The sequence below is a fragment of the Acipenser ruthenus genome, chromosome 35 (genome assembly GCF_902713425.1).
Source record: "Acipenser ruthenus chromosome 35, fAciRut3.2 maternal haplotype, whole genome shotgun sequence".
NCBI lineage: Eukaryota > Metazoa > Chordata > Actinopteri > Acipenseriformes > Acipenseridae > Acipenser > Acipenser ruthenus.
The window spans coordinates 876,956-947,022 of record NC_081223.1 but is presented as its reverse complement, the minus strand read 5'-3'; the positions used below and the strand labels follow the sequence as shown (position 1 = coordinate 947,022).

Below are 70,067 nucleotides of genomic sequence, written 5' to 3'. Positions count from 1 at the left end.
ATAAGAGCAAAATAAAGCACATTTACATGAAGGGTGATAGTGTCCCAGGATACAAACAGAGGAGTTCTACAGGTGCTCTTTGAAGAGGTGAGTCTTGAGGAGGCGCCGGAATGTGGTCAGGGACTGGGCAGTCCTGACATCTGTAGGAAGGTCATTCCACCACTGCGGAGCAATGGTGGAGAAGGAGCGGGCTCGGGAGGCTGGGGAGCGTAGCAGAGGTAGAGCCAGTCTTCTAGTGCAGGCGGAGCGGAGAGGTCGAGTGGGGGTGTAGGGAGAGATGAGGGTCTGGAGGTAGCTGGGTGCAGTCTGGTCAAGGCATCTGTAGGCTAGTACAAGAGTCTTGAACTGGATGCGAGCGGTGATCGGGAGCCAGTGGAGCGAGCGGAGTAGTGGAGTAGCGTGGGCGAAGCGAGGCAGAGAGTACACCAGGCGGGCAGCAGAGTTCTGGATGAGCTGGAGCGGACGGGTGGCGGACGCAGGGAGGCCAGCCAGGAGGGAGTTGCAGTAGTCTAGGCGGGAGAGTACCAGGGCCTGGACCAGGAGCTGGGTAGCATAGTTGGTGAGGAAGGGTCGGATTCTTCGGATGTTGCTCAGGAAGAATCGGCAAGTGCGTGCCAGAGGGGAGATGTGCTGGGAATAAGAGAGGCAGGGGTCCAGGGTGACTCCAAGGTTCTTAGCTGAGGAAGAGGGAGAGAGTGTGGTAGATTCCAGAGGAACAGAGATAGAGAGATCAGAGGAAGGGGAGGAGGAGGGAAAGAAAAGGATGTCAGATTTAGAGAGGTTGAGTTTGAGGTGATGCAAGTGCATCCAGGAGGAAATAGCAGACAGACAGGTAGAGATACGGGAGGAGATGGTGGAGTCAGAGGTGGGGAAGGAGAGGAAAATCTGAGCATCATCAGCATAGAAATGGTATGAGAAACCATAGGATGCGATGAGGGGGCCCAGGGAGCGGGTGTAGAGAGAGAACAGGAGAGGACCCAAGACTGACCCTTGGGGGACTCCAGTTAAGAGAGGGTGAGGTGTGGAGGTTGCTCCACGCCAGGTTACTTGGTAAGTGCGGTTGGAGAGGTAGGAGGAGAACCAGGCCAGTGCCAGAGATCCCCAGGTCAGCAAGAGATGATAGTAGAATAGAGTGATCAACAGTGTCAAAGGCAGCAGAGAGGTCGAGGAGAATTAGGACAGAGGAGAGAGAGGCAGCTCGGGCACACTTAAGTGAGTTGGTGACAGACAGGAGGGTGGTTTCAGTGGAGTGAGCAGAGCGGAAGCCTGATTGGAGAGGGTCAAGCAGAGAGTGGTTGGACAGGAAAGCAGAGAGCTGGCGGTGTACAGTCCGCTCGAGGGTTTTGGAGAGGAAGGGTAGGAGGGAGACAGGACGGTAGCTCTGGAGGGAGGTGGGGTCAAGGGTAGGTTTTTTGAGGAGGGGAGTGATAGAGGCTTTTTTGAAGGCAGAGGGAAAGATACCAGAAACTAGAGAGGTGTTGAGGAGGGAGGAGATGAAGGGGAGTAGAGCAGGAGCAGCAGCTTGAAAGAGGTGAGTGGGGAGGGGGTCCAAGGCACACGTGGTGGGTTTGTGACCCTGGAGCAGGGAGGAGAGGTCAGAGTCTGAGAGGGGCAAGAAGGTGGAGAAGGAGGGTGAGTTAGTAGGGGTTGCAGTGGGTGTAGGAGTTGGAGCGGGAGGGGGTGCGGGGGAGGGAGAGGTGTTAAAGAGTTTGCGGATATCTGAGATTTTAGAAGAGAAGAAGGAGGCAAAGTCATCAGGGGAGATAGAGGAGGGAGGAGGAGGGGGGGAGGGTTTAGGAGGGAGAAGAAGGTAGAGAATAGTTTACGTGGGTTGTTAGTGGAGGCTTGGATTACACATTGGAAATAAGCACATTTAGCAGAGGAGAGAGTAGAGGAGAAGGAGGAGAGGAGAGTGCGGTAAAGGTCTAGGGCAGCAGGGAGATTGGTTCTCTTCCATTTCTTTTCAGCAGATCACAGTGTGATTCTTGCCGAGCGGAGCGCAGAGGAGAGCCAGGGATGGGGAGGGGAGGGGCAAGCAGGACGGGAGGTGAGGGGACAGAGGGAGTCGAGGGAGGAGGTGAGTGAGGAGAAGAGGGTGGAGGTAGCAGAGTCTACAGAGAGTTGTGAAAAGGAATCGATAGGAGGGAGGTGAGAGAGAGCAGTGGAGGCAAGGACAGAGGGGGAGAGAGAGCGGAGGTTACGGCGAGAGGTGACAGTGGGGGTAGGAGGAGTAGGGAGAGGGGGGAGAGACAGAGAAAAAGAGATGAAATAGTGATCAGAGAGGTCCAGGGGGGTGACAGAGAGGGTGGAGGGGCAGCAGGCCCTGGAGAAGGTGAGGTCCAGTTGACGGCCAGCTTTGTGGGTAGGAGGGGACGGAGAGAGACAGAAGTCGAAGGAGTGCAGGAGAGGGAGGAATCCAGCAGAGTGGCTGGGGTTGGAGAGATGGATGTTGAAGTCACCCAACAGGACAGTCGGGGTAGACAGAGAGGGGAGGGAGGAGAGTAGATAGTCGAGTTCATCCAGAAAGTGAGTGAGAGGCCCAGGGGGGCGGTACAGAACAATGAGCAGGAGTTGACAGGGAAAGGTTAGTTGGACTGCATGAAATTCAAAGGTATTGACAGAGAGTGAGATGAGATCGGAGGGGACAGAAAAGAGTAAGGAGGGAGAGAGGAGAAGACCCGTCCCACCTCCCCGTCCAGTGAGACGCGGGGTATGGGACAGGACGTAGAGAGAGGACAGGGCAGCAGGAGTAACAGTGTTATCAGGGGACAACCAGGTTTCAGTGAGAGCAAGGAAATCGAGCGAGAGGTGGGAGGCAAAGGCAGATATGAAATCAGCTTTGTTAGCAGAAGAGTGACAGTTCCAGAGTGCACCAGAGAGTGTGCGGGAGGGGGGGGAGAGGCAGAGAAATGAGGTTAGAAGGGTTGGAGGAGCAGCAGCGGAGGGAGGGCAGAGGACGAGGATGGGGGGACAGAACAGGGATGTGAGAGACAGTCATAGCAGGACAAGCAAGACAAAAGGCACAGTAGGAGCAGCGGGGTGGAGGATACAGACCTGACTAGTAGATGGCTTCTTCCAGAGCGCTGTTAGGTTCGGATCTATTCGACCAGTGTCTCAGCGCAGGCCTCCCCTTGCTGGACTCCCACAGCTAGACTCCCGGCTCTTTTGTTGAGGCTCTTCTGTTGGCTGGCGCTTCTTGCTGGCGCTAAAATAAGCTATCTTGCTTCAGACGCTGGTTACCTGTAGACTCCCACAGCTAGACTCCCGGCTCTTTTGTTGAGGCTCTTCTGTTGGCTGGCGCTTCTTGCTGGCGCTAAAATAAGCTGCTTGAATAAATGTTACACCTGCTTGGCAAAAGAACCAACTAAACTGTGTGGAAACCAATCAAATAGCAAAATCAACTGCTAATCAATTTAGCCACTCACCTGGTACTAATCACACACTAACTCAGCCAATTCAAACACCACCTTACAAAGTTACCAAATGTAGTTAGTTACAATTACTAAAAGCAGGAACTTATCTATCTGCCTCTGTCCCTGGTTACCTGTAGACATCTTGCAAATGCCTCTATCTTGGAATTAACGTTAGTAGTAGTTATTTTAACGCCTATGTTTCAAACACCGTGAATTATTTTGGGAACGATGGCTTTTAAATGTACTTTGTGTGGTATCCTGATGCTTACATTGAGAATCCTACTGACACATGGCCACAGAACATTCTCGTAGCCCCAACTTAATGGTCCACTGCCAGCTGTGTCCCAGGATTTATATGAAATAATTCATATTGGCTACATATACATCGAAACCACAAAGAATATTTAGATTCTACATTATATAACTCGCCAAATACGTCTGGAACTGACACACGAAATGAAAATCAAGGTATGTAATTTGTAATCGAAAATAAAATTATATGAAAAAAAAATTAACAAATTGCATTAGCTACAACTTGTATGTAAAACTCAGCATGTTTGTTTAAAATGTTCATTTTTAGTGTGTATAAGAAGCAGATGCAGAGATGCAGTGTACACTGTCAAGCCCAACCAAAAAGGAAGAGAAGTCAAGCTGTCTCGGTCGTACCTTCTGAAACTAAGAGTTGTGCATATATATATATATATATATATATATATATATATATATATATATATATATATATATATATATATATATATATATATATGTTTGTTCAGCTTCATATATTTACACTATCTTGATTACTTGAGTTTTTTTATTTATATTTCATATAAGCAATGTGTTTTGTATTAGGAATATACTGTTTCATGAATTAATGTTGATATATTGAACAATGAAGGAGACAACCTTTTATCTAGTGTTTTTTTGTTTTTTTTTAAAGCTCACCACTGTGTGTTTTGATATGTATTATACTTGCATTTAACTTTTCCTTATGTAGAATTATAAGTACATCAATTACATTTTATATAAGTACTTTTTTTTTTTTACATAACTCGATTTCTGTAAACAGATTACTAAATTAACTTTATGGCATAGACAAGTTTGTAACAAATACATTAAAAGTTTTTCTATGATTTAATTGTAAGAAATTTAATTTAATTTAAACTTATGTATCTTTCACCTTTAAAATATAGGATGCATTTTCTTAATATTTTTAACAAAATCTGTAGTAAATGTCAGTATTTAAAAGTAATGTTTAGTAATTGGTAGTAATAAGTATTTATTTTAATCAATATAAGTAAAATAAAAATACTAACTATTTATTTTGTGTGTGTGACGGGCGCAAAGTGTTTAGAAAGCTTAGCACCAGAGAGCAAGCGCACCGAGAGGGCGGATTTCCCCGGGTCCAATGACTCGAAGGGGTCCGGGAGAAGGGGAAAACATATATACCGGAGTTGGGCACCACCCTGTGTTTTCAAATAGGAAACTATTCGAAATTCCCATCTCTAATCCTAATAATAAACACTATTAAAACAATATTCATAATACAAAATAATAACAATCCTTCTCAGAGCGTTGTCGCTTGTGTTGCCCCTCCCAAGTCAGCGCCAACCTTGCTGAGTGATACCAACGAGTCCTGGCTGGTCACAAGTCTATTCCATCTAAAAGAATACGCTGTTGCTTTTATGTCGGCTGATTTATTTTGACAGGCATGTTTGAGATATTTGCTGTCGCTAACAGTGTAAAGAAGGCAGCAGTGTGGAGTAGTGGTTAGGGCTCTGGACTCTTGACCGGAGGGTTGTGGGTTGAATCCCCAGTGGGGGACATTGCTGTTGTACCCTTGAGCAAGGTACTTTACCTAGATTGCTCCAGTAAAAATAATATGATATCTGTATAATGTGATATCTTGTAACAATTGTAAGTCGCCCTGGATAAGGGCGTCTACTAAGAAATAAATAATAATAATAAAGAAGCACAAAGGCAGATTCATCCATTACATTTTTTTATATATATATATATATATATATATATATATATATATAGGTCGGTGGCTAAATGCTAATCTGAAGTCATTCAGCCTATTTAAATGGAGAAAAGTAGTCACTGTGGTGTTTGGTATCATTGTGTGCACCACACTGAACATGGACCAGAGAAAGCAAAGGAGAGAGTTGTCTGAGGAGATCAGAAAGAAAATAATAGACAAGCATGGTAAAGGTAAAGGCTACAAGACCATCTCCAAGCAGCTCGATGTTCCTGTGACAACAGTTGCAAATATTATTAAGAAGTTTAAGGTCCATGGAACTGTAGCCAACCTCCCTGGGCGCGGCCGCAAGAGGAAAACCGACCCCAGATTGAACAGAAGGAGAGTGCAAATGGTAGAAAAAGAACCAAGGATAACTGCCAAAGAGATACAAGCTGAACTCCAAGGTGAAGGTACGTCAGTTTCTGATCGCACCATCCGTCGCTTTTTGAGCGAAAGTGGGCTCCATGGAAGAAGACCCAGGAGGACTCCACTTTTGACAGAAAAACATAAAAAAGCCAGACTGGAATTTGCTAAAATGCATATTGACAAGCCACGATCCTTCTGGGAGAATGTCCTTTGGACAGATGAGTCAAAACTGGAGATTTTTGGCAAGTCACATCTGCTCTATGTTCACAGATGAAAAAATGAAGCTTTCAAAGAAAAGAACACCATACCTACAGTGAAACATGGAGGAGGCTCGGTTATGTTTTGGGGCTGCTTTGCTGCGCCTCGCACAGGGTGCCTTGAATCTGTGCAGGGCACAATGAAATCTCAAGACTATCAAGGCATTCTGGAGCGAAACGTACTGCCCAGTGTCAGAAAGCTCTGTCTCAGTCGCAGGTCATGGGTCCTCCAACAGGCTAATGACCCAAAACACACAGCTAAAAGCACCCAAGAATGGATAAGAACAAAACATTGGACTATTCTGAAGTGGCCTTCTATGAGTCCTGATCTGAATCCTATCGAACATCTATGGAAAGAGCTGAAACTGGAGAAGGCACCCATCAAACCTGAGACAGCTGGAGCAGTTTGGTCAGGAAGTGTGGGCCAAACTACCTGTTAACAGATGCAGAAGTCTCATTGAGAGCTACAGAAAACGTTTGATTGCAGTGATTGCCTCTAAAGGTTGTGCAACAAAATATTAGGTTAGCGGTCCCATCATTTTTGTCCATGCCATTTTCATTTGTTTTCTTATTTACAATATTATGTTGAATAAAAAATCAAAAGCAAAGTCTGATTTCTATTAAATATGGAATAAACAATGGTGGATGCCAATTACTTTTGTCAGTTTCAAGTTATTTCAGAGAAAATTGTGCATTCTTCGTTTTTTGTGGAGGGGTACCAACAAATTTGAGCACGTCTGTAAGTCAATATAATTATGCTTGAATGACAATAAGAGGACATCTTGTTTGAAGCCGAGTCAATGGGTGCCCCCCCCCCACTCCCAAACATTTTGATTAATGTTATTTAGTATAATTACCTCATATACAGTGATGACCGAAACTGACTTTTTCCCCTTTCCTTCATCAAATTTAGTTTTTTCTTCAGTGAGCTGAATTACAGGTAGCATTCTGAGATCTCCCTGAAAAGAAAAATGGGGCGGGGGTAATGACCTTTGTATAAGTAATTGCTTTGTACAGTGGCGGGGTGTGAAGGGGGAGAGGGAGGAGGGTTGTTGTTCTTTTTGTTTGTTACCTTCGTGCGTTTCCAGCTGGCAAAGCCACAAGTCATTCACAAGAATACAATGTGTTTTGTGATCGTTTATTTCCTCACCTCTTTCTTGGATCCAATCAGTAACTCAGAGACCGTCCTAACCTGTTCAGCCCTTTTGCACAATGTTTCAAATCATGTACTTCCAAGGACCATTGCAAATTCACCCATTACCTAATAGAAAAACACATGCACAAGTATGAAGTTGAAAAAAAATAAAAATAAATAAAAAATACCTCCAACGCCTTAATGTTGAACTAGAATTTATAAACCCAGGACCTATGCTGTCAGATAACAGTTTTAGAAAACTGTTGACATTACATTAAAAATAAATAAAAATACAAATGAATAAAAAATAAAGTAAAATAAATGTCACAAAATGAGTTTCTGTATATCATCATCATAATAACTGTACTTGGATTAAAGCAAATCACAACCTTTAATCCAACATTCACACCCACAATTTGAATTTTATTTTACTGATCAGTAATATTGACTGTTTGATGAAACTGTAGAAGGAAAATAATAAGGCAGTTAACTGTAAGCAGGTGAATTGTAGTATGCCCTCTATAACTTTACAATAACATGAGTAAATAAACAGATACTTACAAATATTCCCCATTCAAAACAAGGGTAAACTTCAACAATTGGTTTAATTCTTCCAGCTGGAAGAGTGGTCAGCCACAATCGACGATTGCCAAACGTTTCTTTAAGAAGAATGTCTATGTGATTGTCATCAGGCTTATTTTTGTCAAATTCTTTTCTTAATTCTTCGACATGGCGGTCGTATTCTTCATCGGGCCGTTCTTCACGCCTCTGTATGGTAGGTACCTGGGCTTTCTTTGCCATAATTGGTGCCGAACTGGAGTCAATGGGCAGGTTTTACCTTTTTAAAGACCACCTCATGTGCCTCATCTTCTGACTGAGGCACTTAGAAAATAAGGACTACAAAAGAACAAAAGGTGAAAACAATAATTGTGAATAAATACATCATGTTTCAGAAAGAAATTGCAAGCTTCAATTCCCAATGTATTGTTTTGCATACTTGAATTCCATCTTACCCACGGTTCATTCCCTTCATGCTTAATGCATGGGTATTTGCTATACAGCTTTTTTCCCAATGGCCTGTCACTTACGGTGGGAAAATTAGCCAGGTAATAATTACATGCTTCATCAACCATTTTATGCCATATCCCTCTTGAATTGCCAGCCAGAAGACTTCTATGCACCAGGTCAGAAAATGGAGGCAGAGGGGTTCTATCATCCACTGTTGAACATCCTGTAGAGTATAATAACAAATAATAATACAAAACAAAAAATAATTAAGTCTGAGGCTGACATTCATTGATAAAGAGTGCAATCTTAATAATGTGCAACAAAATTAAACTGATGAGCAAGAAGAAAAAAATAAACATAAACAGGTACTTACTCCGATTTGCAGAATATTCCATGTATGCTGCGGAGTCAAGGGATAGGATTTCATTTATTTTTTCGTAATCAGACTTCTGCTCAATTGATGTTATGTTCACTTGTTCTTCTATGGGTATCTGTGGGATCCAGCTCTCTCCTTCCATCAGTATCATTAAAGATTCTGATTGCATCTCCAATAAGATTTTGTCATCAATCTCAGTTCCGTCAGTTTCCAGGACCAGTATATGCCCCTTTTTGGAAGGCCAAGTTTTTGTGAACCTGAAAAGGTTATCAATAATTGATCATTTAGATTTATACATAACAAAATAAGAAATGGCAAGAACAACAGACAGCCATTCAACCTATTTGACTTTTTCATTCTATTTTGAATCTTTTCAGCTGTTAGATCCGTGCTCCATTTTGTGCCACCAGCCAATTCAACTACAGAATAATGAATCATCCCAACACTGCCTTAAAATTTCTAGAACAGACTGTAAAATATAAGTGGAATGTAGTTAATTACACCACCCGTCCACCCATTGCAACCATACAGAAAGATTATAAAAGATTATTTGGAATTATAGAAAGTTATATCAGTAACATTTTATCTACTCACCTTTTTCAAGAACTTCTTTGAAGGATGTTCCGCTGACCTTTTTTTTTTTTTTGTTTAGGCTGCCGATCCCACACTTTGAAGACACCCACGGTGGGCTTTGAGGTATAAAAAGAGTGAGGAACTAAGAGACTGGGAGCATGGAACTAGGAGATACCGGAATAGGAAAGAGGGAGAAGCCGAGGGAAGTAAACGAAAATAAAGAGGACGAGATTAGACAGTGAGCGGCTGGGGTTTTTTTGTGCACGGACAGTGTCAGTTTCGTTTTGTTATTTTTTTTCGTGGACTCACTCTGGGAGGACTGCGGAACTTGGTGATTGAAGACATTTGAAAAGAGGTACTGACAAGAACCTTTGCGTTCGTGGTTTATGTCAGGATATCAGGATCTCTCCTGAGGCCTTCAGCTGAAGCGCAGCACCCTATGGAGAGGGCTGCCCAAACAGGCATCTGGACAGGAGCCCTAGGAGGAGATCTGGACCAGAGAGTGGATGACGTATGGTTAAGTGAACAAATACACATTAAAATGCATCTAACGCTCAAAAATAAAACAATAATTCAAATAAACAAACTGTGCAAAAAAAGGAAAACCAATCCAATTCAAATTCAAAAATCATAAGTGATAATACTGAATAAAATAATAATCAACACATTCGTCACCCGTGACATTACCACCACTGCGATCTTGAAAATGTTTGTATGCCACAGAATTTAAGATCTGAAACGGAATTTTTGGCATCTACAAAATGTCTAGCTAGTGGTGGATGAATATGTTTTCTCCTAATTGAACTTTTATGCTCGCTCATTATAGCGCAATTGTAACTGTCTAGTAGTTTTGCCATCATATTGCAAATGGCTAGGACAAGAACTCACATAAATGACATGAGTTGAAGCACAATCACTTGTAAGATACTGTACTCTTTTTTTTCGTTGTATGGCTTGTGCATTTTCTTAGTTTTAAATGTATTATCACAGGCGGTACACTTACGATTTGGAAAAAATCCAGTAGATTTGTCCAGTACACCTAGATATCTCGAACATCTAAACGAGTCAGCCCTTAATAAAGACCGCCCGTGTTCATTTCGGCGTTTATGACATTGTCTATACACAACAGCTCTTATGTAATCCTATTGGTATCGAATAGATCACAATTAATGTGTTCCATGTTTCCAGTCAGTTTGATAGTTTTAATACTGTATTACATTCTGAATATGAATAGAGCTGAATTATTAATTGTAGATAATACTTAGAATACCAGATACATATTTAGCATTAAAAAGCAATAGATGTGATTTATTTAATAGTCGTTCATTATTTTGTGTATCAGCCGCCACACAAAGCCGAGCGCAGTGCGGTATACTGTAATGATGCTCCAGTCAGTCTGTCCGGACTGCACCTGAACCATCTTAAAAACACGAAGCTTCTAATAAGCTAATTTGTAAAAGTTAGTAAAGAATTGCGCTAATATAACGAAGCTAAATTTGAACTCCTAGCTGGAGCAACGAGAGAGGGCGAGAGGGCGGGGCAGAGAAGGAGGGGGAGACGCTGCTAGGCAACCGGCTCGTAAACATTCCACTCAGCTGAGCAGAGACCGTTAGGATTTAAAAATGCGAACGTTCCGAGCGGCGTTAGGCGCTTCGTTAAATTAACACACCGTTGCTGGCATTTGAATATAACCATATTTTAAATACTCAAATAGGACTGTATTAAAAAAATATATTATGTTTTTCAAAGTAATATGTTATGTGGAATATTAAAACAATCAAATTAAATAACACATGTTTGGACACAAAATATTTTTCTTCCTCATAACGTATTAGAAAATGTAAACAGCAGTTGGAGAATGCCGAAGTCGATCATCCTAGCATGTTAAACGAGGGCATTTCTCCTGTAAGCTGCGTCTAGGAATAGATCGTTTATACTGTTCTCAATGGTCTGCATCCCAGCCTGAGACCACGATCTAGTGGCCGACGGAGATGTTTTTCAAAGTAATATGTTATTTGGAATATTAAAACAATCAAGTTAAATAACATGTTTGGACAAAATATTTTTCAGTGACGTTAACAAGTAGTCTGTTTACAACAAAAATGCAATCTGTGTTAGGAACACTATTTTAGTCGGATTTAAAAATGGAAATTAAAATGGTATTGAGTGCTGACAAGAGTTTGGTATCAGCTGTTGATTTTCTTAAAACAATCTTTAATAGTAAAATAAAGAAATTTATTCTTTTTAAAAATAAGTAAAATTGAACTGTTAGAAGTGGGATTTGAACCCACGCCTCTATTCAATAAGTAATTTTGTTGCAATACTGTATACAATGTGAACAGAATCAGACATTGCTCCGTTGTCTCGAAGAAACATCTTCAATTTGTATTTAAAAAGGACGCCCAACGTGGGGCTCGAACCCACGACCCTGAGATTAAGAGTCTCATCCTCTACCGAATGAGCTAGCCGGGCTGACTGGTGCTCGTTTCTTTCACTATAACCAACTGAGCTATTAATTTGTCATCTTATTTGAGAAAATAGTGAATGACAGAACCAAAGATTCCAAATATAATCCACTGAACTGTAGCTTTATTATCATAATGAAAACAGATTACACATGACCACAGTTCTGTATCAAAATTAAGTCGTAAGTATATGGTTTCCATTGTAGCTATTTACACACACTGCTCTGTTGTCTCCCAGGGTGTTATCTAACAAAAAAGACACATGCTGTGCTGCCATAATTGATTACATAGACTTTCCTGCCCCGTGTTGCTTTCATCTTAGATGTGATCTCAGGTTCTGCTGAGTTCTGCTCCCTCGATCACGTTCTGCAGCATCTCGCCTTGCTAATGACTGCTGTATGCTTTGGTGGCTTAATAGGTTGGTCTCTGTGGCGCAATCGGTTAGCGCGTTCGGCTGTTAACCGAAAGGTTGGTGGTTCAAGCCCACCCAGGGACGACGCTTTTTGCATTTCTTAATCACATTATATAATGGCACTCTGATACGCTGTTATTTCATCCAATTACGCTGAAGAATAAATGTGCTCTGTTTTTTTAGTTCAAAATAACACAAAACAAATATCGTCTTGCTGTTTGCCGAAACCCGGGATCGAACAAGGGCCCTTTAGATCTTCAGTCTAACGCTCTCCCAACTGAGCTATTTCGGCTTGACAAGACTGATGTTTCGAGATAGCATTCTTTTTGGCAATCCAGTAAACCTGTAATGAGAAACGTTCAACAGCTCGGCAACACCATAATAGAATCCGAAGCCTTTACAAATGCGTTTAGAAACTCTTAAGTTTTCTCCCAAATGCGGTTCTCAACAAATGGTTTTTTTTGGCTCTGGTCTTGTATCATCACCCTGACTACTGTCCGTCAGAAAGTGGCATTAATAAAAACGTCATTATGCAAAGTTCCCAATGTGCAAATACGCAGCATATTTAAACTTCTTCACAATCTTAAACCATCCCAAATGAATTTAAAATACTGACTGACAGGTTACACACATTTTCACTATCTCATGCAAGGAAGTGTTAATATGACTTTATTACCCAACTGTGTCAATGGAGACTGGTCAACATAATCAATATGCTGTATAGGCTAAATTGTATAAATAAATGTCCGGAAAGATTCAAATTCAAACACGTTAAAAAATGAAATAGTGTGTAATAAAAACAAAGGCGGCTTTGACCTCGACGTGATTTGAACACGCAACCTTCTGATCTGGAGTCAGACGCGCTACCGTTGCGCCACGAAGTCCAGGTGTCATACCAGCTTGTTATGCAATGCTAGAGTGTACAGCAAGCATGCCAAACACATAGCGGTGCCGACGCTGATACTAGGAAAACACTCGGTATCACCAGGGTCATGGGAAACAGCCGACTCAATACTTGTTCGTAGCCAGCAGGGCTATTAAGTTGTCGGAAGTGTGTTTGATTCTCAGCTTTAAAAGTAAAGAAAACATAAAACAATGCGATTTGCTTTTATAAATGTCATTATTTGAAACGTGGGCATAAACACAGTTGTATTGGCTGGGAATCGTCTCTGGTCAATTACTTGGAAAGCAGCTATGCTGAGCAATATATCACCAACGGGGTAAAGCTGGCAGTACTGAGTGACACAGAAGACGGATTCTCTCAGCGCATCTCTGAATGCGCACTGGCACAAAGGGGCTTTTCTCATCTAATGACGTGGCAGAATGCAATAATGTATTGGGTTAATTTGCCTCCAAAAGAAACATAAATACATGTGTATGTATTTGACACAAGTGACCCTATGCCTGTGTTTATTTATTTATTTTCTGCACGTATTAATTAGTATTGTGTGAATATTTTATTTAGATCGTTTTTTTTCTTTCTTTTTCATAATTTTCTGTTTGCTTTGCACTGTGTTTTTTGCTGTGTTGACTATTATTTGTCTATTTTGTTTGGTGCACGGGTGAAACGGAGTTCGTAATTAAATTATTTTTTGTTTTGTTTATCACAAGCACTGTCCACACGGACCTCAGGTCCCGCCACAAACAATTGCAGGTACCTGTACACACCTGGAATTAGAAGGGCTTTGAGGTATAAAAAGGGTGATGAACTAAGAGACTGGGTGCATAGAACTAGGAGATACCGGAATAGGAAAGAGAGAGAAGCCGAGGGAAGTAAACGAAAATAAAGAGGACGAGATTAGACAGTGAGCAGCTGGGGGTTTTTTTGTGCACGGACAGTGTCAGTTTTGTTTTGTTATTTTTTTTCGTGGACTCACTCTGGGAGGACTGCGGAACTTGGTGATTGAAGACATTTGAAAAGAGGTACTGACAAGAACCTTTGCATTCGTGGTTTATGTCAGGATATCAGGATCTCTCCTGAGGCCTTCAGCTGAAGCGCAGCACCCTATGGAGAGGGCTGCCCAAACAGGCGTCTGGACAGGAGCCCTAAGAGGAGGTCTGGACCAGAGAGTGGATGACGTATGGTTAAGTGAACAAATACACTTTAAAATGCATCTAATGGTCAGAAATAAAACAATAATTCAAATAAACAAACTGTGCAAAAAAAGGAAAACCAATCCAATTAAAATTCAAAAATCATAAGTGATAATACTGAATAAAATAATAATCAACACATTCGTCACCCGTGACATTACCACCACTGCGATCTTGAAAATGTTTGTATGCCACAGAATTTAAGATCTGAAACGGAATGTTTGGCATCTACAAAATGTCTAGCGAGTGGTCGATGAATATATTTTCTCCTAATTGAACTTTTATGCTCGCTCATTAATGTGCAATTGTAACTGTCTAATAGTTTTACCACCATATTGCAAATGGCTAGGACAAGAAATCACATAAATGACATGAGTTGAAGCACAATCACTTGTAAGATACTGTACTCTTTTTTTTCGTTGTATGGCTTGTGCATTTTCTTAGTTTTAAATGTATTATCACAGGCGGTACACTTACGATTTGGAAAAAATCCAGTAGATTTGTCCAGTACACCTAGATCTCTCGAACATCTAAACGAGTCAGCCCTTAATAAAGACCGTCCGTGTTCATTTTGGCGTTTACGACATTGTCTATACACAACAGCTCTTATGTAATCCTATTGGTATCGAATCGATCGCAATTAATGTGTTCCATGTTTCCAGTCAGTTTGATAGTTTTAATACTGTATTACATTCTGAATATGAATAGAGCTGAATTATTAATTGTTGATAATACTTAGAATACCAGATACATATTTAGCATTAAAAAGCAATACATGTGATTTATTTAATAGTCGTTCATTATTTTGTGTATCAGCCGCCACACAAAGCTGAGCGCAGTGCCTTATACTGTAATGATGCTCCAGTCAGTCTGCCCGGAATGCACCTGAACCATCTTAAAAACAGGAAGCCCCGAGTAAGCTAATTTGTAAGTTAGTAAAGAATTGCGCTAATACAACGAAGCTAAATTTGAACTCCTAGCTGGAGCAACGAGAGAAGGCGAGAGGGCGGGGCAGAGAAGGAGGGGGAGACGCTGCTAGGCAACCGGCTCGTGAACATTCCACTCAGCTGAGCAGAGACCGTTAGGATTTAAAAATGCGAACGTTCCGAGCGGCGTTAGGCGCTTCGTTAAATTAACACACCATTGCTGGCATATGAATATAACCATATTTTAAATACTTCAATAGGACTGCATTAAAAACGATGTGTTTTCAAAGTAATATGTTATTTGGAATTTTAAAACAATCAAGTTAAATAACATGTTTGGACACAAAATATTTTTCAGTGAGGTTAACAAGTAGTCTGTTTATAAAAAAAAATGCAATCTGTGTTAGGAACACTATTTTAGTCCGATTTAAAATGGAAATTAAAATGGTATTGAGTGCTGAAATTTATTATTTTTAAAAATAAGTTAAATTGAACTGTCAGTAGTGGGATTTGAACCCACGCCTCCATTCAGAGACCAGAACACACAATTCTTTAGAAAGACAGAGTCCTTGAGTCTGGCGCCGTAGACCACTAGACCATTCTGACAAGCTCCGTTTGTTACTGTAGAAAACCGCATTATTTATTTCAGCACACACTAGGGTTCTCGTATCAAGGCCCGATTGGGTTTATTACGCACATACCAACTGTTGCTCCATGAATGATGTTATGACAAGTGTAAAAAAAAGAAACGGATTGAAGTCAACCCAAAAAAGTAAGATTATTTATTTCAATATCGTTATAGCTATAAACGATGCATGCTTTTTACAATAGCAATTGCTATTTGACAATGACCAATAAGTAATTTTGTTGCAATACTGTATACACTGTGAACATAATCAGACTTTGCTCCGTTGTCTCGAGAAACATCTTCAATTTGTATTTAAAAAGGACGCCCAACGTGGGGCTCGAACCCACGACCCTGAGATTAAGAGTCTCATGCTCTACCGACTGAGCTAGCCGGGCTGACTGGTGCACGTTTCTTTCACTGTAACCAACTGAGCTATTAATTTGTCATCTTATTTGAGAAAATAGTGAATGACAGAACCAAAGATTCCAAATATAATCCACTGAACTGTAGCTTTATTATCATAATGAAAACAGATTACACATGACCACAGTTCTGTATCAAAATTAAGACGTAAGTATATGGTTTCCATTGTAGCTATTTACACACACTGCTCTGTTGTCTCCCAGGGTGTTATCTAACAAAAAAGACACATGCTGTGCTGCCATAATTGATTACATAGACTTTCCTGCCCCGTGTTGCTTTCATCTTAGATGTGATCTCAGGTTCTGCTGAGTTCTGCTCCCTCGATCACGTTCTGCAGCAGCTCGCCTTGCTCATCACTCCCGTATGCTTTGGCGGCTTAATAGGTTGGTCTCTGTGGCGCAATCGGTTAGCGCGTTCGGCTGTTAACCGAAAGGTTGGTGGTTCAAGCCCACCCAGGGACGATGCTTTTTGCATTTCTTAATCACATTAGATAATGGCACTCTGATACGCTGTTATTTCATCCAATTACGCTGAAGGATAAATGTGCTCTCTTTTTTTAGATCAAAATAATACAAAACAAATATCGTCTTGCTGTTTACCGAAACCCGGGATTGAACCAGGGACCTTTAGATCTTCAATCAAACGCTCTCCCAACTGAGCTATTTCGGCTTAACAAGACTGATGTTTCGCGATAGCATTCTTTTTGGCAATCCAGTAAACCTGTAATGAGAAACGTTCAACAGCTCGGCAACACCATAATAGAATCCGATGCCTTTACAAATGTGTTTCGAAACTGTTAAGTTTTCTCCCAAATGCGATTCTCAACAAATGTTTTTTTTTTTTTTTTTTTTTTTGTATTCCTTCCAGAGTAAGTCCAAAAGGCAAACACTGGAACTGGCTGCCTGAAAGTGCAGCGCTTGAACTGCCTCAACAAACGCTTAGCTCTAAAACGTGTACATTGAAAGTCTATTAACATCTTTAACACAATCATCTGTATTCCAATCCACAGGGTGATCAATAAAGTGACTGCTGGCTTTGTTTAAATATTAACAAGATGTATTCAGGATTCACGCGTATTCTGAGCAAGCACGATAGAATATGGTAGTGAAAGGACAAGCAAATAACAGGTTTATTGGCTCTGGTCTTGTATCATCACCCTGACTACTGTCCGTAAGAAAGTGGCATTAATAAAAACGTCATTATGCAAAGTTCCCAATGCGCAAATACGCAGCATATTTAAACTTCTTCACAATCTTAAACCTTCCCAAATGAATTTAAAATACTTACTGACAGGTACGGCCCTTTCCCAATGTAACACTCTGCTTTGTTTGAACACCAACGATGGGTGGGATATTATGTAGTAAACCACAATACTATTGTTCCCACTGTTCACGAGATGAGGCGTTGCCGTGGTAACCATGGTCTGTGAGGCGCCGGTGTGAAAGAGTTGCAGTGCAGCGGTGACGTCGGAACAGTCTTTCTGATGAAAACGCAGAGCAAGCTGAGAATGACGCTGCGCTTTGAACGGCGCTGTAGCTGCGCTGGAGACTGGATGGAGCAGAAAAGACTAACGTTGGAGCTCCTGCAGAAAAATACAAAAGCTGAATGATGAAAAGAATAGAAACAAACACAGACGAAGGGCGGAAGCAGTGCTGGGTATATAAATAGAAAAGAAGGAGAGATTGACATGCAAGCTACCTAACGGGATTGCCCATACCGCTCTGGTCACGCCCTTTTTACCTGACCAAACACAGCAGCGCAAGATAATGGCAGAGAGACTGGAACTTGATTGAAACTGAACTGCCCCCCCCAGGAAGTAATTTGTTTGTCGCTATATAATCAATATGTTGTGTGGGCTAAATTGTATAAATAAATGTCCGGATTTCAAATTCAAACACGCTAAAAAATGATATAGAGTGGAATAGATATAAAGACGGTTTTGACCTCGACGTGATTTGAACACGCAACCTTCTGATTTGGAGTCACACGCGGTACCGTTGCGCCACGAAGTCCTGGTGTACTGTTTGCTTGTGATGCAATGTTAGAGTGCACAGTGTGACATGAACGCATGCGATAATGTGTTAATTTACCAACAGAAACATAAATAAAAGTGTATGTATTTATTTGTGAATAAACTATCTTGCTTATACGATGGGACCAGAGACCTTACATCGGCAATCTAATGATAGGCCAACCCCTGAGAGACTTTGTCTTGACCAGGGACTAATATAATCTAAAAACAAACTGCGATGGGAATGTGAATAGAGACAAATACATTTGTACCATTCTGTAAATTTATATATATATATATATATATATATATATATATATATATATATATACCTCAAGTACCTGTAGGTTTTTTTTAAATACTTTTTTATTTTATAACTGTAGCTTTATTATCATAATGAAAACACATTACACATGACCACAGTTCTGTAACAAAATGACAAAGACGTTCCCATACTGGGAGTCGAACCCGGGCCGCCTGGGTGAAAACCAGGAATCCTAACCGCTAGACCATATGGGAAGGTGATTATCAAACTCATTTACATGCAACAGTAGCTACACTCTAAAACCATGTGTAAGTTTGGAACATTCATAAACACTTATCTGTAACACTTTTTAAACGTGTCAAGGCGTTTACTTTATAAACATATTTAGAATATAAACGCGTTAAGGTGTTTAAGTAATAAACACGTGAACATGTTTATTCGCTCTAACACTTTTTAAACACCTGAACACGTTTACAAATCTACAGGTGTTTAAGATCTAAACACGTAAAATGCTTTCTTATTTTTACAATACAAAAAGACACAAATTAAACAACTTACTTTTATTTATTGCATATTTCAAAGTTAAGCCAAAAACTTTTTTAAACAAAAAATCTATTGCAATAGTAACAAGTATTTGAATTGTAATAAATATTTACAATTTGAAGAATAAAATCTGTTACACCTATATACATATTGTAGCGTGCATGGTGGAAGGCAGCAATAGGGCTGGTAGGTGACGTAATCACACACAGAGACATGAACCCGATATACGCTCCTTGCAAAGGAGCCGGCTCTTTTGTACAGCGGTATCGGCGCTATGCTTTAGTGCAAGAAGTCCCGGGTTCGCGCCTGCCCTCTGGCTGTGTGTGGATTGCCTCGCCCTGTGTGATGCGCCTGCCTGCGAGAACCGAGATCGCTACAATATATATGATTGTATTTAAAACATCTAAAACATCAAATAGAATACTGTATATGTCCACTCCCTCAAATAAATTATTTAAATAGACAATAAAAACATACTACCTTATCATGAAATTCAGTTTTAACAAATAATTATTTAATTTGTTTACAGATATTTACAATTATGTAAGAATGTTATTGTTGTAATTCACTAATTTAATCATTGAACCCTTTTGCAAAAAATCTGTATTCATGGGATTTGCATCCAGTAAATGGGTCTCCCAATATATATTGCTGCAGGAATCCAAGCACCTGCGAATAAACTGTGGGGTACTGCAGGTGGAAGGCATAGTACATTCCCAGGAGAACAAGCACAGCATCTAATACAGTTTTTGCTTGGCAAAATATCGCAACAGTATCTCCTACTATTACAGCTTCCTGGAGGGTGTTCTTTGCAACACAAAGAACAAGATGTGGTGGTTCTTCTTGTGTGGTTTTCAAGTACTTGTCAAGTTCACTTGTAGATATATCCTGAAAAATATAACATAATGAAATGATGACAAAATAATATAAATATATAAAATATAACATTTTTATTGTACTTTGCTAGATACATTTAATTTAATTTTAAATTTACTGTGTCAATAGTTAGCATTATATAAGTCAATATAATTATGCTTGAATGACAATAAGAGGACATCTTGTTTGAAGCCAAGTCAATGGGTGCCCCCCAACTCCCAAAGATTTTGATTAATGTTATTTAGTATAATTACCTCATATACAGTGATGACCGAAACTGACTTTTTCCACTTTCCTTTATCAAATTTAGATTTTTCTTCAGTGAGCTGAATTACAGGTATCATTCTGAGATCTCCCTGAAAAGAAAAATGGGGTGGGGGTAATGACCTTTGTATAAGTAATTGCTTTGTACAGTGGCGGGGTGTGAAGGGGGAGAGGGAGGAGGTTTGTTGTTCTTTTTGTTTGTTACCTTCGTGCGTTTCCAGCTGGCAAAGCCACAAGTCATTCACAGGAATACAATGCGTTTTGTGATCGTTTATTTCCTCACCTCTTTCTTGGATCCAATCAGTAACTCAGAGACCGTCCTAACCTGTTCAGCCCTTTTGCACAATGTTTCAAATCATGTACTTCCAAGGACCATTGCAAATTCACCCATTACCTAATAGAAAAACACATGCACAAGTATGAAGTTGAAAAAAAAAAATACCTCCAACGCAGGAATGTTGAACTAGAATTTATAAACCCAGGACCTATGCTGTCAGATAACAGTTTTAGAAAATGGTTGACATTACATTAAAAATAAATATTTACTTAAAATGAATAAAAAATAAAGTAAAATAAATGTCACAAAATGAGTTTCTGTATATCATCATCATAATAACTGTACTTGGATTGGATTAAAGCAAATCGCAACCTTTAATCCAACATTCACAACCACAATTTTAATTTTATTTTAGTGATCAGTAATATTGACTGTTTGATGAGACTGTAGAAGGAAAATAATAATGCAGTTAACTGTAAGCAGGTGAATTGTAGTATGCCCTCTATAACTTTACAATAACATGAGTAAATAAACAGATACTTACAAATTGTCCCCATTCAAAACAAGGGTAAACTTCAACAATTGGTTTAATTCTTCCAGCTGGAAGAGTGGTCAGCCACAATCGACGATTGCCAAACGTTTCTTTAAGAAGAATGTCTATGTGATTGTCATCAGGCTTATTTTTGTCAAATTCTTTTCTTAATTCTTCGACATGGCGGTCGTATTCTTCATCGGGCCGTTCTTCACGCCTCTGTATGGTAGGTACCTGGGCTTTCTTTGCCATAATTGGTGCCGAACTGGAGTCAATGGGCAGGTTTTACCTTTTTAAAGACCACCTCATGTGCCTCATCTTCTGACTGAGGCACTTAGAAAATAAGGACTACAAAAGAACAAGAGGTGAAAACAATAATTGTGAATGAATACATCAAGTTTCAGAAAGAAATGGCAAGCTTCAATTCCCAATGTATTGTTTTGCATACTTGAATTCCATCTTACCCACGGTTCATTCCCTTCATGCTTAATGCATGGGTATTTGCTATACAGCTTTTTTCCAATGGCCTGTCACTTAGGCTGCGATAATTAGCCAGGTAATAATTAGATGCTTCATCAGCCATTTTATGCCATATCCCTCTTGAATTGCCAGCCAGAAGACTTCTATGCACCAGGTCAGAAAATGGAGGCAGAGGGGTTCTATCATCCACTGTTGAACATCCTGTAGAGTATAATAACAAATAATAATACAAAACAAAAAATAATTAAGTCTGAGGCTGACATTCATTGATAAAGAGTGCAATCTTAATAATGTGCAACAAAATTAAACTGATGAGCAACAAGAAAAAAATAAACATAAACAGGTACTTACTCCGATTTGCAAAAGATTCCATGTACGCTGCGGAGTCAAGGGATATGATTTCATTTATTTTTTCAGAATCAGACTTCTGCTCAATTGATGTTATGTTCACTTGTTCTTCTATGGGTATCTGTGTGATCCAGCTCTCTCCTTCCATCAGTATTATTAAAGATTCTGATTGCATCTCCAATAAGATTTTGTCATCATCAATCTCAGTTCCGTCAGTTTCCAGGACCAGTATATGCCCCTTTTTTGGAAGGCCAAGTTTTTGTGAACCTGAAAAGGTTATCAATAATTGATCATTTAGATTTATACATAACAAAATAAGAAATGGCAAGAACAACAGACAGCCATTCAACCTATTTGACTTTTTCATTCTATTTTGAATCTTTTCAGCTGTTGTTAGATCCGTGCTCCATTTTGTGCCACCAGCCAATTCAACTACAGAATAATGAATCATCCCAACACTGCCTTAAAATTTCTAGAACAGACTGTAAAATATAAGTGGAATGTAGTTAATTACACCACCCGTCCACCCATTGCAACCATACAGAAAGATTATAAAAGATTATTTGGAATTATAGAAAGTTATATCAGTAACATTTTATCTACTCACCTTTTTCAAGAACTTCTTTGAAGGATGTTCCGCTGACCATTTTTTTTTTTTGTTTAGGCTGCCGATCCCACACTTTGAAGACACCCACGGTGGGCTTTGAGGTATAAAAAGAGTGAGGAACTGTCACAAAGACGGCCGGAGTGGGTGGCGTCAGACCAGAAGCAGGAAGTAAACAGACAGAGACTTGGGGTTTTGGTAAAGCTGAGCGCATGATCGCGCTCAGCATTTAATAATTAACAAACAGAAAATAAAAGGTTTGAACAGAACACAAAACAGGACACGGCACTTGTAGCCAAAATAAACAGACAAACAAAACGAACTAACACTTAACAAACGGTGCACGGAGACAAACAAACACGGTGAGAACAAACACTTTACGTTTTATTTTGCTTTTCTTTCTCCTTCTCTCTCTCCCGTTCTCCACTCTCGAACACCCAACCCCGAGTGGAAGAAAATGTGTCTATATATACTGTTTGTGCTGGGATTCAATTACTAATTAATTATTCACTTGAAACCCAGCACGTGAATTAATTCTGTGCAACCCCGTGCTCACATATTACATTTAACCAGCACGTGAAGTGATTTGTGCTCTCCTCGTGCCTAAATACAAATCTACACTTTTTAAATACACGTGAAACACAGACCCGTTTATATCCCGTGTACCAATCTATACACCAACATTAACACACGCACGCAACATACAACACATAACACACAATTGCACACAGGGGCGGGGCACATTGCCACATATACCCCCCCCTGTGCAAAGCACACATGGCCTCAACGGCCACCTCCCCCCTTAAAAACCCAGCAGTCCAGGACAAAGTCTCGGGCTGGGAAGGGAGGCTTCAGTGGGCCCATGGCTGGCAATGCTGTCAGCACCCCTGCCGGTAGTGGCACGGCTGACAGCATGCTGGTCCATGCTTGCAGCGAAATTGCTGCGGGGGATGCTGGTCTCCTGACCTCTCCCCCTTCCTTCGTAGCCGGCAGCTCCCCTTGGTGGGGCTCCGACCACAGTACTTCCGGCAGCGAAGAAGCTGCAGTGGGAGCAGGTCTCCGGACCTCCCCCACGATCTCCGGCAGCGAAACTGCTGCAGTGGGAGCAGGTCTCCGGACCTCCCCCATGATCTCCGGCAGCGAAACTGCTGCTGGGGTTGGTGGTCTCCAGACCTCCTCCCCCTTCTTTGTGGCCGACAGCTCCCCTTTCTGGGGCTCCGGCCACCGTACTCCCTGTGGTGGAGGTACGGAACGCAGAGACAGCTCCTGCTGTTCTGCTTCTGGCAGTGGCGGAGGCAGAGGCAGCTCCTGCTCCTCTGCTCCTGGAAGTGGTGGAGGCAGAGGCAGCTCCTGCTCCTCTGCTCCTGGCGGTGGTGGAGGCAGAGGCAGCTCCTGCTCCTCTGCTCCTAGTGGAGGAAGCGGTGGAGGTGGCGGAGGCAGAGGCAGCTCCTGCTGCTCTGTTCCTGCCGGTGGAGGTGGCGGAGGCAGAGACAGCTCCGGCTGCTCTGCTCCTGCCGGTGTAGGTGGCGGAGGCAGAGGCAGCTCCGGCTGCTCTGCTCCTGCCGGTGAAGGTGGGAGCAGCGTGTAGTCTCCTGCCGATGGAGGTGGGAGCAGCGTGTAGTCTCCCCCTTTTCCAGGGGACTGGTGCTGCTCTGCCTCTCTTGCAGGGAACTGGTGCGGCTCCGCCTTTGACGGGGAAACCAGCAGGCATTCTCCCTCTGCTGGTGGAAGTGGAACCAGCAGGCATTCTCCCTCTGCTGGCAGCTTGGGTCCTGGGGCTGTGGAAGCCCCGACTTCCCTCTCTTCGGGCTGTGGACGCACCGACTCCTCCCTTTTGGGCTGTGGACGCACCGACTCCTCCCTTTTGGGCTGTGGACGCACCGACTCCTCCCTTTTGGGCTGTGGACGCACCGACTCCTCCCTTTTGGGCTGTGGACGCACCGACTCCCCCCTCTTGGGCTGTGGACGCTCGGGCTCCCCCCACTCAGGCGTAGGACGTTCGGGCTCCTCCCACTCAGGCGTAGGACGTTCGGGCTCCTCCCACTCAGGCGTAGGACGTTCGGGCTCCTCCCACTCAGGCGTAGGACGTTCGGGCTCCTCCCACTCAGGCGTAGGACGTTCAGGCTCCTCCCGCTTGGGCTGTGGACACTCAGGCTCCTCCCGCTTGGGCTGTGGACACTCAGGCTCCTCCCGCTTGGGCTGTGGACACTCAGGCTCCTCCCGCTTGGGCTGTGGACGCTCAGGCTCCTCCCGCTTGGGCTGTGGACGCTCAGGCTCCTCCCGCTCGGGCTGTGGACGCAAAACCAGCAGGCATTCTTCCTCTGCTGGTGGAGACGGGGACAGCAGGCATTCTTCCTCTGCTGGTGGACCTGCTACCTGGGCTGCTGTTCCACTTATAATTGCCTCCAGGTAGCTGAGGACCAACCCCACACCTTCCTCCCAGGTGCTTACGGTCTGTTCCCTTGCATAAGCCTCCCATCGTTCCCTATCCATAAACTGCAGGAACTGGACGACTATTGGGATAGACTGGGCCTCCTGCCCAGCATTTTCCAGCATCCAGTCCCGCACTTTGATGGCGTCTTCTGCCATTTTTTTTTTTTTTTAATCCAAAAATGCTGTTCCTGCTCTGGCCTGAGTCCTGGAGGCGCTGTAGATCCCACGCAGGACACCACGTGTCACAAAGACGGCCGGAGTGGGTGGCGTCAGACCAGAAGCAGGAAGTAAACAGACAGAGACTTGGGGTTTTGGTAAAGCTGAGCGCGTGATCGCGCTCAGCATTTAATAATTAACAAACAGAAAATAAAAGGTTTGAACAGAACACAAAACAGGACACGGCACTTGTAGCCAAAATAAACAGACAAACAAAACGAACTAACACTTAACAAACGGTGCACGGAGACAAACAAACACGGTGAGAACAAACACTTTACGTTTTATTTTGCTTTTCTTTCTCCTTCTCTCTCTCCCGTTCTCCACTCTCGAACACCCAACCCCGAGTGGAAGAAAATGTGTCTATATATACTGTTTGAGCTGGGATTCAATTACTAATTAATTATTCACTTGAAACCCAGCACGTGAATTAATTCTGTGCAACCCCGTGCTCGCTGATTTGTGCTCTCCTCGTGCCTACATACAAATATACACTTTTTAAATACACGTGAAACACAGACCCGTTTATATCCCGTGTACCAATCTATACACCAACATTAACACACGCACGCAACATACAACACATAACACACAATTGCACACAGGGGCGGGGCACATTGCCACAGGAACTAAGAGACTGGGAGCATGGAACTAGGAGATACCGGAATAGGAAAGAGGGAGAAGCCAAGGGAAGTAAACGAAAATAAAGAGGACGAGATTAGACAGCGAGTGGTTGGGGGTTTTTTTGTGCACGGACAGTGTCAGTTTCGTTTTGTTATTTTTTTCGTGGACTCACTCTGGGAGGACTGCGGAACTTGGTGATTGAAGACATTTGAAAAGAGGTACTGACAAGAACCTTTGCGTTCGTGGTTTATGTCAGGATATCAGGATCTCTCCTGAGGCCTTCAGCTGAAGCGCAGCACCCTATGGAGAGGGCTGCCCAAACAGGCGTCTGGACAGGAGCCCTAGGAGGAGGTCTGGACCAGAGAGTGGATGACGTATGGTTAAGTGAACAAATACACATTAAAATGCATCTAACGCTCAAAAATAAAACAATAATTCAAATAAACAAACTGTGCAAAAAAAGGAAAACCAATCCAATTCAAATTCAAAAATCATAAGTGATAATACTGAATAAAATAATAATCAACACATTCGTCACCCGTGACATTACCACCACTGCGATCTTGAAAATGTTTGTATGCCACAGAATTTAAGATCTGAAACGGAATTTTTGGCATCTACAAAATGTCTAGCTAGTGGTGGATGAATATGTTTTCTCCTAATTGAACTTTTATGCTCGCTCATTAATGCGCAATTGTAACTGTCTAGTAGTTTTGCCATCATATTGCAAATGGCTAGGACAAGAAATCACATAAATGACATGAGTTGAAGCACAATCACTTGTAAGATACTGTACTCTTTTTTTTCGTTGTATGGCTTGTGCATTTTCTTAGTTTTAAATGTATTATCACAGGCGGTACACTTACGATTTGGAAAAAATCCAGTAGATTTGTCCAGTACACCTAGATATCTCGAACATCTAAACGAGTCAGCCCTTAATAAAGACCGTCCGTGTTCATTTCGGCGTTTATGACATTGTCTATACACAACAGCTCTTATGTAATCCTATTGGTATCGAATCGATCGCAATTAATGTGTTCCATGTTTCCAGTCAGTTTGATAGTTTTAATACTGTATTACATTCTGAATATGAATAGAGCTGAATTATTAATTGTAGATAATACTTAGAATACCAGATACATATTTAGCATTAAAAAGCAATAGATGTGATTTATTTAATAGTCGTTCATTATTTTGTGTATCAGCCGCCACACAAAGCCGAGCGCAGTGCGGTATACTGTAATGATGCTGCAGTCAGTCTGCCGGACTGCACCTGAACCATCTTAAAAACACGAAGCCACTAATAAGCTAATTTGTAAAAGTTAGTAAAGAGTTGCGCTAATATAACGAAGCTAAATTTGAACTCCTAGCTGGAGCAACGAGAGAGGGCGAGAGGGCGGGGCAGAGAAGGAGGGGGAGATGCTGCTAGGCAACCGGCTCGTGAACATTCCACTCAGCTGAGCAGAGACCGTTAGGATTTAAAAATGCGAACGTTCCGAGCGGCGTTAGGCGCTTCGTTAAATTAACACACCATTGCTGGCATTTGAATATAACCATATTTTAAATACTCAAATAGGACTGTATTAAAAAAATATATTATGTTTTTCAAATTAATATGTTATGTGGAATATTAAAACAATCAAATTAAATAACACATGTTTGGACACTAAATATTTTTCTTCCTCATAACGTGTTAGAAAATGTAAACAGCAGTTGGAGAATGCCGAAGTCGATCATCCTAGCATGTTAAACGAGGGCATTTCTCCTGTAAGCTGCGTCTAGTAATAGATGGTTTATACTGTTCTCAATGGTCCGCATCCCAGCCTGAGACCACGATCCAGTGGTCGACGGAGATGTTTTTGAAAGTAATATGTTATTTAAAATATTAAAACAATCAAGTTAAATAACATGTTTGGACACAAAATATCTTTCAGTGACGTTAACAAGTAGTCTGTTTACAACAAAAATGCAATCTGTGTTAGGAACACTATTCTAGTCTATTCTAAATGGAAATTAAAATGGTATTGATAGCTGACAAGAGTTTGGTATCAGCTGTTGAATTAAATCAGCTTAAATAATGTAGAGCTTGTGGTGTTATGCTGCCATCTAGGAGGTTGTGATTGGAATTGAAACTATTAACTTCAGTGAGGTAGGGTAGCATGTATTTGATCCAGGTATTGGAGGAAAGCTGGAGCGTTGGAAGCTCTAGAAGAGAGCAGTTCCAGATTTGAACAGTAAACTAAAGCCACTTTGTATGCTGCAATAGTGAGCAGATCTGAAGAGAGTGCCGAGATTTGTTGTAATGAGGGGATATTAACAGTAGAGGCAAGATCTGCTGAACGGGCAGAGATCTGAGGGAGTAAACGATGGAATGCTGTCAGTAGTGTGCAGTGGCTTGCTGTAGAGAGCAGAGAGCTGCTGAATGCAGTGGAAATTGGTATTTGAGAGTTAAGGCGTTTTTAGATGATGTTGGAGATGGGCTTGCCTTTGGTCAGAGATGAAGAATGCGTAGATCTGAGGCCTCTGCAGAACCTGAGAGGATGGGAATGCGTTGCTCGGAGGCTGCTGCAAAACCTATTGATTTGATCAGGAGCAGTCTAAGAGTGTATTGTCTATTGCGGTGTAAATGTTGATAATCGTAGGACATAGTTTCCGTATGTGTCTGGAAGCTCAAATTGAATGAAATGGACTTTGAAAGTTGTATTAAGTGCCTTGATGAAGTTGGGGGCAAATGAGGAAGTGCAAATCCGGGAACAAGAAGGTTGCAGGAATGACCTGATGCAGGGAAGCTGGAAAATTAATGTGACGGTGGATTCTTAACATCTCAGAAAGCTGATAAGCATGGCTTCATGACCAGATCCTAAACGGGAGGGGTTTGGATTTCAAAAATTCAAGTTAATATATGAAGCAAAAGAGGTTGAGGCAGGAGGGGACTGAGAATCCCTTGGAATGACAACGAACTGCAGGAATTGATAGAAAGTTTGGAGTGTGCGAGATTCGCAGCGATAGCAAATCAGCTTAAATTATGTAGTTTGTGGTGTTATGCTGCCATCTAGAGGTTGCGATTGGAATTGAAACTATTGTCCAGTGAAGCAGGGTAGCATATATTTTGTTAATGCGATTAAAATCCTTGTCTATGTATAAAACATTTGCTCTAGAACAGTTAGTGATGATATAAGTAAGTTAACGTAGGTCTAGAAGAGGAGCCTGCAGTATTTAGATTTCACAATTCGGCGAGTTGAAGCTCTCATGTTGCAAAAGCGCAGCAGCAGGAGCCAGAAGATTGCAGTAGTGAGGCACAGGCTCGCATTGCCTGTTAAAGCTGCCTGGTCGCCATGACAACTTACCACTCCCAGGAGTCACTCGATGAGGCGTTGCCGTGGTAACCATGGTCTGTGAGGCGCCGGTGTGAAAGAGTTGCAGTGCAGCGGTGACGTCGGAACAGTCTTTCTGATGAAAACGCAGAGCAAGCTGAGAATGACGCTGCGCTTTGAACGGCGCAGACTGAGCAGGTAGGGAAATAGCAGATACTATCTTGAGAGCGCCGAGCAGAGAAATGGCCTGCAGTGAAAGAAACGAACAACAAAAAACAAACACAGACAAGGAAGCGGAAATAGTGCTGGGTTAAAGTAGAAAAAGAGAGAGATAGACAGGAGGGGCAGCCAATAACATACGTGGAGCAGCGCTGGCCCTGCCCTAATAATTGACGAGGCGAGCGCTGCATTGTGTGATTGGCTGGAAATACTAAAGGAGGCTGAACTGGGATCAGCTTCCACCCGGAAGAGATCGCGGACGCTACCGGGCAGGACGCCACGGAGGGAAGGAAAGACAGGCTAAAGAAAAGGATTTAGGATAAGAAAAAAGCAGCTCAAAGAGCGAGAGAGCCCTCTACGCCATCCTCTGAATTACATCTAAACGCTAACATTAAAAAGGACCGGCCCTTAGCAGCAGTGTGATAACACGGCAAAACAAAAATCAATATCAAAAGTGGTGCTTAACACAGCAAGTTTTGGCATTTTTGCAAGCTGTGATGTAGCCTATGAGAATCACTGGCACAATTCAAGGGGAATTAGCTCAAATGGTAGAGCGCTCGCTTAGCATGCGAGAAGTAGCGGGATCGATGCCCGTATTCTCCAAATAGTTTTAACGCATCTGCGTATTTATTCTCAACGCATTATGGAGATAAATACAAAGTGTGACAATTCTTTGTAACAGAGACGCCCGCCCTACATGTGTATTTTAAAGCAGTCTCCTAATCTGTAATATTCCCCAGACTGAAAACTGCAGTGCGCCCTCCAGCGTATGTCTTCCGAGAAGCACAATTTAACAGTTAAGTCTAGATGTAACGTATCAGATTACATAAACACACCTTGTGTTCAGATTTTTTTTTTTTAAAAATGTATGGGTCTTCTATGGGTAGAGGCAGATAAACTGCGTACCTGCCGTTTCTACACTTTAACATTTACGAAATACACACACTAAATTGAAATGTAATAACACAAAGTCTTGCCTTCAGTTAATATTTTAGAAAACCTACTTTGCAAACAGAAGAAAAACAAGCTAGCAGAGGATGGTTTCGATGCATCGACCTCTGGGTTATGGGTCCAGCACGCTTCCGCTGCGCCACTCTGCTACAGCTGCCTCATGACTGAATTACCAAACAGAAAAAAAAACTGAACTCATCGTTTTAACCAGCCACACGGCAGTGGCCGGGCCGAACCATGGAAACATTGCAAATCAGAGATACGGTATGCAAAGTATGCAACTTTATCTCTCTCTCTCTCTCTCTCTCTCTCTCTAATATAAATGTAGTGTTTTGCACTGTAAGTCGCTCTGGATAAGATCGTCTGCTAAATGACTAAACTGTAAATGTAATAAACGGGGTGACGTTATCTAACTTTAACGAACAAACTCGCCTGGATAAAAAGGAAGAGCAACACTGATGCTACTAATCATGCTCGTTATTTGGGATATTATTCAATCTAACGTTAGCTAACGTTACCCAGTTGACTACATTAGCTAGGTACCGGTGGTGCTTGCTAGCTGGCTAACACTAGCTAGCTTCTAACATAAGTTAGCTAACGATACTACTTCAACTTATCTGGGGGGCGGCTAGCGTAGCAAGATATGTACAAGCATTGTTAGGTCAAGTCGTTGTTTTTTTATTTTTTTATCGATACTACTGCTAACTTACCTGTCCTCTCATTCGCAACTCGACTTGCTCTCAAAAGCGCGCTCATTTTCTATTGGCCAACTGACCACGTCAATCAAACATCGAATTTTCAGGCAATGCGATCCAATCTGATCTGGTGTCCGCGGCTCCGGGCAACTTCATCCTACAGCAGTTGCCATGGAAACGTTTAAAACTCCGCAACAAACTTTAATCAAATGTACAGCTGTACAGAACACACCCCCCTCAGACATGTGCTGTCTATTCAACCAGTTAGTTCAGATGATCGCTGATGATCCTTGTCGGTGACAGTCCAGTTTGATCCGCACGTACTTCTGCCAAACTTAAATTCAAAGTACAATCTTCTAAATGGGTTATTATTATTATTATTATTATTATTATTATTATTATTATTATTATTATTATTATTATTATTATTATTTATTTTAATTAACGTACTGACTGACAATCAGAGGACTAATATGAAAGAGGTGCGCGCATCAATTGCAGCTAATCAGCTCCCATTAGCACCTGAACCTCTTTATAACCCCATTGCGCACTAAGGAACATCAAACTCAGCTACTGACGGTTTTGTTTTTATTATTGTTTCTTTATAACGGTGAAAGAAGTTCACGGTCGGGGCTGCCTTGGATTTAATGATGCCGTGTTGTCTTAGATTTGGGTAATTGTTGATCTTTTCTCTACTTTAGAAACGTTCATTTTGTTATTGTATGTTTCTCACTTGCGTGTTTTTGTTTCCAATGCAGAATAACATTGCTGTTAGCAGTGTTAGTCACTGAAGTTTGGATGCAGAACCCCCCTCTAGGTACGATAACGGTCGCTTCAGCAGAGCTGTCCTTTTTAGCTTCCTGTTTATTTGCTGGTTGTGTGTTTTCAAGTATCGTTGTCTTCTGCAGGCTCGGTGAGGACAGAATGTCAAGGGAGTGTTATGATGATGATGTTGGATAAGTCTTTTGTTGGAAAGTATTTTCGCATCAATGTGATTGGTGAGTGATCATTTTTCTTGAATGGAAAGCTTTTGATGTACAAAGCCTGTTGACTCGTAATGTAATAACCTGAATTAAGTACAGAGCACTCCTGCGCTGTATGGCATCAACCAGGCGTCGTTTTTTTTCAAATGCAGGGTATGAAACACTTGCGTTAGCTTCAAAAGCATGTTGCTGATCACACTAAATAATAGACCTGTGCTGCTACAACCTTACTCGGATTTGTTGACTGCAAGTGCGCAGAAATAAAAATCATTTACTCTAAACCCACTGTTCTGAATGGGCGTCTAACTCTACTAATAGTTTTAAAAATTTCAATAAGTAGATTGGACGGGGTAGGTCGGGGTGTTCACTTTGTTATATCTCTACCTTGCTTGATCATGTGTAAAGTTTCTTGAAAGGCCAACCAAATTTCTTTTCCATAGACAATAAGGGGGTGCTTGTGTCCCTCTCTCCAAGACTGGCTGCACAGTGTGGATATAGCTTAACAGTTGACTTCTTGGGAAATGCCAAGTTCCTTGCTTCTGTGCTGAGCTGCTTTGCTCAGAACACAGTGAGTCATCATTTTATTTCTTGTAAACGTGTTTCTAATGGTGACATGCTGGGACTAACTTTAGCCTTTGTTTCCAGAATGATGAGACCTACAAGCTGACAGTACAAATCAGTGTCTTCTCAAACAGTGCTATGACTTCAGCTTCCTCCTATGTTCAGAGCATGACATGCCGCTATTCTCCATGGGCAGAGAGGGAGATTCTGTGTGAAAGAAACTACATGGAGGTAAGGGCTGTCAGGATGTGATAATGCTGTTCAGTATAACTTGTTGGGTTGTGTGGGTATTTAATTGTCATTACAGAAGTGCTTCACTCATGACTAATGTGAATTCTCTTTAGGTTTCTGTGAGAAGAGGGGTGCCACTTATTGAGCCAAACTTTGTTCAAGATGATCCTGATTGGTCCCTTGCGTACCCAGAGGTAGAATCATGTGACTTTGCATTTGCTTCATTCATGTCCCCTTGGTCTTGCCTATTGAAGTCTACTCTACTGTCTCATCTAGAGGAAGCAAAATCGAACGGCCCCCTTAACTTTAACCTGTCTCCCAAGAGGGTGGCCATATACGAATTGTGTGACATTTAAGGCATTGGCTTTGCATGCATGTATTCTGTGATTGCTTTGATAGAAATTGATTGGAGAAATTAACCCTTTCTTGTTGGTGTAAGCCTTGTATTTCAACCACTGAGGTAGTGGTTTCATATGTGCAGGGCTATAAATCCTTCATGATAAATGTGTCCTGATTTACTTTTTTGATGACTGCTGCATAGGAGCAATTTAGGTGTCCTAAAGTTTGGTACACTGATGTATTAAGGTCCAGTACAAATGAATGGCTGTAAACTCTGCCTGTATCGGATCCAGATAACATGCTTTCACATAGGCTTTCGTACGAAGTTGCATTTGAGGATTTACTCTGTTCCCTTAGATACCCGCTGAACCTAGAACTGTTTCAGTGATGTGTCATTAAACTTTCAACTTTCAGTTTTAGTTCCTGTTTATTTAAACATGACATCTGTTATGACAAATCCTTTAGACTGGGGATGCTTTGTGTTCAAACTCCCTAATCTAATGAGATTTTTTTTTTTTTCTGCTAGGCAACTGCTGCTGACAACAGCATCTGGAAAATTGTGTTCCATCTCCCAGCAAATAGAAAGACAACCATGACTGTTGCTCAGGGCATGACAAATGGCTATGGCATAAACACTACACCAACTCGAATTCTGGTTAGAGCTGCATACAACTCCACAGAAAGCCAGCCTCAGGTGGTAAGTAGTCTAGGCTTCATTGTTGTCTAGTACAGTATATCCAGACTATGAAGGGAGATTTAGTCTTGCTTTTATTTTAGTAAAAGTTCCCCCTCCCCTCCAACAGATCCAAACTGTACCAATGGCTGTGCTAAGATCAACCACCTTTTATAAGCAAAGATGGATGGTCATGATGGTGGACACTGCAGTTACATGTCCTACTGGTGAGTAAGCTTATGGAGGGCAACGGTGCTCAAGAACTGTTCTAGGTTTATGTATGAATTTCCTATACCAAGTCTATGGTGTTCCTTTCTGTCAGATGGAACCGCCTTCACAGAACAGATGATTACATGGAATGTTCCCCGTGTTCTACCTCCTCTTGTTCCGACACCACAAATTACTACCCTTGATGTTCAAATGGGAGTTGATGGCCGCAAGCTTGACCCTGCAACGATTCATAATAGAGATTATAAACTGGATGTCGGTCCCCAGCTAATCACTGTAAAAATTCCTGTGGGAGCTGATGGTGGATATTACAAGGTATGTAGAAGTTCAACATCTTCTAAATCCTTCTCATTTTAAAGCTTTCCTCCTAAGATGCTTCTGTGCTTTCAGAGCCATGTATTGGACAACACCTATGTGATCTCTTACTCTATTGAACCAATGCTGGAGCATACCTGGCAAGATGGGCCTGAGAAGACCAAGTACACAGTACTTCATCCAATAACCACTCCTTTCATGCCTCGGCCACCAGTTGTCACAAATAGTATGTAGGACCTGTCCACATGCAGTAAATCAAAGGGATTTGTTGCAGTGCTCCACTTCATATCCATCATTTCAACTGCATGCTTTAATTTCAGACACTGTTCCTAAAGCCAGAGTGTTCAATGTGACCCTGGGGACATTCCTGCCTGATGTGGAGCTGGTCAAAATTATAGTTGGACCAGAGACGTTAACTGTGCCAGAAGCCAACCTAAAAGGTTATAATGTCCAGGAGCATGTCTTTCCCAATGGATCCAAGACCTACACTCTCCAGGTGCCATTTGAGGACCCCAATGTGAAGCAAAAGGTAACATCCCACCTGTTCAAACATTCAATGGCCCTTTTGAAAACACTTGCTTCCTGTGGACGTGTTGCTTGCTGTCTGACTTTGGGTTTAATCCTACAAACCCTTTCTCTTTCAGGTAACTCCTCCAGACACCAGAACCTACATTCTGCCCCTGACCTACTTGCTGAATATAGTGCCAGAGAATACACCCTTTACTCATCCTGCTGTAGTCGAAGCCATTCTCAAAGACATCAGTAAGTGCCTGACTATTTGGTCTACAACTACCTTTTTCTAACCAATCCAGTCCATTGCCCTGACAACTGCTCTTCCTCTTGCAGTTCCACCTACAGTAACTGGCTACTGTGATGGTGCTGCATTCTATACCATGGTAACATATGGCAACATGGGTCGCAACTGGATTCCTTTTGTGGGCTCAAGAGAACTTGGTGGAAGTCTGCTTGCCCTGTACAAGTATAATGCCAACTCTACCAATTTCTGGATGGCTGTGCCATACAATTCAGTTGATGCCACATATGAAGTAAGTGATGGAACTTTAAAATGTGTTTAGCTGTTTTGGGTTCAACACATTACTGACCTGATGTAGGTGATCAGTTCTTCAGGCATCAGAAGCAGACTTGACTTGACCTTGAAGGATATTGGGACCATGGTTGTGGTGGCTGACTTCTCCCTGTCCTGCAGTTTCCCTACAAAGATGATTGGTAACTCTCCTGCAAACAAAGCATTCTTTAGAATAGCTGCTTTTGAGATTGGCACAAGGCTGCATGATGTGGTATTGAAGCTATAATCTGTTTCCTTAACCTGGATCCAAATGCTGTGTTTCAGATTGCTTCACCAATGGCACTATGGCAGCTCTTGCTGTGAAAGTGGAATCTCTCCCCAGCTTGTCTCCAAGTCAACTAACTCTAAGGGATCCGAGTTGCCGACCTCTTCAGTCTGATGCTATCAATGCGGTTTTCTACTTCAATGTCAACTCCTGTGGCACAACTAAAAGGGTTAGTATTGACCATTTTAAAACCATATTTTGAGGAGGTTTAACATATTGACAAGTTGGCCACAACACCCCTGGATCAATCTGGGGAGCCATGGTGACCTGTGTTTCTATCCTCTGAATTACTTGCATGAATTGTGGACATCTGAAGGATGCCACCTTTGTATTGAACTGCTTGTCCAGTTGAGAAAGGTGCTGTGACACATGACATGACTCTTGGTTATGGCATTGCATGTGCTGCCTAGAGACCTTTTGGGTCAATTGCAGTGAACTGGAAGGAGCGTACTTACTGGGGATGATCCCGTGGTGAGGCTGGGACTAAACTAATACATGAGTTGATACCAATTGCAGCTCAAGAGTCACCAGCTGTGTATTCAAACGTGTATTTGAAACCAATCCAAAATAACTGCTGTTGCCCTCCTAGAGGTTACTAAAACAATACCATGTTAGTCTAGCAGTTTCTGTAGACAGACTTGTGGTATCATACTAACTGTAACAATCATGAGGTCCCAAAAAAGTGTTCAATTATGAAATTGCAATATTCATTACCAATTTTTTTTTTTAATTGTGAAATTGGTACTATGTTAGTACACAGCTGGGGATGATCCTGAGTACCATATTAGCTAGTCTGCAACTTGGTATGCAGCTCCATACTAAATCTACAAGTTCATTGCAACCTGGGTCTTTGATTTCTCTTCCAGTTTGACAACAACCTCCTGACTTATGAGAATGAAGTGCTGTTCACATCTTACCGGTAAGGATTGCAATCAAATTGAGTATCCTTGTGGATGAGCCTGAAACTCTCCTAACCCCCATCTCCTCTTTCCAGGTTGAGAGTTGCCTGTCACTATCTGGTCAATGACACCAAGGTAGTACAGTTCTTATACCAGAATAATCCTGCACCTGTAGTCCAGCCTGGCGTGGGGGACCTTGCAGTCATCATGCGGCTTGCATTGGGTAGGACTTGGCAATTGAAATAATATAGATGCTCTAGTAGTGCATGTTCTGTCTATAAATTCTCCCTTTTGTGTGTCTGCAGATTCAACCTACAATGACTTCTATGGAGCTCAGGATTACCCTGTTGTGAAGTACTTGCGAAGACCCTTGTATTTTGAGGTAGAACTCCTGTACAGCAGGGATCCACAGGCTGAATTGTTTTTGGAGAACTGCTGGGCAACCTATTCTGTTGACAGGAATAGCTCTCCAAAGTGGGATGTTGTTGTGGACAGGTAAGATGCTGGAATATGATATTGCTGCTACAAAACCTAGGAATTGGAGTTGTGGCTGATGTGCTCCTGACCTACTTTCTCTTTCTAGCTGTGAGAACTCTGCAGATGAGTACTTGACCATCTTTCACCCAGTCTCCAGCAATGCAAGAGTGCTGTTCCCTTCCCATCTGAAGAGGTTTGAAGTGAAAATGTTTTCCTTCACAAGCGGCCGGGATGCACTGAAAGGACAGGTAAAGTGGAGTGTTGGGATGGGGATCTTGTACCACAATGCGTGGCTTGGATTGCTTTCCAAGCAGCAAATGGTCACTGTGGTCATCTTTAGTGAGTTGGAATGAAAACATGTAACTGCACTTTTGCAAGAAACACTTACTAGGATGCAATATATTTGTTTTTCAATTCAGTAATCCTCATTGGATGATGGTCCTGCCTGATCTATTGATGCTTGTTTTACTTGACAAGGTGTGCTGTCTTTCAGATTTACTTCCACTGCAGTGTTGTGATATGTGATTCAAACCGGCCATCAGACAGCCTCTGTAGCAGACGGTGCATTCCAGGGAAACAGAGGCTTGGTAAGAGCTCTGTCTGTTGGGGGGACGGGGGACATTTTGCATGCATTTTTGTCCCTTTGTTTTGATGGACTCCTCCTGTAGGTCGCAGTGCTGAAGGGATGGATGGTGGTGCAGTAAAGGCGTTTGTGTCTTCTGGCCCAATTGAGCTGAAGAGAGATGGATCCCTTCACTTTATGCCTAGAAGCGGTAATATGCATGATGTGAACTCAATTGCAGTTCAAGTAAAATATATAACTATCTCTTTATATTCCACTAACTATTTCTTTCTTCTCTTGCAGGCCAATTCAATGTGTGGTCCCTTCTGGGAGCTGCAATGGGTGTGTGTTCAGTGGTTGTCTTTGTAGCTGGAGTTGTGTATTTTTGGGAAATGCCCAAAAGTGTGTATTGATAAATAAAAATCTTGCTTGTAAAGACTGTTTGTATTTATTTTTTTCTCTTTTTGGTGGGTGCTTGACTAATTCTACACAGATAATATATTCGTGTGTGTCAGAATGGCCATGTTAATGGGATTCTCTCCTCTTACTGCATTGAATGCTTTGCTTGTTTCCTTATCAGGCCATTCAAGATGGTGTGTTATTCAAGGACCCTTCATTAATTCATTGTGAACCCGGGGGCAAAGACTTTCCTACTCCATGGAGCTGTAACCCTATTTTTATATTCCTTCTTGCTTTTGATGTGCTACATTCAGTATGCAAAGTTTTTAGGGTGAAATTACCAATAAAATTCATCATGTTCTAGCATCACAGAAAGTGTGTAGATTTATTTGGGTTGTTCGTTGTCTTTTTCTGTTATGAATGGAAGTTTTTATTTTGTTCACTGCGGTTTATACATCTTTTACTGGAAGTGGTCCATGGTGAGAGCTCCAAGTAAGGGATTAGTTTAGCTTTTCAGTTTTTAATACTGTGTGTACAACTGAGTCTTATTTTTATGAGGAATTGGTTAAACAAACCACTACTTGGCAACATGTTCTCTTCATGTTTGTTTTCACTGTGGTTTATATTGTCTGTTACTGGATAAACTCATTTTACGAAACACGTTCCGTAACAAACCGGTACACCCGATGCGGGGAATCTTTAGATCCGCGTACCAGTCCGAACCAGAAGTTCCATTCTTTGAGCTGTTCGATAAAATACAGAATATATGAGAGAGCGCTGAGTTATTGGAACTAAATTCACTACACCCGCTGGCAACCCCTTGTGTAATGTGTTTATTATATAGAGGACGCTGAGTTTGATGCAATACTCGAGCAGGCGCATTCATATTATTAAACCTGCTCGCAGACTCTCCGGCGCCGTCACTCTGAGTGTTCTTTGAAACAGACTGGGTTTGTATTTATATTCATGTTGGGTTAATCAGAGATGATTATCGGCGGCCCGTCTGTAGTACTACCGGAGATTTTAATTGCACAGTTTGTACCGCTCTGTGCAGCGCCGTCCCGTTTGTAACACGGTGCGTGAACTGCATTCTGCTAAACAAAACATCACAACAGCAGCAGCTCCATCTACTGGACAAAACCCAGACATACACGTTGAAACAATGATCCAGTTCAATATATACAAAGAATGAACAAGAAACTATTAGCCAAGCCCCGAAAAAGAAAATATTCTACAAAACGGATTAAAATCAAATGTTTAATTGTTAATCTCACCATTTTTAGTTACTGTAGAACTACTTCTCTCAGAGGATGGTGACACAAAGAAAAATTATTAAAATAAGGTTTTAAGTCTTCTTTATTTACCAACAACAACACGCTCATAGCCCCATTTAATAATAGCAATAATACACTCCAGGGTGTGTGTGTTATCATGAGATATATCACCACTTCCTGGGCGGTTGAAGAACTCCACTTCGTCTAGTGCCTCCCAACGCACCCAAGGCGTGGTGATATTACCTCATGATAACACACACACACCCTGTCGTGTATTACTGCTTCATTAATGTAGTCATTAGGTTTATATGTCACATTACTTTGTTGTCACTGTATTGATTTAGATATTCGGGTTGGATACCTCGGAAGCCAGCGGAACTCCAGCGTTTCTCCGACAACCACTGATAACCCCTCCCGTGATGATCGGCGCTGCCATGACAACCCATGACATCACCCGCACAAGTTACAACACGGCGAGTCATTTTTTGTAGCACAGTATTAACGTGTTATTGTTTTCACAAAATAACATCAATAAGATTATCAGATCACCTGCTAGTGTGTACTAAACAAAACCTCAAATATCAGTGAATTGATACAGAGACAAGCCGTGACACCAGCAAGGGGTTAAAATGAAATTAATAAATAAATTACGACATGAAACAAAAATACATGTGGGTGTATTTTAATCAAAAATCCATGCATCCATAATTCTGATTATGATCCCACAGCTAATTCTTTACAAATTATCAATTTCTATGTTTCTCGGAGTGCTAATGTGGTGTATAGTTTAACATAACACAATCCAGCCTTACATTTTAACTTCTTGAAGTTACCACAGAGTGTCTATGTATGAATTACTGACGAGTAATATTTGTGATTTGATTACTCTAGCAGATGAACTGATAATGTATGGATGTTATTTTGTGAAAACAATACAATATTAAAAAAAGAAAAAAAAGAAATACTACAACATTTAATAAATAAATTACACACCAAACTGTAGCACATTTGTTTAGTCTTAATATCATAACAAATATACTTATTATAAATACGCACTTCTTTTTATTTGTTGGAAAACGGTCTGGAACTGAAGTATTTTTTTTTAATACAGTGCTATTTAATTATTTAAAATATAGTCATCTTCAAAATTAAAATGCCAGCAACGGTGTGTTAATTTAACGAAGCGCCTAACGCCGCTCGGAACGTTCGCATTTTTAAATCCTAACGGTCTCTGCTCAGCTGAGTGGAATGTTCACGAGCCGGTTGCCTAGCAGCGTCTCCCCCTCCTTCTCTGCCCCGCCCTCTCGCCCTCTCTCGTTGCTCCAGCTAGGAGTTCAAATTTAGCTTCGTTATATTAGCGCAATTCTTTACTAAATTTTACAAATTAGCTTATTAGGGGCTTCGTGTTTTTAAGATGGTTCAGGTGCAGTCCGGCAGACTGACTGGAGCATCATTACAGTATACCGCACAGTGCTCAGCTTTGTGTGGCGGCTGATACACAAAATAATGAACGACTGTTTAAATAAATCACATGTATTGCTTTTTAATGCTAAATATGTATCTGGTATTCTAAGTATTATTTACAATTAATAATTCAGCTATATTCATATTCAGAATGTAATACATTATTAAGACAGGCTCCAGTATTATAAATAAATAAACACGCTTTAATAGAAACAGCAGTGATGTTTATTATCCCATACATTCTCTATATGTTTCTACATTGCGGTTGCACAGGGACAAGGGACTCAGTGATGTTAAAAAAAAAAAAAAACTAGAGCCCACAATTAACAAATATAGAAAGGGGGAAGAAATGTATTGCCTGTGTGCAGTACTTTACACCTCTATTAAATGTCATTTGCCATATGTCTGTCCAGTTCTGAATGCTGTCTAGATCATTTTGAATGACCTTTGCTGCTGCATCCAGGGCGACTTATAGTCGTAAACCAAAATACATTTCAAGAATCACAGTACAGTATTAATACAATTAAGAGCAAGATAAATACAATGACTTTGGTTCTAGCAAGTACAAATATGACAAAATACAATTCAATAACGGAGCAGATAACAGTGTCAGTGATAGTTACATCAGGATATAATTAAATACAAAATACTACAGATTAAATAACACTTGACAGATTAGAGTACTCTAAAGTACAGGATTAGATGCAGTAAAATAGGGGGCAGATAAGAGCAAGTAAAGTGCATTTAAGGAAGGGTGATAAGTGTCCCAGGGGAAAAACAGAGGAGTTCTACAGGTGCTGTCTGAAGAGGTAAGTCTTGAGGAGGCGCCGGAAGGTGGTCAGGGACTGGGCAGTCCTGACATCTGTAGGAAGGTCATTCCACCACTGCGGGGCGAGGATGGAGAAGGAGTGGGCTCTGGAGGCAGGGGAGCGTAGAGGAGGTAGAGCCAGTCTTCTAGTGCAGGAGGAGCGGAGAGGTCGAGTGGGGGTGTAGTGAGAGATGAGGGTCTGGAGGTAGCTGGGTGCAGTCTGGTCAAGGCATCTGTAGGCTAGTACAAGAGTCTTGAACTGGATGCGAGCGGTGATTGGGAGCCAGTGGAGTGAGCGGAGTAGTGGAGTTGCGTGGGAGAAGCGAGGCAGAGAGAACACCAGGCGGGCAGCGGAGTTCTGGATGAGCTGGAGCGGACGGGTGACGGACGCAGGGAGGCCAGCCAGGAGGGAGTTGCAGTAGTCTAGGCAGGAGAGTACCAAGGCCTGGACCAGGAGCTGGGTGGCATAGTTGGTGAGGAAGGCTCGGATTCTTCGGATGTTGCTCAGGAAGAATCGGCAAGTGTCTTCCAGAGTGGAGATGTGCTGGGAATAAGAGAGGCAGGGGTCCAGGGAGACTCCGAGATTCTTAGCAGAGGAAGAGGGAGAGAGTGTGGTAGATTCCAGAGGAACAGAGATAGAGAGATCAGAGGAGGGGGAGGAGGAGGGAAAGAAAAGGAGGTCAGATTTAGAGAGGTTGAGTTTGAGGTGATGCTAGTGCATCCAGGAGGAAATAGCAGACAGACAGGTAGAGATACGGGAGGAGATGGTGGAGTCAGAGGTGGGGAAGGAGAGGAAAATCTGAGCATCATCAGCATAGAAATGGTATGAGAAACCATAGGATGCGATGAGAGGGGCCCAGGGAGCGGGTGTAGAGAGAGAACAGGAGAGGACCCAAAACTGACCCTTGGGGGACTCCTGTTAAGAGAGGGTGAGGTGTGGAGGTGGCTCCACGCCAGGTTACCTGGTAAGTGCGGTTGGAGAGGTAGGGGGAGAACCAGGCCAGAGCAGTGCCAGAGATCCCCAGGTCAGCGAGAGATGAAAGTAGAATAGAGTGATCAACAGTGTCAAAGGCAGCAGAGAGGTCGAGGAGAATTAGGACAGAGGAGAGAGAGGCAGCTCGGGCAGACTTAAGTGAGTTGGTGACAGACAGGAGGGCAGTTTCAGTGGAGTGAGCAGAGCGGAAGCCAGATTGGAGAGGGTCGAGCAGAGAGTGGTTGGACAGGAAAGCAGAGAGCTGGCGGTGTACAGTCCGCTCGAGGGTTTTGAAGAGGAAGGGTAGGAGGGAGACAGGACGGTAGCTATGGAGGGAGGTGGGGTCGAGGGTAGGTTTTTTGAGGAGGGGAGTGATAGAGGCTTTTTTGAAGGCAGAGGGAAAAAGACCAGAAAGTAGAGCGGTGTTGAGAAGGGAGGAGATGAAGGGAAGTAGAGCAGGAGCAGCAGCTTGAAAGAGGTGAGTGGGGAGGGGGTCCAGGGCACACGTGGTGGGTTTGTGACCCTGGAGCAGGGAGGAGAGGTCAGAGTCTGAGAGGGAAGAGAAGCTGGAGAAGGAGGGTGAGTTAGTAGGGGATGCAGTGGGTGTAGGGGTTGGAGCAGGAGGGGGCGCGGGGGAGGGAGAGGTGTTAAAGAGTTTGCGGATATCTGAGATTTTAGAAGAGAAGAAAGAGGCAAAGTCATCAGAGGAGATAGAGGAGGGAGGAGGAGGGGGGAAGGGTTTAGGATGGAGGAGAAGGTAGAGAATAGTTTATGTGGATTGTTAGTGGAGGCTTGGATTACAGATTGGAAAGAAGTACATTTAGCAGAGGAGAGAGTAGAGGAGGAGGATAGGAGAGTGCGGTAAAGGTCTAGGGCAGCAGGGAGTTTGGTTCTCTTCCATTTCTTTTCAGCAGATGTGATTCTTGCTGAGCGGAGCGGAGAGGAGGGGCGAGCAGGTTGGAAGGTGAGGGGACAGAGGGAGGTGAGGGAGGAGAAGAGGGTGGAGGTAGCAGTGTCTACGGAGAGTTGTGAGAAGGAGTCGATAGGAGGGAGGTGAGAGAGAGCAGTGGAGGCAAGGACAGAGGGGGAGAGAGAGCGGAGGTTACGACAAGAGGTGACAGTGGGGGTAGGAGGAGCAGGGAGAGAGGGGAGAGACAGAGAAAAAGAGATGGTGAGGTCCAGTTGACGACCAGCTTTGTGGGTAGGGGGGGTGGAGAGAGACAGAAGTCGAAGGAGTGAAGGAGAGGGAGGAATCCGGCAGAGTGGCTGGGGTTGGAGAGATGGATATTGAAGTCACCTAACAGGACAGTTGGGCTAGACAGAGAGGACGGAGGAGAGTAGATAGTCGAGTTCATCTAGAAAGTGAGCGAGAGGTTCAGTGGGACGGTACAGTACAATTAACAGGAGTTCACAGGGAGAGTTTAGTTGGACAGCATGAAATTCAAAGGTATTAAAAGAGAGTGAGGAGAGGTCGGAGGGGACCGAAAAGAGTAAGGAGGATGAGAGGAGAAGACCAGTCCCACCTCCCTATCCAGTGAGACGCGGAGTATGGGACAGGACGTAGAGAGAGGACAGGGCAGCAGGAGTTACAGTGTTATCAGGGGACAGCCAGGTTTCGGTGAGAGCAAGGAAATCGAGAGAGAGAGAGAGGTGGGAGGCAAAGGCAGAGATGAAATCAGCTTTGTTAGCAGAAGAGTGACAGTTCCAGAGTGCACCAGAGAGTGTGCGGGAGGGGGGGGGAGGCAGAGGGATGAGGTTAGAGGGGTTGGAGGAGCAGCGGCGGAGAGAGGGCAGAGGACGAGGACGAGAGGACAGAACAGGGATGTGAGAGACAATCACAGCAGGACAGGCAAAACAAATAGGTACAGTGGGAGCGGTGGGGTGGAGGGTACAGACCTGACTAGTAGATGGCATCTTCCAGAGCACTGTGAGGTTAGGATCTATTCGAACAGCGTCTCGAGGCAGGCCTCCCCTCGCTGGACTCCCACAGCTAGACTCCCGGCTCTTTTGTTGAGGCTCTTCTGTTTGCTGGCGCTTCGTGCTGGCCGCGGTAATAGCCTTCCTGATTAATATAACAGCTGGGTGGGAAAAGAACAGCTAAACAGTGTGGAAACCAATCAAATAGCAAATCAACTTCTAAAATGGTATTGAGTGCTGAGAAGAGTTTGGTATCAGCTGTTGATTTCCTTAAAACAATCTTTTATAGTAAAATAAAGAAATGTATTCTTTTTAAAAATACGTAAAATTGAACTGTCAAAAGTGGGATTTGAACCCACTCCTCCATTCAGAGACCAGAACACAAAATTCTTTGGAAAGATAGAGTCCTTGAGGCTGGCACCTTAGAACACTCGGCCATTCTGATAAGCTGCATTTGTTATTGTAGAAAACCGCGTTATTTATTTCAGCACACACTAGGGTTCTCGTATCAAGGCCCGATTGGGTTTATTACGCACATACCAACTGATGCTCCATGAATGATGTTAAGACAAGTGTAAAAAAAGAAATGGATTGAAGCCAACCCAAAAGAGTAAGATTATTTATTTCAATATCGTTGTAGCTATAAACGATGCACGCATTTTACAATAGCAATTGCTATATGACAGTGACCAATAAGTAATTTTGTTGCAATACTGTATACAATGTGAACAGAATCAGACTTTGCTCCGTTGTCTTGAAGCAACATCTTCAATTTGTGTTTGAAGAGGATACCCAACATAGGGCTCGAACCCACGACCCTGAGATTAAGAGTCTCATGCTCTACCGACTGAGCTAGCCGGGCTGACTGATGGAAGTTTCTTTCACTCTAACCAACTGAGCTATTAATTTGTCGTCTTATTTGAGAAAATACTGAACGACAACAAAAGATTCCAAATATAATCGACTGCACGTCACCAGAAACAGCTTTGATGACACAAAGTCGTATGGCACGAACACTAAGAATGTTATTCCAGATTCATTGTCGCTTAGAAACAACTGCAGCCTCCCTGCCTCAATACAAATAATACCAAATGAAAAATCGAATTACATGTATTTAAAAATGAATGGTCTCATCCATCTGGAACGATTGGTTCTGCATTTATACAGTATCAACCTTAATCTGAGTTGAGAGGCACCCAACCTGTGCAGGATTTTAAATGTGCGGGGATGTGAATAGAGTCAAATACATTTGCATCATTGTTTATTCCTTTATTCCTACATTTTTAATGGTAATACTGACAATCCTTTATCAAGTTCACTGTACCTGTGTATTTGCATGGTCCAGTATAAGAAGGTACAATTTTTCTGGAGTTCTTGGTCGCTCAGTTCAGCACCAGTCATCAGAGCTGAAAAACAACAGCAATAGGTACCTGGTATGGTAACTGGACCACATATCATTTATATCAACTGACTGTTTTCCTCCAAATATAATAATGCCAGTATTTGATATGTTTATACTAAAACATTCAGTATCCTGGTATCTACAGTATAATGCAACACTACACCACGGTACTATATGATACTATTTATTTTACCATGGTACGATTTCTGTTGTCCCGGATACAAGTATTACAGCACCTGGGGTTTGTTTACTACATGCCTCCATAGCTGAGCCTTTAATCAGACAGTCCTTGTCGGTGACAGTCCAGTTTGATCCGTACGTACTTCTGACAAACTTAATTTCAAAGTACAATCTTCTAAATGGGTTATTATTATTATTATTATTATTATTATTATTATTATTATTATTATTATTATTATTTATTATAATTAACGTACTGACTGACAATCAGAGGACTAATATGAAAGAGGTGCGTGCATCAATTGCAGCTAATTAGCTCCCATTAACACCTGAACCTCTTTATAAACCCATTGCACTCTAAGGAACACCAAACTCAGCTACTGACGGTTTTGTTTTTAATATTGTTTCTTTATAACGGTGAAAGAAGTTCACGGTCGGGGCTGCCTTGGATTTAATGATGCCGTGTTGTCTTAGATTTGGGTAATTGTTGATCTTTTCTCTACTTTAGAAACGTTCATTTTATTGTGTGTTTCTCACTTGCGTGTTTTTTTTTTCAATGCAGAATAACATTGCTGTTAGCAGTGTTAGTCACTGAAGTTTGGACGCAGAACCCCCCTCTAGGTACGATAAAGGTCGCTTCAGCAGAGCTGTCCTTTTAGCTTCCTGTTTATTTGCCGGTTGTGTGTTTTCAAGTATCGTTGTCTTCTACAGGCTCGGTGAGGACAGAATGTCAAGGGAGTGTTATGATGATGATGTTGGATAAGTCTTTTGTTGGAAAGTATTTTCGCATCAATGTGATTGGTGAGTGATCATTTTTCTTGAATGGAAAGCTTTTGATGTACAAAGCCTGTTGACTCGTAATGTAATAATTTGAATTAAGTACAGAGCACTCCTGCGCTATTTGGCAGCAACCAATCTTTGTTTTTTTTCAGATGCAGGATATGAAAATCTTGCGTTAGCTTTAAAAGCATGTTGCTGATCACACTAAATAATAGACCTGTGCTGCTACAACCTTACTCGGATTTGTTGACTGCAAGTGCGTAGAAATAGAAATCATTTACTCTAAACCCACTGTTCCGAACGAGCGTATAATTCTACTAATACAGTTTTAAAAGTTTCAATAAGTAGATGGGACGGGGCGGTGGGGGTGTTCACTTTGTTATATCTCTACCTTGCTTGATCACGTGTACAGTTTCTTAAAAGGCCAACTGAATTTCTTTCTACAGACAATAAGGGGCTGCTTGTGTCCCTCTCTCCAAGACTGGCCGCACAGTGTGGATATAGCTTAACTGTTGACTTCTTGGGAAATGCCAAGTTCCTTGCTTCTGTGGTGAGCTGCTTTGCTCAGAACACAGTGAGTCAATTTTATTTCTTGTAAACTTGTTTCTAATGGTGACATGCTGGGACTAACTTTAGCCTTTGTTTCCAGAATGATGAGACCTACAAGCTGACAGTACAAATCAGTGTCTTCTCAAACAGTGCTATGACTTCAGCTTCCTCCTATGTTCAGAGCATGACATGCCGCTATTCTCCATGGGCAGAGAGGGAGATTCTGTGTGAAAGAAACTACATGGAGGTAAGGGCTGTCAGGATGTGATAATGCTGTTCAGTATAACTTGTTGGGTTGTGTGGGTATTTTAATTGTCACTGCAGAAGTGCTTCACTCATGACTAATGTGAATTCTCTTTTAGGTTTCTGTGAGAAGAGGTGTGCCACTTATTGAGCCAAACTTTGTTCAAGATGATCCTGATTGGTCCCTTGCATACCCTGAGGTAGGATCATGTGACTTTGCATTTGCTTCATTCATGTCCCCTCTGTCTTGCCTATTGAAGTCTACTCTACTGTCTCATCTAGAGGAAGCAAAATCTAACGGCCCCCTTAACTTTAACCTGTCTCCCAAGAGGGTGGCCATATTGGATTTGTGTGACATTTAAGGCATTGGCTTTGCATACATATATTCTGTGATTGCTTTGGTAGAAATTGATTGTGGAGAAATTAACCCTTTCTTGTCGGTGTAAGCCTTGTATTTCAACCACTGAGGTAGTGGCTTCATATGTGCAGGGCTATAAATCCTTCATGATAAATGTGTCCTGATTTACCTTTTTGAGGACTGCTGCATAGGAGCAATTTAGGTTTCTTAAAGTTTGGTACACTGATGTATTAAGGTCCAGTACAAATGAATGGCTGTAAACTCTGCCTGTATCGGATCCAGAGAACATGCTTTCACATAGGCTTTTGTACGCAGTTGTATTTGAGGATTTTCTCTGTTCCCTTAGATGCCCGCTGAACCTAGAACGGTTTCAGTGATGTGTCATTAAACTTTCAACTTTGTTTTAGTTCCTATTTATTAAACATGACATCTGTTCTGACAAATCCTTTAGACTGGGGATGCTTTGTGTTAAAACTCCCCAATCTAATGAGATTTTCTTCTGCTAGGCAACTGCTGCTGACAACAGCATCTGGAAAATTGTGTTCCATCTCCCAGCAAATAGAAAGACAACTATGACTGTTGCTCAGGCCATGACAAATGGCTATGGCATAAACACTACACCAACTCGAATTCTGGTTAGAGCTGCATACAACTCCACAGAAAGCCAGCCTCAGGTGGTAAGTAGTCTAGGCTTCATTGTTGTCTAGTACAGTATATCCAGACTATGAAGGTAGATTTAGTCTTGCTTTTATTTTAGTAAAAGTTCCCCCTCCCCTCCAACAGATCCAAACTGTACCAATGGCTGTGCTAAGATCAACCACCTTTTATAAGCAAAGATGGATGGTCATGATGGTGGACACTGCAGTTACATGTCCTACTGGTGAGTAAGCTTATGGAGGGCAATGGTGCTCAAGAACTGTTCTAGGTTTATGTATGAATTTTCTATATCAAGTCTATGGTGTTCCTTTCTGTCAGATGGAACAGCCTTCACAGAACAGATGATTACATGGAATGTTCCCCGTGTTCTACCTCCTCTTGTTCCGACACCACAAATTACTACCCTTGATGTTCAAATGGGAGTTGATGGCCGCAAGCTTGACCCTGCAACGATTCATAATAGAGATTATAAACTGGATGTTGGTCCCCAGCTAATCACTGTAAAAATTCCTGTGGGAGCTGATGGTGGATATTACAAGGTATGTAGAAGTTCAACATCTTTAAAATCCTTCTCATTTTAAAGCTTTCCTCCTAAGGTGCTTCTGTGCTTTCAGAGCCATGTACTGGACAACACCTATGTGATCTCTTACTCTATTGAACCAATGCTGGAGCATACCTGGCAAGATGGGCCTGAGAAGACCAAGTACACAGTACTTCATCCAATAACCACTCCTTTCATGCCTCGGCCACCAGTTGTCACAAACAGTATGTAGAACTTGTCCACATGCAGTAAATCAAAGGGATTTCTTGTAGTGCTCCACTTCATATGCTTCATTTCAACTGCATGCTTTAATTTCAGACACTGTTCCTAAAGCCAGAGTGTTCAATGTGACCCTGGGGACATTCCTGCCTGATGTGGAGCTGGTCAAAATTATAGTTGGACCAGAGACGTTAACTGTGCCAGAAGCCAACCTAAAAGGTTATAATGTCCAGGAGCATGTCTTTCCCAATGGGTCCAAGACCTACACTCTCCAGGTGCCATTTGAGGACCCCAATGTGAAGCAAAAGGTAACATCCCACCTGTTCAAACATTCAATGGCCCTTTTGAAAACACTTGCTTCCTGTGGACGTGTTGCTTGCTGTCTGACTTTGGGTTTAATCCTACAAACCCTTTCTCTTTCAGGTAACTCCTCCAGACACCAGAACCTACATTCTGCCCCTGACCTACTTGCTGAATATAGTGCCAGAGAATACACCTTTTACTCATCCTGCTGTAGTCGAAGCCATTCTCAAAGACATCAGTAAGTGCCTGACTATTTGGTCTACAACTACCTTTTTCTAACCAATCCAGTCCATTGCCCTGACAACTGCTCTTCCTCTTGCAGTTCCACCTACAGTAACTGGCTACTGTGATGGTGCTGCATTCTATACCATGGTAACATATGGCAACATGGGTCGCAACTGGATTCCTTTTGTGGGCTCAAGAGAACTTGGTGGAAGTCTGCTTGCCCTGTACAAGTATAATGCCAACTCTACCAATTTCTGGATGACTGTCCCATACAATTCAGTTGATGCCACATATGAAGTAAGTGATGGAACTTTAAAATGTGTTTAGCTGTTTTGGGTTCAACACATTACTGACCTGATGTATTGTCTCTGTAGGTGATCAGTTCTTCAGGCATCAGAAGCAGACTTGACTTGACCTTGAAGGATATTGGGACCATGGTTGTGGTGGCTGACTTCTCCCTGTCCTGCAGTTTCCCTACAAAGATGATTGGTAACTCTCCTGCAAACAAAGCATTCTTTAGAATAGCTGCTTTTGAGATTGGCACAAGGCTGCATGATGTGGTATTGAAGCTATAATCCGTTTCCTTAACCTGGATCCAAATGCTGTGTTTCAGATTGCTTCACCAATGGAACTATGGCAGCTCTTGCTGTGAAAGTGGAATCTGTCCCCAGCTTGTCTCCAAGTCAACTAACTCTAAGGGATCCCAGTTGCCGGCCTCTTCAGTCTGATGCTATCAATGCGGTTTTCTACTTCAATGTCAACTCCTGTGGCACAACTAGAAGGGTTAGTATTGACCATTTTAAAACCATATTTTGAGGAGGTTCAACATATTGACAAGTTGGCCACAACACCCCTGGCTCAATCTGGGGAGCCATGGTGACCTGTGTGTCTATCCTCTGAATTACTTGCATGAATTGTGGACATCTGAAGGATGCCACCTTTTTGTATTGAACTGCTTGTCCAGTTGAGAGGTGCTGTGACACATGACATGACTCTTGGTTATGGCATTGCATGTGCTGCCTAGAGACCTTTTGGGTCAATTGCAGTGAACTGGAAGGAGCGTACTAACTGGGGATGATCCTGTGGTGAGGACGGGACTAAACTAATACATGAGTTAATACCAATTGCAGCTCAAGAGTCACCAGCTGTGTATTTGCAACAAATCCAAAGTAACTGCTGTTGCCCTCCTAGAGGTTACTAAAACAATATTTATTCTAGCAGTTTCTATAGACAGACTTGTGGTATTGTTCTAACATGGAACAAATATAATAAGTCTCAAATATTCAGTTATGAAACTGAACTATTTATAACCAAAGCTTTTTTTATTTTTAAAATTGGTTAGTTAGTACACAGCTGGGGATGATCCTGAGTACCATATTAGCTAGTCTGCAACTTGGTATGCAGCTCCATACTAAATCTACAAGTTCATTGCAACCTGAGCCTTTGTGATTTTCTCTTCCAGTTTGACAACAACCTCCTGACTTATGAGAATTTAGTGCTGTTCACATCTTACCGGTAAGGATTGCAATCAAATGGAGTATCCTTGTGGTTGAGGCTGAAACTCTCCTAACCCCATCTCCTCTTTCCAGGTTGAGAGTTGCCTGTCACTATCTGGTCAATGACACCAAGGTAGTACAGTTCTTGTACCAGAATAATCCTGCACCTGTAGTCCAGCCTGGCTTGGGGGACCTTGCGGTCATCATGCGGCTTGCATTGGGTAGGACTTGGCAATTGAAATAATAGATGCTCTAGTAGCGTGTTTCCACCTATAAAATTCTCCCTTGCATCTCTGCAGATTCAACCTACAACGACTTCTATGGAGCTCGGGATTACCCTGTTGTGAAGTACTTGCGAAGACCCTTGTATTTTGAGGTAGAGCTCCTGTACAGCAGGGATCCACAGGCTGAATTGTTTTTGGAGAACTGCTGGGCAACCTATTCTGCTGACAGGAATAGCTCTCCCAAGTGGGATGTTGTTGTGGACAGGTAAGATGCTGGAATATGATATTGCTCCTACAAAAACCTAGGAATTGGAGTTGTGGCTGATGTGCTCCTGACCTACTTTCTCTTCCTAGCTGTGAGAACTCTGCAGATGAGTACTTGACCATCTTTCACCCAGTCTCCAGCAATGCAAGAGTGCTGTTCCCTTCCCATCTGAAGAGGTTTGAAGTGAAAATGTTTTCCTTCACAAGCGGCCGGGATGCACTGAAAGGACAGGTAAAGTGGAGTGTTGGGATGGGGATCTTGTACCACAATGCATGGTTTGGATTGCTTTCCAAGCAGCAAATGGTCACTGTGCTCAAATCTTTAGTGAGTTGGAATGAAAACGTATAACTGCACTTTTGCAGGAAGCAGTTACTATGATGCAATATTGTTTTTCAATTCAGTAATCCTCATTGGATGATGGTCCTGCCTGATCTATTGATGCTAGTTTTGCTTGACAAGGTGTGCTGTCTTTCAGATCTACTTCCACTGCAGTGTTGTGATATGTGATTCAAACCGGCCATCTGACAGCCTCTGTAGCAGACGGTGCATTCCAGGGAAACAGAGGCTTGGTAAGAGCTCTGTCTGTTGGGGTGAGGGGGGACATTTTGCATGCATTTTTGTCCATGTGTTTTGATGGACTCCTCCTAATTCCTCCTGTAGGTCGCAGTGCTGAAGGGATGGATGGTGGTGCAGTAAAGGCGTTTGTGTCTTCTGGCCCAATTGAGCTGAAGAGAGATGGATCCCTTCACTTTATGCCTAGAAGCGGTAATATGCATGATTTGAACACAATTGCAGTTCAAGTAAAATATATAACTATCTCTTTATATTCCACTAACTATTTCTTTCTTCTCTTGCAGGCCAATTCAATGTGTGGTCCCTTCTGGGAGCTGCAATGGGTGTGTGTTCAGTGGTTGTCTTTGTAGCTGGAGTTGTATATTTTTGGAAAATGCCCAAAAGTGTGTGTTCATAAATAAAAATCTTGCTTGTAAAGACCTTTTTGGTTTGTGTTTTTTTTTTTTTTTTTTTTTATTTTTGGTGGGTGCTTGATTAATTCTACACAGATTATATATTGGTGAGTGTCAGAATGGCCATGTTAATGGGATTCTCTCCTCTTACTGCATTGAATGCTTTGCTTGTTTCCTGATCAGGCCATTCTCAATACGGAGTGTTACTCAAGGACCCTTCACTAATTCACTGTGTGAACCCGGGGGCAAAGACTTTCCTCCTCCATGGAGCTGTAACCCTATTTTTATATTCCTTCTTGCTTTTGATATGCTACCTTCAGTATGCAAAGTTTAGGGTGAAATTATCAATATAAATTTATCATGTTCTAGCATCACAGAAAGTGTGTAGACTTATTTGGGTTGTTTTTTTTTCTGTTATGAATGCAAGTTTTCATTTTGTTCACTGCAGTTTATATGTCTTTTACTGGAAGTGGTCCCTGGTGAGAGCTCCAACTAAGGTATTAGTTTAACTTTTCAGCTTTTAATACTGTGTGTACACATGAGTCTTACTTTTATGAGGAATTGGTTAAACAAACCACTATTTGGCAACATCTTCTCTTCATGTTTGTTTTCACTGTGGTTTATATAATCTGTTACTGGTTAAACTCATTTTACAAAACACGTTCCATAACAAACCGGTACACCCGATGCGGGGAATCTTTAGATCTGTGCACCAGTCTGAACCAGAAGTTCCATTCTTTGAGCTGTTTGGTAAAACAGGAAGACTAGAAATATCTATAGAGAGAGAGATGAGTTATTAGAGCTGAATTCACTACACCCGCTGGCAACCCCTTGTGTTTATATTATATATAGGACGCTGAGTTTGATGCAAGACTCTCGTTCAGACACATTCATATTATTAAACCTGCTGTCAGACTCTCCGGCGCCGTCACACTGGGTTTGTATTTATATTCATGTTGGGTTAATCAGAGATGACTATCGGCGGCCCGTCTGTAGTACTACCGGAGATTTTAATTGCAGTTTGTACCGCACTGTGCAGCGCCGTCCCGTTTGTAACACGGTACGTGAACTGCATTCTGCTAAACAAAACATCACAGCAGCAGCAGCTCCATCTACTGGACAAAACCCACAATACACTTTGAAGCAATGATCCAGTTCAATATCTACAAAGAATGAACAAAAAAGTATTAGAGAAGCCCCGAAAAAGAAAATATTCTACAAAAGTTTAAAATCAAATGTTTAATTGTTAATCTCACCATTTTTAGTTACTGTGGAACTACTTCTCTCAGTGGAACACAAATAAAAAATATTATTAAAGTCTTCTTTATTTACCAACAACAACACACTCCTAGACCCATTTAATAATAGCAATAATACACTCCAGGGTCTGTGTGTTATCATGAGATATATCACCACTTCCTGGGCGGTTGAAGAACTCCACTTCGTCTAGTGCCTCCCAACGCACCCAAGGCGTGGTGATATTACCTCATGATAACACACACACCCTGTCGTGTATTACTGCTTCATTAATGTAGTCATTAGGTTTATTTGTCACATTCCTTTGTTGTCACTGTATTGATTTAGATATTCGGGTTGGATACCTCGGAAGCCAGCGGAACTCCAGCGTTTCTCCGACAACCACTGATAACCCCTCCCGTGATGATCGGCGCTGCCATGACAACCCATGACATCACCCGCACAAGTTACAACACGGCGAGTCATTTTTTGTAGCGCAGTATTAACGTGTTATTGTTTTCACAAAATAACATCAATAAGATTATCAGATCACCTGCTAGTGTGTACTAAACAAAACCTCAAATATCAGTGAATTGATACAGAGACAAGCCGTGGCACCAGCAAGGGGTTAAAATGAAATTAATAAATAAATTACGACATGAAAGAAAAATACATGTGGGTGTATTTTAATCAAAAATCCATGCATCCATAATTCTGATTATAATCTCACAGCTAATTCTTTACAAATGATCATTTTCTATATTTCTTGGAGTTCTAATGTGGTGTTATAGTTTAACATATTAATGGATTTTAGAAATCATCTATACTAGTCTGCCCCTCAAACAGTTTTAAATATAATTTAGATTTAAATGGCAGGTAGTATATAAATCAATTTCTAAAACAGGTCGCATTTTGTTATTTAAATAGGCCTACGTATGAGCTACCAAAACGTATTTGTGTTTCATGTCGTTATTAATGTATTTACTTATTTATTTGGTTAAACTTGAATCCAGCCTTACATTTTAACTAACTGAAGTTACAACAGCGTGTCTATGTATGAATTACTGAAGAGTAACATTTGTGATTTGATTACTCTAGCAGATGAACTGATAATGTATGGATGTTATTTTGTAAAAACAATACAATATTAAAAAAGAAATACTACAACATTTAATAAATAAATAAATTATACACCAAACTGAAGCACATTTGTTTAGTCTTAATATCATAACAAATATACTTATTATAAATACGCACTTCCTTTTATTTGTTGGAAAACGGTATGGAAGTGAAGTAAAGTGTTTTTTTTTTTTTTTTTAATACAGTGCTATTTGAGTATTTAAAATATGGTTTTCTTCTAAATTAAAATGCCAGCAACGGTGTGTTAATTTAACGAAGCGCCTAACGCCGCTCGGAACGTTCGCATTTTTAAATCCTAACGGTCTCTGCTCAGCTGAGTGGAATGTTCACGAGCCGGTTGCCTAGCAGCGTCTCCCCCTCCTTCTCTGCCCCGCCCTCTCGCCCTCTCTCGTTGCTCCAGCTAGGAGTTCAAATTTAGCTTCGTTATATTAGCGCAATTCTTTACTAACTTTTACAAATTAGCTTATTAGGGGCTTCGTGTTTTTAAGATGGTTCAGGTGCAGTCCGGGCAGACTGACTGGAGCATCATTACAGTATACCGCACTGCGCTCAGCTTTGTGTGGCGGTTGATACACAAAATAATGAACAACTGTTAAATAAATCACATGTATTGCTTGTTAATGTTAATATGTATCTGGTATTCTAAGTATTATCAACAATTAATAATTCAGCTCTATTCATATTCCCAATGTAATACAGTATTAAGACAGGGTAGGTCCAGTATTAGAAATAAATAAACATGCTTTAAGAGAAACAGCAGTGATGTTTATTGACCATTCCCATACATTCTCTATATGTTTCTACATTGTGGTTGCACAGGGACAAGGGACTCAGTGATGTTAAAAAAAAAAAAAACTAGAGCCCACAATTAACCAATATAGAAAGGGGGAAGAAATGTATTGCCTGTTTGCAGTACCTTACACCTCTATTAAATGTCATTTGCCATGTGTCTGCCCAGTTCTGAATGCTGTCTAGATCATTTTGAATGATCTTTGCTGCTGCAACAGTGTTTGCCACTCCTCCTAATTGGAACTGCAAACACAATTCAAAAAGGAAGTTAGAAAGGCCAAGAGAGATAGATACAAATGAACATTGCTTAGGGGGCTAAAACCAATTCCAAAATGTTTGTCCAATATTATAACAGCAAAAGAACATTCAAAGAGGAGGTTAAATGTCTAAGAGATACAAATGGCAAAATCATAGACGAAGAAAACAAAAATAGCAAATATATGAAATGATCACTTTTCACAAGTTTTTACAAAGGAGGATACGGACAACATTACCATTATTATTATTATTATTATTATTATTATTATTATTATTATTATTATTATTATTATTATTATTTATTTATTAGCAGACACCCTTATCCAGGGCGACTTACAATCGTAAGCAAATACATTTCAAGTATCACAGTACAAGTAATAATACTTTTGGTTCAAGCAAGTACAATTGTGACAAAATCCAATTCAATGATACAGCAGATAACAGTGTCAGTGATAGTTACATCAGGATCTGATTAAATACAAAATACTACAGATTAAACACTTGGCAGATTACAGTACTCTGAAATACAGGATTAAATGCAGTAAAATAGGGGGCAGATAAGAGCAAGTAAAGTGCATTTAAGGAAGGGTGATAGTGTCCCAGGCGAAAAACAGAGGAGTTCTACAGGTGCTGTCTGAAGAGGTGAGTCTTAAGGAAGCACCGGAATGTGGTCAGGGACTGGGCAGTCCTGACATCTGTAGGAAGGTCATTCCACCACTGCAGGGCGAGGGTGGAGAAGGAGTGGGCTCTGGAGGCAGGGGATCGTAGAGGAGGTAGAGCAAGTCTTCTAGTGCAGGCGGAGCGGAGAGGTCGAGTGGGGGTGTAGGGAGAGATGAGGGTCTGGAGGTAGCTGGGTGCAGTCTGGTCAAGGCATCTGTAGGCTAGTACAAGAGACTTGAACTGGATGACAACGGTGATCATGAGCCAATGAAAGTTGGGAAAGTACAGGAGGTCAGATTTAGACAGGTTGAGTTTGAGGTGATGCAGGTGCATCCAGGAGGAGATAACAGACAGACAGGAAGAGATACAGGAGGGGATGGTGGAGTCAGAGGTGTGGAGGAGAGGAAAATCTGAGCATCATCAGCATAGCAATGGTATGAGAAACCATAGGATGCGATGAGGGGACCCAGGGAGTGGGTGTAGAGAGAGAACAGGAGAGGACCCGACTGACCCTTGGGAGACTCCTGTTCAGAGAGGGCGAGGTGTGGAGGTTGCTCCACGTCAGGTTACCTGGTAAGTGCGGTTGGAGAGGTAGGAGGAGAACCAGGCCAGAGCAGTGCCAGAGATCCCCAGGTTAGCGAGAGAGGATAGTAGAATAGAGTGATCAACAGTGTCAAAGGCAGCAGAGAGGTCGAGGAGAATTAGGACAGAGGAGAGAGAGGCAGCTCGGGCACACTTAAGTGAGTTGGTGACAGACAGGAGGGTGGTTTTAGTGGAGTGAGCAGAGTGGAAGCCATATTGGAAAGCAGAGAGTGTTTGGACATGAAAGTAGAGAGCTGGCGGTGTACAGTCTGCTAGAGGGTTTTGGAGAGGAAGGGTAGGAGGCAGACAGGACGGTAGCTCTGGAGGGAGGTGGGGTTGAGGGAAGGTTTTTTGAGGAGGGAAGTGATAGAGACTTGTTTGAAGGCAGAGGGAAAGAGACCAGAAAGGAGAGATAAGATGCTGTGTGGTCCAGTGGTTAAAGAAAGGGGCTTGTAACTAGGAGGTCCCCAGTTCAACTCCCACCTCAGCCACTGACTCATTGTGTGAACCTGAATAAGTCACTTAACCTCCTTGTGCTCCGTCTTTCGAGTGAGACGTAACTGTAAGTGACTCTGCTGATGCATAGTTCACACACCATAGTCTGTGTAAGTCGCCTTGGATAAAGGCGTCTGCTAAATAAACAAATAATAATAATAATAAAATAATAATGTGTTGAGAAGGGAGGAGATGAAGGGAAGTAGAGCAGGAGCAGCAGCTTGAAAGAGGTGAGTAGGGAGGGGGTCCAGGGCACACGTGGTGGGTTTGTGACCCTGGAGCAGGGAGGAGAGGTCAGAGTCTGAGAGGGGAGAGAAGCTGGAGAAGGAGGGTGAGTTAGTAGGGGATGCAGTTGGTGTAGGGGTTGGAGTAGGAGGGGGTGCGGGGTGCGGGGGAGGAAGTGGTGTTAAAGAGTTTGCGGATATCTGAGATTTTAGAAGAGAAGAAAGAGGCAAAGTCATCAGAGGAGATAGAGGAGGGAGGAGGAGGGGGGAGGGTTTAGGAGGGAGGAGAAGGTAGAGAATAGTTTACTTGGGTTGTTAGTGGAGGCTTGGATTACAGATTGGAAATAAGTACATTTAGCAGAGGAGAGAGTAGAGGAGAAGGAGGAGAGGAGAGTGCGGTAAAGGTCTAGGGCAGCAGGGAGTTGGTTCTCTTCCATTTCTTTTCAGCAGATGTGATTCTTGCTGAGCGGAGCGCAGAGGAGAGCCAGGGTTGGGGAGAGGAGGGGCGAGCAGGTCGGAAGCTGAAGGGACAGAGGGAGTCGAGGGAGGAGGGAGGAGAAGAGGGTGGAGGTAGCAGAGTCTACGGAGAGTTGTGAGGAGTCGATAGGAGGGAGGTGAGAGAGAGCAGTGGAGGCAAGGACACAGTGGGAGAGAGAGCAGAGGTTACGACAAGAGGTGACAGTGTGGGTAGGAGGAGCAGGGAGAGGGGGGAGAGACAGAGAAAAAGAAAGGGTGAGGTCCAGTTGACAGCCAGCTTTGTGGGTAGGGGGGGTGGAGAGAGACAGAAGTCGAAGGAGTGAAGGAGAGGGAGGAATCCAGCAGAGTGGCTGGGGTTGGAGAGATGGATACTGAAGTCACCTAACAGGACAGTTGGGGTAGACAGAGAGGACGGAGGAGGGTAGATAGTCAAGTTCATCTAGAAAGTGAGCGAGAGGTTCAGTGGGACGGTACAGTACAATTAACAGGAGTTCACAGGGAGAGGTTAGTTGGACAGTATGAAATTCAAAGGTATTAAAAGAGAGTGAGGAGAGGTCGGAGGGAACCGAAAAGAGTAAGGAGGGTGAGAGGAGAAGACCAGTCCCACCTCCCTGTCCAGTGACAGTATGGGACAGGACGTAGAGAGAGGACAGGGCAGCAGGAATTACAGTGTTATCAGGGGACAGCCAGTTTTCAGTGAGAGCAAGGAAATCGACAGAGAGAGGTGGGAGGCAAAGGCAGAGATGAAATCAGCTTTGTTAGCAGAAGAGTGACAGTTCCAGAGTGCACCAGAGAGTGTGCGGGAGGGGGGGGTAGAGGCAGAGGGATGAGGTTAGAGGGGTTGGAGGAGCAGCGGCGGAGAGAGGGCAGAGGACGAGGACGAGAGGACAGAACAGGGATGTGAGAGACAGTCACAGCAGGACAGGTAAGACAAATAGGCACAGTGGGAGCGGTGGGGTGGAGGGTACAGACCTGACTAGTAGATGGCTTCTTCCAGAGCGCTGTTAGGTTCGGATCTATTCGAACAGCATCTCAGCGCAGGCCTCCCCTCGCTGCATTCCCAAAGCTAGACTCCCACAGCTAGACTCCCAGCTCTTTTGTTGAGGCTCTTCTGTTTGCTGGCACTTATTGCTGGCGTGGAAATAGGCTGCCTAATATATATCTATATATATATACACTACCGGTCAAATGTTTTAGAACACCCCCATTTTTCCAGTTTTTATTGAAATTTAAGCAGTTCAAGTCCAGTGAATAACCTGAAATGGTACAAAGGTAAGCGGTAAACTGCCAGAGGTTAAAAAAAAAAGTTTAGGTTACCAAAAACTGAAAAATAATGTACATTTCAGAGTTATACAAAAAGGCCTTTTTCAGGGAACAAGTAATGGGTTAACAACTTACAGCTGTTCTGCAGCAATGGAAGTAAATTAACCCTTGAAAGTTGATGCTAACAATTCCTACAGGTGTCCCAACTTTTGTTGATTACTTACAAACCCTCTGTCTGTATAAAAGCAGTGTTGGAACAGACTGTGTTACTACACCCTCTTAAGCATTATTTGGACAGTATTGTACTGCAGGAAGTAGTATACTGCTCTCATAATGGCGAGAAAAAGGCAATTAACAAAGGAAGACAGACAGACCATTATAACCCTTAAAATTGTAGGTCTTTCCTTTAGAGAAATTGCAAAGAAAGCCAAGGTGTCAGTGAGTACAGTTTCCTACACCATCAAAAGGCACTTGGAAACTGGAGGAAACTCTGACAGGAAGAGGTCTGGCAGACCCAAAGCCACAACAGAATCAGAAGACAAGTTTCTGAGAGTCAACAGCTTGCGTGATAGGCGGCTCACAGGACAACAGCTTCAAGCACAGCTTGATAGGTTGAGCGGCAGTAAGAAAGCCATTGCTAAGATGGCAAAATAAGAAAAAGAGGCTTGCCTGAGCCATGAAGCACCGCCAGTGGACTACTGGGCAGCAGTGTGGAGTAGTGGTTAGGGCTCTGGACTCTTGACCAGAGGGTTGTGGGTTCAATCCCCAGTGGGGGACACTGCTGTTGTACCCTTGAGCAAGGTACTTTACCTAGATTGCGCCAGTAAAAACCCAACTGTATAAATGGGTAATTGTATGTGAAATAATGTGATATCTTGTAACAATTGTAAGTCGCCCTGGATAAGGGCGTCTGCTAAGAAATAAATAATAATAATAATACTGAAGACTGGAAGAAGGTCTTATGGACCGATGAATCAAAATTTGAAATCTTTGGTTCATCACGCAGGGTTTTTGTACGCCGTCGAGTAGGCGAAAGGATGGTTCCGCGGTGTGTGACACCAACTGTCAAACATGGAGGAGGAAGTGTGATGGTCTGGGGCTCTTGTGCTGGATCCAGAGTCGGCGACTTGCACAGAGTGAGTGGCACCCTGAACCAAAACTGCTACCACAGCATTTTGCAGCGCCATGCAATACCCTCTGGTATACGCCTAGTTGGTCAGGGGTTCATCCTACAGCAAGATAATGACCCAAAACATACCTCCAGGCTATATCAGAACTACCTTAGAAGAAAAGAACAAGACGGTAGGCCTCAAATCATGGAATGGCCAGCACAGTCTCCAGACTTAAACCCCATCGAGCTGGTTTGAGATGAACTGGACAGAAGGGTGAAAGCAAAGCAACCTACAAGTGCAACACATTTGTGGGAACTTCTGCAACAGTGTTGGGAAAAACTTTCCGAACAATATTTGATTTCCATTGTAGAAAGAATGCCACGAGTGTGTTCGGCTGTTATATCTGCAAAAGGTGGCTACTTTGATGAGTCAAAAATTTTGATTAAATTTTTGTTAAACAAAACGATTCCATGATTTCTTTGTTAATTACAATTGCTTATTTGTTCTATGCTTTAATTTCAGAGTACATTGAGAAATTAAACTTCGTAAATTTCAATAAAATCTGGAAAAATTGAGGTGTTCTAAAACTTTTGACCGGTAGTATATATATATATATATATATATATATATATATATATATATATATATATATATATATATATATATATATAACAACTGCGTGGCAAAAGAACCAACTAAACTGTGTGGAAACCAATCAAATAGCAAATCAACTTCTAATCAATTTAACCACTCACCTGGTACTAATCACACACTAACTCAGCTAATTCAAACACCACCTTATAATGGAACTGAATGGAGTTAATTTAAAAATTACTTGAAGCAGGAACTTACCTATCTGCCTCGGTCCCTGGTTCCTGTAGACTAAATACATGTAATTCGATTTTTGTATTGGTATTTGTATTGAGGCAGGGAGGCTGCAGTTGTTTCTAAGCGACAATGAATCTGGAATAACATTCTTAGGGTTCGTGTCATACGACTTTGTGTCATCAAAGCTGTTTCTGGTGACATTCAGTGGATTATATTTGGAATCTGTTTTCAGTATTCTGAGACGACAAATTAATAGCTCAGTTGGTTAGAGTGAAAGAATTTACCATCAGTCAGCCTGGCTAGCTCAGTCAGTAGTGCGTGAGACTCTTAAGCTCAGGGTAGTTGGTTCGAGCCCCACGTTGGGCATCCTTTTTAAACACAAATTGTAGAAGTTTCTTCGAGGCAACTGATCAATGTCTGATTCTGTTCACATTGTATACAGGATTGCAACAAAATTAGTTATTGGTCACTGTCATATAGCAATTGCTATTGTAAAATGAGTGCATCATTTACACCTATAACGATATTGAAATAAATAATCTTACTTTTTTGGGTTGGCTCAATCTGTCTCTTTTTTTACAATTGTCATTACATCTTTCATGGAGCAACAGTTGGTATGTGCGTAATAAACCCAATTGGGCCTTGATACAATAGACAACCCTAGACTGTGCTGAAATAAATAATGAGGTTTTCTACTGTAACAAACGCAGCTTGTCAGGATTCTATTATGGTGTTGCCGAGCTGTTGAACGTTTCTCATAATACACAGGTTTACTGGACTGACAAAAAGGCGATCGACAAAAAGAATGCTATCTCGAAACACTAGCTTTGTCAAGTCGAAATAGCGCAGTTGGCACAGCGTTAAACTGAAGATCTAAAGGTCCCTGGTTCAATCCCGGGTTTTGGCAAACAGCAAAACTGTTTTTATTTTGAACTAACAAACAAAGCATATTTTTTTCTTCAGTGTAAATGGAAGAAATAACAACTTATCAGAGTGCCATTTTCTAATGTGATTAAGAAATACAGACAGCACCATCCCTGGGTGGGCTTGAACCACCAACCTTTCGGTTAACAGCCGAACGCGCTAACCGATTGCGCCACAGAGACCAACCTGTTAAACCACCAAAGCATACGGGAGGGATCATCCTAGCATGTTAAACGAGGGCATTTCTCATGTAAGCTACTTCCAGTAATAGATCGTTTATACTGTTCTCAATGGTCCGCATCCCAGTCTGAGACCACGATCCAGTGGCCGACGGAGATGTTTTTCAAAGTAATATGTTATTTGGAATATTAAAACAATCAAGTTAAATAACACATGTTTAGACAAAATATTTTTCAGTGACTTTAACAAGTAGTCTGTTTACAACAAAAATGCAAGCTGTGTTATGAACACTATTTTAGTCTGATTTAAAATGGAAATTAAAATGGTATTGAGTGCTGAAAAGAGATTGGTATCAGCTGTTGATTTCCTTAAAACAATCTTTTATAGTAAAGTAAAGAAATGTATTCTTTTTAAAAATACGTACAATTAAACTGTGAGGTGAGATTTGAACCCACGCCTCCATTCAGAGACCAGAATACACAATTCTTTGGAAAGACAGAGTCCTTGAGTCTGGCGCCTTAGACCGCTCGGCATTCTCACAAGCTACGTTAGTTATTGTAGAAAACCGCATTATTTATTTCAGCACACACTAGGGTTCTCGTATCAAGGCCCGATTGGGTTTATTATGTACATACCAAGTGTTGCTCCATGAATGATGTTAAGACAAGTGTAAAAAAAGAAACGGATTGAAGCCAACCCAAAAAAGTAAGATTATTTATTTCAATTTCGTTATAGCTATAAACGATGCACGCATTTTACAATAGCAATTGCTATTTTACAATTAATTTGTCATCTTATTTGAGAATATACTGAATGACAGAACCAAAGATTCCAAATATAATCCACTGAACTCTAGCTTTATTATCATAATGAAAACAGATTACACATGACCACAGTTCTGTATCAAAAATTAAGTCGTAAGTATATGGTTTCCATTGTAGCTATTTACACACACTGCTCTGTTGTCTCCCAGGGTGTTATCTAACAAAACGACATATGCTGTGCTGCCATAAAGGATTACATAGACTTTCCTGCCCCATCTTGCTTTCATCTTAGATGTGATCTCAGGTTCTGCTGTGTTCTGCTCCCTCGATCACGTTCTGCAGCATCTCGCCTTGCTAATCACTCCCGTATGCTTTGGCGGCTTAACAGGTTGGTCTCTGTGGCGCAATCGGTTAGCGCGTTCGGCTGTTAACCGAAAGGTTGGTGGTTCAAGCCCACCCAGGGACGATGCTTTTTGCATTTCTTAATCACATTAGAAAATGGCACTCTGATAAGCTGTTATTTCATCCAATTACGCTGAAGGATAAATGTGCTCTTTTTTTGTAGTTCAAAATAATACAAAACAAATATCGTCTTGTTGTTTGCCGAAACCCGGGATCGAACCAGGGACCTTTAGATCTTCAGTCTAACGCTCTCCCAACTGAGCTATTTCGGCTTGACAAGGCAAGTGTTTCGAGGTAGCATTCTTTTTGGCAATCCAGTAAACCTGTAATGAGAAACGTTCAACAGCTCGGCAACACCATAATAGAATCCGATGCCTTTACAAATGCGTTTCGAAACTGTTGTTTTCTCCCAAATGCGGTTCTCAACTAATGTTTTTTTTTTTTTTGCATTCCTTCCAGAGTAAGTCCAAAAGGCAAACACTGGAACTGGCTGCCTGAAAGTGCAGCGCTTGAACTGCCTCAACAAACGCTGAGCTCTAAATCGTGTACATTGAAAGTCGTTGTTAATTCTTAAAGGTCTGTTAAGCTTAAAGGTACCAATCATTACTTGCTGTACTTTAAATTTCTTCAAAACTAGTATTTCTATAGCTATGTTCTCTATCTCATGCAAGGAAGTGTTAATATGACTTTATTACCCAACTGTGTCAATGAAGACTGGTCAACAGTAATTTCGGATTCACTTTAATTTATTGTGCTGTATCAAATGAAACATAAAAATGAATCGCAATACAATAAATCTCTGTTTGATCGCTATACAATCAATGTGTTGTGTAGGCTAAATTGTATAAATAAATGTCCGGAAACAGTCAAATTCAAACACGTTAAAAAATGAAATAGTGCAGAATAAAAACAAAGACATCTTTGACCTCGACGTGATTTGAACACGCAACCTTCTGATCTGGAGTCAGACGCGCTACCGTTGCGCCACGAAGTCCTGGAGTAATGCTGGCTTATTATGCAATGCTAGAGTGTACAGCAAGCATGCCAAACACATGGTAATGCCGACGCTGATACTAGGAAAACACTCGGTATCACCAGGGTCATGGGAAACAGCCGACTCAATACGTGTTCGTAGCCAGCAGGGCTATTAATTTGTCGGAAGTGTGTTTGATTCTCAGCTTTAAAAGTAAAGAAAACAAAACAATGCGATTTGCTTTTATAAATTTCATTATTTGAAACGTGGGCATAAACACAGTTGTACTGGCTGGGAATCGTCTCTGGTCAATTACTTGGAAAGCAGCTATGCTGACCAATATATCACCAATAGGGAAAAGCTGGCAGTACTGAGTGACACAGAAGACGGATTCTCTCAGCGCGTCTCCTCTGAATGCGCACTGGCACAAAGGGGCTTTTCTCATCTAATGTTTGCACTGTGTTTTTTGCTGTGTTGATTGTTATTTGTCTATTTTGTTTGGTGCACGGGTGAAACGGAGTTCGTAATTAAAGTAATTTTTTGTTTTGTTTATCACAAGCACGCTGCACACGGACCTCAGGTCCCGCCCCAAACAATTGCAGGTACCTGTACACACCTGGAATTAAAAGGGCTTTGAGGTATAAAAAGGGTGAGGAACTAAGAGACTGGGAGCATGGAACGAGGAGATAACGGAATAGGAAAGAGAGAGAAGCCGAGGGAAGTAAACGAAAATAAAGAGGACGAGATTAGACAGCGAGTGGTAGGTTTTTTTTTTTTTGTGCACGGAGAGTGTCAGTTTTGTTTTGTTATTTTTTTTCGTGGACTCACTCTGGGAGGACTGCGGAACTTGCTGATTGAAGACATTTGAAAAGAGGTACTGACAAGAACCTTTGCGTTCGTGGTTTATGTCAGGATATCAGGATCTCTCCTGAGGCCTTCAGCTGAAGCGCAGCACCCTATGGAGAGGGCTGTCCAAACAGGCGTCTGGACAGGAGCCCTAAGAGGAGGTCTGGACCATAGAGTGGATGACGTATGGTTAAGTGAACAAATACAAATTAAAATGCATCTAACGCTCAAAAATTAAACAATAATTCAAATAAACAAACTATGCAAAAAAAGGAAAACCAATCCAATTAAAATTCAAAAATCATAAGTGATAATACTGAATAAAATAATAATCAACACATTCGACACCCGTGACATTACCACCACTGCGATCTTGAAAATGTTTGTATGCCACAAAATAATGAACAGTCGTTCATTATTTTGTGTATCAGCCGCCACACAAAGCTGAGCGCAGTGCGGTATACTGTAATGATGTTCCAGTCAGTCTGCCCGGACTGCACTTGAACCATCTTAAAAACACGAAGCCCCTAATAAGCTAATTTGTAAAAGTTAGTAAAGAGTTGCGCTAATATAACAAAGCTAAATTTGACCTCCTAGCTGGAGAAACGAGAGAGGGCGAGAGGGCGGGGCAGAGAAGGAGGGGGAGACGCTGCTAGGCAACCGGCTCGTGAACATTCCACTCAGCTGAGCAGAGACCGTTAGGATTTAAAAATGCGAACGTTCCGAGTGGCATTAGGCGCTTCGTTAAATTAACACACCATTGCTGGCATTTGAATATAACCATATTTTAAATACTCAAATAGGACTGTATTAAAAAATATATTATGTTTTTCAAAGTAATATGTTATGTGGAATATTAAAACAATCAAACTAAATAACACATGTTTGGACACCAAATATTTTTCTTCCTCATAACGTGTTAGAAAATGTAAACAGCAGTTGGAGAATGCCGAAGTCGATCATCCTAGCATGTTAAACGAGGGCATTTCTCCTGTAAGCTGCGTCTAGTAATAGATTGTTTATACTGTTCTCAATGGTTCGCATCCCAGCCTGAGACCACGATCCAGTGGTAGACGATGTTTTTCAAGTAATATGTTATTTGGAATATTAAAACAATCAAGTTAAATAACATGTTTGGACACAAAATATTTTCAGTGAGGTTAACAAGTAGTCTGTTTACAACAAAAATGCAATTTGTGTTAGGAACACTATTTTATTCGGATTTAAAATGGAAATTAAAATGGTATTGAGTGCTGACAACAGTTTGGTATCAGCTGTTGATTTCCTTAAAACAATCTTTTCTAGTAAAATAAAGAAATGTATTCTATTTAAAAATACGTAAAATTGAACTGTCAAAAGTGGGATTTGAACCCACGCCTCCATTCAGAGACCAGAACACAAAATTCTTTGGAAAGATAGAGTCCTTGCATCTGGCGCCTTAGACCACTCGGCATTCTGATAAGCTGCATTTTGTAGAAAACCGCATTATTTATTTCAGCACACACTAGGGTTCTCGTATCAAGGCCCGATTGGGTTTACGCACATACCAACTGTTGCTCCATGAATGATGTTAAGACAATTGTAAAAAAAAGAATAGGATTGAAGTCAACCCAAAAAGTTAGATTATTTATTTCAATATCGTTATAGCTATAAACGATGCATGCATTTTACAATAGCAATTGCTATTTGACAATGACCAATAAGTAATTTTGTTGCAATACTGTATACAATGTGAACAGAATCAGACATTGCTCCGTTGTCTCGAAGAAACATCTTCAATTTGTATTTAAAAAGGACGCCCAACGTGGGGCTCAAACCCACGACCCTGAGATTAAGAGTCTCATGCTCTACCGACTGAGCTAGCCGGGCTGACTGGTGCATGGTACTTTCACTGTAACCAACTGAGCTATTAATTTGTCATCTTATTTGAGAATATACTGAATGACAGAACCAAAGATTCCAAATATAATCCACTGAACTCTAGCTTTATTATCATAATGAAAACAGATTACACATGACCACAGTTCTGTATCAAAATTAAGTCGTAAGTATATGGTTTCCATTGTAGCTATTTACACACACTGCTCTGTTGTCTCCCAGGGTGTTATCTAACAAAACGACATATGCTGTGCTGCCATAAAGGATTACATAGACTTTCCTGCCCCATCTTGCTTTCATCTTAGATGTGATCTCAGGTTCTGCTGTGTTCTGCTCCCTCGATCACGTTCTGCAGCATCTCGCCTTGCTAATCACTCCCGTATGCTTTGGTGGCTTAACAGGTTGGTCTCTGTGGCGCAATCGGTTAGCGCGTTTGGCTGTTAACCGAAAGGTTGGTGGTTCAAGCCCACCCAGGGACGATGCTTTTTGCATTTCTTAATCACATTAGAAAATGGCACTCTGATACGCTGTTATTTCATCCAATTACGCTGAAGGATAAATGTGCTCTTTTTTTGTAGTTCAAAATAATACAAAACAAATATCGTGTTGTTTGCCGAAACCCGGGATCGAACCAGGGACCTTTAGATCTTCAGGCTAACGCTCTCCCAACTGAGCTATTTCTTGCTTGACAAGACTAATGTTTCGAGATAGCATTCTTTTTGGCAATCCAGTAAACCTGTAATGAGAAACGTTCAACAGCTCGACAACACCATAATAGAATCCGATGCCTTTACAAATGTGTTTCGAAACTGTTAAGTTTTCTCCCAAATGCGGTTCTCAACAAATGTTTTTTTTTTTTTTTTTGTATTCCTTCCAGGGTAAGTCCAAAAGACAAACACTGGAACTGGCTGCCTGAAAGTGCAGCGCTTGAACTGCCTCAACAAACACTTAGCTCTAAAACGTGTACATTGAAAGTCTATTAACATCTTTAACACAATCATTTGTATTCCAATATAGGTTAATCCACAGGGTGATCAATAAAGTGACTGCTGGCTTTGTTTAAATATTAACAAGATGTTTTCAGGATTCACGCGTATTCTGAACAAGCACAATAGAATATGGTAGTGAAAGGACAAGCAAATAACAGGTTTATTGGCTCTGGTCTTGTATCATCACCCTGACTACTGTCCGTAAGAAAGTGGCATTAATAAAAACGTCATTATGCAAAGTTCCCAATGCGCAAATACGCAGCATATTTAAACTTCTTCACAATCTTAAACCTTCCCAAATGAATTTAAAATACTTACTGACAGGTACGGCCCTTTCCCAATGTAACACTCTGCTTTGTTTGAACACCAACGATGGGTGGGATATTATGTAGTAAACCACAATACTATTGTTCCCACTTTCTTTAGTGCTACCAAAAATGCAAACCCTGGCACCCCTAGTGGCCTAATGAATTAGGCACTGGCCTCCTAAATCAAGGATCGCGGCTTCGAATTCCATCTGAAGTAAAATAGTGTTATTAAAACGAACATTATTATCATATTTTTTTCTTGGCATGTGATATTTTGTAGATCTTGTTATCTGCTATGTCCGCTCACGCTAGGCACTACGTGCTCGAGTGCTGTAGCAGCAGCCATGAAGCAAGTTCGTTTTTCATTTGAAATACATACACCCTGTACACACTGTAGTGTTTAGATGACTGGATGTGAGGAGCTTTGTGTTAACAATGGGAGAACTGGGCTGACTGGGGAGGTAACTGCTGACTATGTCCATTGTCTTATTACTGTAGAGGTGGGTTGTCGAAGATTTGTGGCACACTCTACAACCCGGTTTCTCAGAGACGTCGAATTCAGTGGCGAAGAGTTGCGTCGCACAGTGAAGAACTTATCTGAAGCAGCAGAGAGGGGCAGCAACTGGCTGTGGTTGAGACGGAAAGATTCTGGCTGGGGATCTCAAACACAATAGAAAGAAAAGCTGATGTACAGGTAAGTAAGCTGGGCTGAGTTGAGTGGGGGACAGAGGGGGGTGATGCTGGGACGCCAGAATCACCGTCGAGCCCTCTTGAGGTGTTGTGGGCTAGTCGACGAAACACTGAGGATGGAAGGTTCCCACTTGAAGACCCCAGAGATGTACCCTACTTAGCTCAATCCAGACGGTTGTCATGCTGATGCGCTGGGGAGGCCGCACTGTGGTTGATCCCCGGAGCCAGCATCGCAGCCATTGTGTGTGCTGATGCGCTAGGGAGGCAAAATAAGCTGATCCCTGGAGCCAGCATTACACTTCAGCCATTAACACCACACAGAAGGATATCTACATCATCATATGGAAAGAAACGCAAATGGATGGAGACACATATGGATCACATTAGTTTACTGTAAAGCTATGTCTTAGTTGGTGCTTATCTTGGCTAGAGCCGA

The 70,067-nt window shown here is 42.0% G+C and overlaps 3 protein-coding genes and 12 non-coding genes across 15 annotated transcripts; 7 read left to right on the top strand and 8 right to left on the bottom strand.

Annotated features, from left to right (window-relative positions):
* Window positions 1-12,038: 12,038 nt before the first annotated feature.
* trnan-guu (transfer RNA asparagine (anticodon GUU)) lies at window positions 12,039-12,112 on the top strand. Its single transcript has one exon. It is a non-coding gene; the product is annotated as a tRNA-Asn (tRNA).
* A 135-nt stretch (window positions 12,113-12,247) lies between these two features.
* Window positions 12,248-12,320, bottom strand: trnaf-gaa (transfer RNA phenylalanine (anticodon GAA)). Its single transcript has one exon. It is a non-coding gene; the product is annotated as a tRNA-Phe (tRNA).
* A 520-nt stretch (window positions 12,321-12,840) lies between these two features.
* Window positions 12,841-12,912, bottom strand: trnaw-cca (transfer RNA tryptophan (anticodon CCA)). The gene has a single exon. It is a non-coding gene; the product is annotated as a tRNA-Trp (tRNA).
* A 3,086-nt stretch (window positions 12,913-15,998) lies between these two features.
* On the bottom strand, window positions 15,999-16,071 carry trnak-cuu (transfer RNA lysine (anticodon CUU)). The gene has a single exon. It is a non-coding gene; the product is annotated as a tRNA-Lys (tRNA).
* Window positions 16,072-16,486: 415 nt separating this feature from the next.
* trnan-guu (transfer RNA asparagine (anticodon GUU)) lies at window positions 16,487-16,560 on the top strand. The gene has a single exon. It is a non-coding gene; the product is annotated as a tRNA-Asn (tRNA).
* Window positions 16,561-18,557: 1,997 nt separating this feature from the next.
* On the bottom strand, window positions 18,558-18,629 carry trnae-uuc (transfer RNA glutamic acid (anticodon UUC)). The gene has a single exon. It is a non-coding gene; the product is annotated as a tRNA-Glu (tRNA).
* A 12,694-nt stretch (window positions 18,630-31,323) lies between these two features.
* LOC131705250 (uncharacterized) lies at window positions 31,324-37,810 on the top strand. Its single transcript, XM_059007613.1, has 22 exons — window positions 31,324-31,424; window positions 31,510-31,568; window positions 31,660-31,749; window positions 32,175-32,302; window positions 32,380-32,526; window positions 32,640-32,720; window positions 33,392-33,562; window positions 33,669-33,765; window positions 33,861-34,081; window positions 34,157-34,307; window positions 34,402-34,610; window positions 34,726-34,843; window positions 34,928-35,127; window positions 35,194-35,308; window positions 35,433-35,602; window positions 36,300-36,352; window positions 36,428-36,555; window positions 36,638-36,827; window positions 36,916-37,057; window positions 37,303-37,396; window positions 37,478-37,582; window positions 37,675-37,810. The coding sequence occupies exons 1-22, from the start codon at window positions 31,399-31,401 to the stop codon at window positions 37,782-37,784; spliced, it is 2,805 nt and encodes a 934-aa protein (XP_058863596.1). The 5' UTR covers window positions 31,324-31,398; the 3' UTR covers window positions 37,785-37,810.
* An 8,367-nt stretch (window positions 37,811-46,177) lies between these two features.
* Window positions 46,178-50,631, top strand: LOC117395169 (uncharacterized). The gene is made up of 14 exons (XM_059007378.1): window positions 46,178-46,268; window positions 46,351-46,409; window positions 46,500-46,589; window positions 47,015-47,142; window positions 47,218-47,364; window positions 47,480-47,560; window positions 48,225-48,395; window positions 48,502-48,598; window positions 48,694-48,914; window positions 48,990-49,140; window positions 49,235-49,443; window positions 49,559-49,676; window positions 49,761-49,956; window positions 50,628-50,631. Exons 1-14 carry the CDS (start codon window positions 46,243-46,245, stop codon window positions 50,629-50,631), a joined length of 1,698 nt encoding a protein of 565 aa, XP_058863361.1. The 5' UTR covers window positions 46,178-46,242.
* An 833-nt stretch (window positions 50,632-51,464) lies between these two features.
* LOC131705267 (zona pellucida sperm-binding protein 2-like) lies at window positions 51,465-52,635 on the top strand. The gene is made up of 5 exons (XM_059007652.1): window positions 51,465-51,648; window positions 51,738-51,879; window positions 52,124-52,217; window positions 52,309-52,413; window positions 52,506-52,635. Exons 2-5 carry the CDS (start codon window positions 51,838-51,840, stop codon window positions 52,616-52,618), a joined length of 354 nt encoding a protein of 117 aa, XP_058863635.1. The 5' UTR covers window positions 51,465-51,648; window positions 51,738-51,837; the 3' UTR covers window positions 52,619-52,635.
* A 10,074-nt stretch (window positions 52,636-62,709) lies between these two features.
* Window positions 62,710-62,783, bottom strand: trnan-guu (transfer RNA asparagine (anticodon GUU)). Its single transcript has one exon. It is a non-coding gene; the product is annotated as a tRNA-Asn (tRNA).
* Window positions 62,784-63,937: 1,154 nt separating this feature from the next.
* On the top strand, window positions 63,938-64,011 carry trnan-guu (transfer RNA asparagine (anticodon GUU)). The gene has a single exon. It is a non-coding gene; the product is annotated as a tRNA-Asn (tRNA).
* A 135-nt stretch (window positions 64,012-64,146) lies between these two features.
* Window positions 64,147-64,219, bottom strand: trnaf-gaa (transfer RNA phenylalanine (anticodon GAA)). The gene has a single exon. It is a non-coding gene; the product is annotated as a tRNA-Phe (tRNA).
* Window positions 64,220-64,869: 650 nt separating this feature from the next.
* On the bottom strand, window positions 64,870-64,941 carry trnaw-cca (transfer RNA tryptophan (anticodon CCA)). Its single transcript has one exon. It is a non-coding gene; the product is annotated as a tRNA-Trp (tRNA).
* A 2,621-nt stretch (window positions 64,942-67,562) lies between these two features.
* trnak-cuu (transfer RNA lysine (anticodon CUU)) lies at window positions 67,563-67,635 on the bottom strand. The gene has a single exon. It is a non-coding gene; the product is annotated as a tRNA-Lys (tRNA).
* Window positions 67,636-68,049: 414 nt separating this feature from the next.
* trnan-guu (transfer RNA asparagine (anticodon GUU)) lies at window positions 68,050-68,123 on the top strand. Its single transcript has one exon. It is a non-coding gene; the product is annotated as a tRNA-Asn (tRNA).
* Window positions 68,124-70,067: the final 1,944 nt, after the last annotated feature.

Bases quoted from the DNA above. Each gene is read 5' to 3' on its own strand.
- LOC131705250 (XM_059007613.1), top strand. From the start codon at position 31,399: ATGATGCCGTGTTGTCTTAGATTTGG. The intron at 31,750-32,174 runs GTGAGTGATCAT...TCTTTTCCATAG, and splicing joins TTTTCGCATCAATGTGATTG to ACAATAAGGGGGTGCTTGTG. The intron at 35,309-35,432 runs GTAACTCTCCTG...GCTGTGTTTCAG, and splicing joins TTTCCCTACAAAGATGATTG to ATTGCTTCACCAATGGCACT.
- LOC117395169 (XM_059007378.1), top strand. From the start codon at position 46,243: ATGATGCCGTGTTGTCTTAGATTTGG. The intron at 46,410-46,499 runs GTACGATAAAGG...TGTCTTCTACAG, and splicing joins GACGCAGAACCCCCCTCTAG to GCTCGGTGAGGACAGAATGT. The intron at 47,143-47,217 runs GTGAGTCAATTT...CTTTGTTTCCAG, and splicing joins GCTGCTTTGCTCAGAACACA to AATGATGAGACCTACAAGCT.
- LOC131705267 (XM_059007652.1), top strand. From the start codon at position 51,838: ATGTTTTCCTTCACAAGCGGCCGGGATGCACTGAAAGGACAG. The intron at 52,218-52,308 runs GTAAGAGCTCTG...TTCCTCCTGTAG, and splicing joins TCCAGGGAAACAGAGGCTTG to GTCGCAGTGCTGAAGGGATG. The intron at 52,414-52,505 runs GTAATATGCATG...CTTCTCTTGCAG, and splicing joins TCACTTTATGCCTAGAAGCG to GCCAATTCAATGTGTGGTCC.